Below are 60,948 nucleotides of genomic sequence, written 5' to 3'. Positions count from 1 at the left end.
TAAGGGTCCCTTGGAACCCAGTGTCTCGCCTACTCTTTCTAGTAATCGCAGGCTCAACAAAATTGAGAAAATAAATCTATAAAATATTCCTGTTGATACTATCTTTTGATTGTAAGAAGCTTCTGTCCAAGTCGGGTAAAAATCCAGGATAGTTTATGAATTTAATAAATGTTTAAAAACTATACAGACTGAATGTAATGTTAACCGGAAGAAATCAAAATTTCGTTCTAGATACTAGCTTTTGATCATAAACAAGCTTCTGTCCAAGTTTGCTACAAATCCAAAATAGTATAAGTTATTAAAATTTCAAAAAGTTTAACCACACACTGACAGTGAATGTGTTGTTTCCTGGCAGAAATTCTAACTCCATCTATAATTAAAATACGGAAAAAATGGAATTTTATTTTTACAAAATTTACTTCTGGATACTATCTTATGATCATAATCAAGCTTCTAAGCGTTCTGTCTAAGTTTGGTAGAAATCCAGGATAGTTTAAGAAAGTTATTAAAATTTCAAAAACTTTAACCACAGAGTGAATATTTGTGGCCGCCGCCGCCGACAACGACGACGACGACGGAATGTCGGATCGCTTAGTTTCGCTTTTTCGACTAAAGTCGAAGGCTCGACAAAAACAAGTTAACAAGTAACTTGGACATACACTAGTTGCATATCAAGAAATTAGGGAAAGTTAAACAATGGATTGTACAGGAGTAACAGTTGGAAAGCAGGTCACGGTTTGACCCCAAGTTTATCAGCAACAATAGAGTCACGTGACCGTGAAAATTCAGTAAAACTGTACGGATGAGACAAACCTCATTTTTACTCAATTAATACTATTGTCGTAATAAAAACTTATTGTTTCAAATAATCTTGAATATTCAGAGTTTAAACTCGTCAAAACTTACACATCAAATCAAAGTTCTTCATTCTTTATTTTATCTTCAAACTTGAAGTTTGTTTGAAAATTGTCAAGTCTCCAGATCGAAAAATCTAAATATTTTCGAGGAAACTAAAAATGATGGGCTGAATTTAAATTAGATAAAGCATCTCATAAAGACAACAATCGATATTAATATCTAGCCAATTGAATTTTGGATACGCAAACGTCAAGTTATGTTCGACACGAAGCGGTGTTTTTTGCCGATTTGTGCAAGAAGTTACCTCCCCTTGATATTACAAGTCAAAAATAAAAACCCAGCAAAATGAATAAAAAGGAGTTTACTTTACCAAAAAACGTGGGAAAATAAATGAAATTCGATTTACAACAGTGTTATTATAACATTAAGAAGAAATACTTCCCTGCTTTTCAGAGAAGAGTTAAATGTAAAAATTAAAAGACAAAATATGAGTAAAAATTAAGAAATTTAAACATATAATTTATAATTTTTGTTTAGCTTTTTTGCTTTAAATAAGCTTAAGCTGATGAAATTTACTTTGCAATTTTTATAAAGGGGAGCACTTCTTGTAGAATTTCTTTTAAAACACTTCTATTAATTTTAAAGCAATAAAACATCTTTTATACAATTTGATTAATCTTTCTGAAAATGAAAATAATAAATAATACTGATCATTAATATTTTATATTCTAAAGTAGGACCAAGAGTCAGACAATAAGTTTCTTCAAAGTAAAAAGCATTTAACTCAAGTCTTTGTTTCTTAGTTACAGAACTGCCTAGAAAATATCCAAATATTACAGAAAAAGGATAAGTTTACCAAAGATTTTGACAGAAATTTCTTTCAGAAATAATATTTTAATTGAAAGTGATATGATTTTTAATTTTAAAATCATTATCATTATAATAAAATTCAATAATTAGGAAAGCACAGCTAGTAGCACTTGCCTAATTTCTCAGTGTATTTTATTTATGTTGAAAGTAAACTTTTTTTTAGAGAAAAATGGGGCTTTGAACAGCTGCTTCACATATTTATAAACAAAGTATTGTATATTTTACCTGAATAGTTGGATATTAATCTCAGAAATGAAATGATAGTTGTTGGAACAAATCTTGTGTGCATTTTACTTAATGTAATAATGATCAATGATGTTGATTGGTCAAGAATTTGCCATTTGAATAAATTCAATTTTGTTGGAACACATCTCTATGAATTAGTTTTTTGTTTGACTTGATAACTAAGCTATATTTTGCTCTTGTTAAGGTAGCTTACTTAGTAAAGAGATAATTAAATAAGAAAGGTTTTTAACTTATAAAAAATAGAATATAATTAACTGACCTTCATTTCCTTTTCTCATATGCTTTTTCCTCCAGAAATTTTCTTAGCAATGTATTTTATATTGCTATTTTTATGCTTTTGTCCATCCATACTATCATTAATTTGTCTTATGAATTTCCAGTAGTTATAGTTTCATACGCAATTAAGAATAACTAAGTTTAAATAGCATTATATGACGTTATGTAGAAAAAGAAAACAATGTCACCGTCAATTTGTGTAGGAGGTCAAAAAGGGTTTTAATTACTTTGAAATGAAGCTATTGTAAGGAATTGTGAAAAACATTTTTAATCACAATTTCATTCATACCTATGATAAAATCAGTATTTAAGAGCACTTTGGAAACAGGTACAATGAAAAGAAGTTTTACTTTACTATTTGAAGTAGAAACGCAGCCAAAACCAGGTACAAATTGGCATGACTGGTGGTCACTAAAATTGATGGATAACAGTCAAAAATGATGGCTTCAAAATAGTGTAGAAATTTGAAATAGGTTACCCGTTTTCATTTAAGATTGTTACCGTTCTTTTCCGTGTTTGGATACGCAAACGTCAAGTTATGGAAAATCGATGTTTTTGGCGAATAAAAAAGATGACTGATTTTGTTTTGAACGGAAAGGATAAAGAAATAGCAATAACATTCTATGTTTAATAATGTTTGTATGTAGTATTGAAACTATATTGGTCGAAAAACCTACAAATTTTTAAATTCAATTATGAGGGGAGGTAAGAGGGGTCCTGATCCCGAAACCCCGGTCTTAAAAATACGAAATCCCGAGGTCCCCAATTTAAATAAACCTAAATCCCGACATCACGAAATTCGAAAAAAAAGAATTCCCGGATTCCGAAATGGTTAATCCCGAAATCCCAAACTTAAAAACACCCGATCCCGGAGTCCCGATAAAGGTCCTACCCCCCTCAATTATAATAAAAGCATGACAAGTTGAAAAAAATACTTCAAACGTCAATATTTCTACCCGATTGAGTTGGCGTACTTTTTGATGTTACGGGCGACTGTAGCGCCACCTAATTAATTCCCCTTGCGATTGTTGCTGATAGAGCTTGACGACAACGGACGTTTCAAAGGACTTGCTTTCCAACTGGTAAATTAATCAAGGAAATCTAGGTAAGTAGTGTTGTGACGTTAAGGGCATACGATACAGTTACAGGGGAAGTAATGACGTTGCTCACGTAAAATGTTATTTTCGCGACGTCAAACTATGACACATCGGGAAAAGATGCATTTTTTTCGACTAATTTTTATCATTCAAACTGATTTTATTTGAAAACGAGTGCATGGACCCCTATTTTTTGAAACGACATTTTGTTTCAGTTTGCAGGGAGATTATGTGGACCAAATTTGATATAACTGTAAATAGACGTATTTACACTTGTATGGAAAGGAGTAGGTTCAGTAAGACCCCTTTTTGGCCCCAAAATATAGCAGTTTTACAAAATTGTTAAAATGTAAACTTTTAGTTATTGATTGGACAGTAGAATGCTTCTGCTACATAAATATGGGCTGGTTTTGACAATACAATGCACATATATCAGGTACTAGCACCATTAAGTCATACTAAATTACTGAAATCCTCATAATTCTAGCATTTTAGTTAAATTTTAGACGGTTTTCGTGTAAAACGAAAGTGGCCGCATTCGTGTTCATCCTTAATATTGAAATGCAAGTTGTATTTTATGATAATACATAACATATATAAAGGTTGAGGATGAACACGGATGCGGCCACTTTCATTTTTACCAAAAACCATCTGAAAAGTGACATTTTTCGGCATATTATGTAGATTTTTCATAATTGAGCATGAATCGGATCGTTTTTAATGACTAAATCTGTTAAAATCTTTCACATAAACTAATGAATTCAAATAAAATAGACACTTAAGTGTTTAAAAAGTGGTCAAAATCTTTCGTCAGATGAACCTGAAATTTGAGGCCAAAATCGGTCCTTACGGAATACCGGACCTACTCCTTTGTCCGCCATTACATAACATCACATGCACAGGTTCCCGTAAACTTTGACTTCATAATTAATATTTGACGTCACAACTAAAAAGTGATTGTTGCTTGACGTCAAAGGGTTATTCGGAGGTGATATAACAGTTAGAAAGCAAGTTCTTGGAAACGTCCGTTGTCGTCAAGCTCTATCGACAACAATAGCAGGGGGAATTAATTAGGTGGCGCTACAGTCGTCCGTAACGTCAAAAAGTCCGCCAAATCAATCGGCTAAAAGATTGACGTTTAAAGTATGTTCTTTAACTTGTCATGCTTTTATTATAATTAAATTGTAAAATTTGTATGTTTTTTTACCAATATAATTTCTTTACGACATACACACATTATAAAAAAATAGCTTGTTATTGCTAATCCTTTATCCTGTCCGTTCTAAAAAAAATAGCTATCTTTTTTGTTCGCCAAAAAAAAATTCGATTTTTCCTAACTTTTTAACGTTTGCGTATCCAAATACAGAAAAGAACGGTTATAATTTTAAATGAAACCGGGAAACCTATTTCAAATTTCTACATATTGTTGAAGCCATCATTGTTTACTATTATACATCAATTTTAGTGACCACCAGCCATGCCCAATTTGTATCTGGTTTTAGCTGCGTTTCTACTTCAAAACAGTAAAGTTTAGCTTCTTTTCATTGTACCTGTTTCAAAAGTACTCTAAAATACTGATTTTATTAAAGATATGAATGAAATTTGGATTAAAAGTTGTGTTTTTTTCACAATTCCACACGACACCTGTATTTTAAAGTAACTAATAAAATTGAAATGGAAATTGGGAATGTTCCAAAGAGACAACAACCCGGCCATAGAAAAAATAAACAACAGCAGAAGGTCACCAACAGGTCTTTAATGTAGAGAGAAATTCCCGCACTCGGAGGCGTCCTTCAGCTGGCCCCTAAAGGTGTCAGACCACCAATTACTACCTCCAATTTAGAACGTATGTAAAAATAGTCCTACTTTGACACAAAATAGTGCTTTTGATGTCATTGTTTACTTAAACTAACAAACAAATTTGCAGAAATGAAACTTTTGGTGAAAGGGAAATATATTTAGACCATTTTGAGCCAAAATTCACTTGTCTATGAGTTTGCATTAAAAATTCAGGATTAATGCGCTACATAGTACACTAATTTAAGATTTCCAGAAAACCGGGAGTTATTTTGGTAGTACCTGTCTTTTCAAAATCAGAAATTTGTTACAAGACTTTAAACATTGGTTGAAAATTGGCATGTAGGAAGGTGATACATGTACAATTCAGGATATACCTGGTTTCCTTGAAGTTAAACTTAAGGTAAAATATTTAGAAAGCTGTGAAAATTGCAAAATTTGGTTGAACAGATAGGGATTTTTAATTGGTGGTCTGACACCTAAACAAATATATACTAGTTCAGTGATAATAAACGCCATACTAATTTCCAAATTGTACACAAGAAACTAAAATTAAAATAATACAAGACTAACAAAGGCCAGAGGCTCCTGACTTGGGACAGGCGCAAAAATGCGGCGGGGTTTAACATGTTTGTGAGATCTCAACCCTCCCCCTATACCTCTAGCCAATGTAGAAAAGTAAACGCATAACAATACGCACATTAAAATTCAGTTCAAGAGAAGTCCGAGTCTGATGTCAGAAGATGTAACCAAAGAAAATAAACAAAATGACAATAATACATAAATAACAACAGACTACTAGCAGTTAACTGACATGCCAGCTCCAGACCTCAATTAAATTGACTGAAAGATTATATGATTTCATCATATGAACATCAGGCACAATCATTCCTGTTAGGGGTTTAGTATCATACCATCATAACATATATGAGAAGAACATAACCCGTGTCATGCCAACAACTGGTTTTTGAATAAATGTGTTAAGTTCCGATGCAAAGACCCTATAAGTGAATCAATATTAACGCCAAAAATATGCAATCTTTAAGGACCTGACAACAGTATCGTAACTATATCCCTTCTTAATAAGTCTATTCAAAGGTTTTGTTAGTTTTTGAGGTGAATACTGACACCGTTGTGCTTTATAAAGAATATTTCCATAAAAAATTGGATGTGAAATACCTGAACGTATCAGAATATAGATATAGGAAGATGTGGTGTGAGTGCCAATGAGACAACTCTCCATACAAATAACAATTTAAAAAGTAAACAGAAGTCTGCATGTTGAGCTATATTTACGAATGATGTCCTTATACCGATGATAAAATTTAGTAAATGTTTTGACTAGTTTGTGATATCGAAAACCCTGGTGTAATAATTTTTCAGTAATACATATATTTCTCTCGTTAAAATCTAAAACATTGTTACATACACGAGCGAATCGTACAAGTTGATATTTAAAAACACCACAAGATGGTGATAAGGGAACGTCACCATCTAAAAATGGATAATCAACGATAGGAAACGAAAAATCATCTCTTTTATCATAAATTTTAGTATTCAGCTTTCCGTTAGTGATATAGATATCAAGATCGAGGAAAGGGCAGTGGTCATTGTTAGTATTAGCTTTATTTAAAGTAAGTTCAACAGGATAAATTTCTTTAATATTCATACTGAAGTCGTCATTATTGAAAGCCAAAATATCATCCAAATATCTAAAAGTATTATTAAATTTGTTTATCAGATGTTGTTTCGATGGGTCTTTGGAATTCTGATAATCTGACGATATACGGAATCCCCAAAGCGAACAAAAAAGTTATCTAGTAAAAATTCAAGGGCATATATAGTATCAAAGCATGTCCAGTTGACATAGTTTTACCCCTCTGGATCCCCTACGCAAATTGACGGTGACATTGTTTTCATTTTTCAACATACGTCATGTAACGTTAAAAACAAAATATGTGTCAGGGTCATGTACATAGTAACAATTTACACATTGGAAAAGTGAAATAACAAACAAAGATCTTCTTTATTGCGTTTGAAACTATACGTCTCGGGAAATTCTGACAAATCTGACAAATTATTGTTAGCCTATGGATTCATGGATGAACAAATTCTAAGGCGCAAAAAATAGCAATAGAAAATGCATTGCAAAGAAAATTTCTGGAGGAAAAAAAACATACTGAAAAAGGAAATAAAGGTCAGTTTATTATATTTATATTTTATAAGCTAAAATCTTGCTTATATTATTATCTCTTTACTAAGTAAGCTACAATAATAAGAGCAAAAACTATCTTATTAAGTCAAAAGATGTGTTCTTACAAATTTGAATTTATTTGGCAAATTCTTGTCAAATTTAATCATCATTGAACATTACTAAAGTAAAATGCACAAGATTTCCAATTATTCAGGTAAAATATATATACAATACAGCAGTTGATACAGCAACCTGAAGAGAAGAAGCCCCATTTTTTTTTAAAAGTTTTCTTTCATAATCTATATAATGAGAAATAAGACAAAGGGCTACTGTGCAAGCCAATCTGATAGTTTAATTCTACAATAATAATGATTTTGAAATTCAAAATTGTGTCACTTTCACTTAAAATTTTAAATTTTTACAGAATTTTCTGCCAATATTTTTGGTATAAAACCCTTTTCTGTAGGATATTTTCTAGGCAGTAATTTACTGTTCAACTAAGAAACAGTTACATAGGCTTCAGTTTGAAGGCTCTCTTTCTTTGAAGAAAGTTATTGTGACTCTTGGTCTCACTTTATAGAATATAAAATATAAATGATCAGTATTATTCTATCAATTTTCAGAAAGATTATTCAGATTGTATGAAATATGTTTTATTGCATTAAATATTATCAGAAATGTTTAATAAAAATCTACTATGTTTGATCCCATATACAATTATAAATATTACAAAGTATATTTCATCAGCCAGATCTAATTTATTTCAATATAGCTAGGTTTTTTGTTTTACATGTAGATCTAGGTTCCATTATCCACATTTCTGAATTGGTTTTTTTTTAACTTATATTTTGTCTTTTAATTATTACATTTAGTACTTCTCTGAAAAATAGGGAAGTATCTCTTCTTTATATTATTATAACATAGTTGTAAATCGAGTTTCGTTTTTTTTCTTTCCAATTTTTGTAAAGTAAACTCCTTTTTATGCATTTTGCTGGGTTTTTATATTTGACTGGTGATTTTAAGGGGAGATAACCACTTGCACAAATCGGCATAAAAACCACCGCTTCGTATCGAAAATAACTTGACGTTTGCGTATCCAGCATTCTATTGCCGATATATTTATATCGAGTGTTTTTCTTAATGAGATGCTTTATTAAATTTAAATTCAGCCCATCATTTTTTGTTTCCTCGTAAATATTTAGATTTTTCGATCAGGAGACTTGACAATTTTCGCCCAAACTCCAAGTTTCAAGATAAAATAAAGAATAAAGGACTTTGATTTGATGTGTAAGTTTTGACGAGTGAAAACTATGTATATTCAAGATTAGTTGGGTCAATAATTTTTTATTACGACAATAGTATTTACTGAGTAAAAAAGATGTTTGTCTCGTCCTTTTTTTTACTGAATTTTCACGGTCACGTGACTCTATTGTTGCTGATAAACTTGGGGTCAAACCGTGACCTGCTTTCCAACTGATAAGGTCATTCGGAGGCAAAGTACAGCTAAATAACAAAAGTGTTAATACGTTTATAGTGCAATTTTTTTAATTTTGATAAATAAACAGCAAACAAATATGTTTTTTTCTCAATTCATGACCATTTGATAAAAATGAGTTATTTCTGAATAAAAAATGCATAATTTTTTTTAGGATACTCATAAAATACAGAAATTACAAATTATTTAACAAAAAACAATTTGTGTTTATCTTTTAAAACAAAAATGTTATGGTTTTCGTTCGAAAGGGAAAATACGGCCACAAATCCGAATATTAAGCAAATATATAAAATTTCGACCTCATTTAACTCAAAAAGTAGCACATGAAGGTATATTTTATATTACATATTTAATTTAATCAGGCAAAAAATAGCCTTTATGGAAATTTTCATCAAAACTGTATCGTATGCCCTTAAGCACGTTATTGCGTCAATACCGTGTAATCAACCAGTCCAAACTAATAAACAGTTTTTCTATAAAATCATAACAGTTTAGTTATATAAAATTTATATCTGTTCCGGACCATATGAGTATACGCATATGGTCATGAAAAAAAGGTTAGTTATATTCATCTTATATGTTTATAAGCTTTGTTTGATAAGGAGAGGTATATAGCCACGCACCAGGCCCAATTTTATTTTTCCTTTCAAGTTTTCTATACATATGAATCTTGTTGTAGAGAAATAAACAAAAATCGCCGTGTTAAGCTTCCAAAATTTGAAAATTTGAAAAAAGATGATGTTTTATCCTATCGTAATACACAACTTTTTCACAACTTCCGAACCTCATCTAAACGAACAACCCCAGTCATCGGATTTTTTTTAATACTTTATGGTCTTGTTGATATCATCTGACTATCAAGAAAATTCTATCTGAGGAATTCACCATATATAAATAGCGTCCCGAATAGACAATGTTGAAAACGTATGAAAATTGTCCAGTGGACAAACTTGCAAGACATTTCATTTCTTTGAAAACGAAGTCATATTGACTACGCAAATTATCAAAAAGTATTTAGCTGTTATGTAGAGTTAAAGAACAATTACGGAAAAGCATTATTTAGCATGCAACAAATCTGAAATTTCAATAAATAACGTCGCAAATGACAGTTTATTTGTAAAAAGCGGCGAAGTCCGACATTGGACATCTAGCAAGGCATTTGCCAGAAACCGTTGCATTTTTATATGAGGTGTGAGTGCTGCAAAAATTCGATTTTGATTTGGTCTATCTATGTACTTTTATGAGCATAATTTACACAAACGAAATATCATATAATCTTATACATGTATTTTAAAACCTATAAATTTTGATCGCTAAACATTTTCCTAAATCTGACCATAATGAACACTTTTTGTTTTTGCCAAAATATAGCGTTGGTCGTTACAGGAACGCATTTTCAGTAATATTGTATATATATGTAAATGTTCCAGACCGTATGAGTATTTCGACCGTACGCGTACGGTCTAAAACCGTATACGTACTTTTTCAAAATACTCATACGGCCTGATGCGTGGCTATATACCTCTCCTTATCATACAAAGCTTATAAACATATAAGATGAATATAACTAAACTTTTTTTTCTGACAATCCTTTCATTTCTTAATTTAATCGTTCCGTTTTTAAAGAAAGAAAATTGAGTTTTATGACAAGACCCGTCTAACTTGTAAGTCCCGTCAAACTTTTTAAATTAAAGCAAAATATGTATCTTCTTTCTTTTCGGATCTAATTTGGAAACATTGCATTTTTTTTTTACGTTTTATGTCAATTGGTCTACAGTAGAGAGTTGTCTCATTGGTACTCATCATACCGTATATATCTTCTCATTTCATATAGATTTATACCAAACTCCCCGGCAGTTCCAGTTCCGATCCGCATACGGTCCCGAATACTACTCTACACTAATGGATGGAGTAAAGGAAAAAGGTTCCGGAACGGAAACGATCACTGTACGGAGTTTGGATTAATACATGCATTACGCAAGTACGATATATTTTGTTGTTTGTTGCTTACTTTAATACTTTCAGTGGGAAATGTTTCATGTATATTCAGTACAACTATACATTAAGAAGTATCCATATTGATGTGCAAAACAAAAATAGCAAGCGAAATAAAAACATATCCCCAATAATCATTAATCGACGTAAAACGTTAAAAAAAAATACGTTACCATTTGAGACGCAATATCGTGCGTAACGTCTATGTATACGGTAAACAAAATTATATGTTTAGTGAATACGTAACAATATTGATATCCATTACTGATCACTCTTGAGGGTATAACTTCTACACCATAACGTAAAATGTTTATTTTAGTGCACCCACCAAAGACTTTTATTCATATAGTAAGGAAATAAAATAAGTATTTAAATAAAATAATGTTGTTGTTTTAAAATAACCTAGCTATTAGTCTTTGAATTTAAAAATTAGATGAAGGATTAGACAACATGGGACCAAGAGACATTATTATTCATGTGAGTCTTAGTGATAGTCCCAGATGCAAACGAATTGTAATTAAATAAGTTAACTGTAAACTTGTTTTTGACTGATGAAATGTTATTCATGTAAGTCTGGTCCCAGGTGTAACAAATTGTCATTAAATAAATTAACTGTAAACTTGTTTTTTGACCGATAAAAAGTATTATAGATTTGCAAAAAATGTTAGTGAAAATAGATCAGCCATATATGACCAAGAAATAAGTTAATTAAGATAATCTAATTAGAAATCAACTCTTAAACATTAATTGTCCTTAAATAATGATTTTTTTTCCCATTTTGCGTTTTGGGTTTTATTTTAAGAAATATATGAGTGTGGACACAGATCCGTGTGGCTAATATGTTTGGATGTTTGACAGTGTTTTCTGACAAAAAAGAGTTCTTTGTTTTCCCCCCAATGAGTCCTATCTAAAACTGTTACACAATGACAGAAAACCTGCACTAAACATAATGTTGTTAAAGAATTTTTTCTGAAGTTCATTATTTACCCAAAACAAAACATGTGCGTAATTTTATGTAAATATAAATAATGTATATAAACATGTATGTAAATTGTCGCTTCTTTCGGACCCCCAAATTAATTTTGACGGCATGGTCAGTGAAATCAGGTATGTAAATATACTTTGAATATATTTCGTACATTTCAGGAAGAGCTCTCTCAATAAATTCTGCTGTTTTGTTTTTGTTTTTTTTCTATTGTCGGGTTGTTGTCTCTTTGGCACATTCCCCATTTCCATTCTCAATTTTAATGATTAAATAGGTCTCGGCAAAGGCCTCTACGGACCATTCAGTGAGGTGGTACATAAAGTTTCTTTGATATGCAGGTAGCATAAAACTCGCTATACGAGGTATAATGGGTTTAACGGTCTAATCCCGATTGGGCCCGACTGCTTATTTATAAATCCAACACAGCCAAACGGACCCCCCCCCATATACATGAAGCACAGGTTTCACAGCCGATACCATATTTCTATACCCGTCAACCTTTATGAATGTCTCTATCTGGCCATTATTTTAGATAAAAACAACACATTTGAAAATAAGGTCATAGATATAAGAAGATCAAGAGACAACTCTCCATCCAAGTCAAAATCTATAAAAGTTAACCATTATAGGTCAAAGTACGGTCTTCAATACGGAGCCTTGGCTCACGCCAAACAGCAAGCTATAAAGCCCCCCCCCCCCCCCCAAAAAAAAAAAATAAAAAAATAAAAAAATAAATAAATACTAGTATAATTACTCATTTATACATGAAAAATACTGTTTTATTGAAAAACTAATGATAACGTTTTTAAGGTAAGTACATACAGACATGACGCTTGCAATGTTTCATAATTCTGCAAGAGATAAGATTCGGTATGGGAACTTCCTGGGTCATTTAAAGATAATACATTAACATATTGTCGTACTCCCAGACAGCCATGTTGTATACGATTTTTCTTCTGATTATTCCAGTGTCTGGTAAGCGAAGTTTTATGGTTTAAATACTAGTAGTCAGTAGCTTAATAATTACGGTTATTTTATTTTTTTCATGCCTTTGTCGATATAAAAATACGCTTTTGATGTTCATGATTACGACCAGAGATAAACAATGCTTGAGATTGGCAACTCTATAAACGGAATCTGAAGTTCAGTGGTTGTCGTCTGGTTATGTAGTTCATAAGTGTTTCTCGTTTTTTATATAGATTAGACCTAGACTGTTGATTTTCCCGTTTGAAGGGTTTTACACTAGTAATTTGTTGGGCCCTTTACAGCCTGCTGTTCGGTGTGAGCCAAGGCTGCGTGTTGAAGGACGTACCTTGTCCTATAATGGTTTACTTTTATAAATATTACTTGGATGGAGAGTTGTCTCATTGGCACTAATACCACATCTTCATATATCTATATATTATATATTTGACTGCTTTTTGCAATCGGATTGTTTGAATTAAAAATTAATGAATAAAACTATAGTTTTGATATGTTCCGAAATACTAGAATGTCATTTCCTACACAGCCATCCCAAGTCATATAGTTTTCAAATGAAATCGCTCGCTGTGTCGTAGCCAAGATGTGTTAACGTGATGCTTAACTTGAATCAATCAATCAATCAATCAATCAATCAATCAATCAATCAATTCCTTGCATTCGATTTTAATCAATATGACATTTAATGTTTTTAAATACTGTAAATGGTTAAATTCTTTTCAGTTTTTGCTGGAGACTGTGTAGGTAAAGGTGATGGAGTGTTTGAGATAGGCTGCAGGTCATATCTGACATGTACAGGTGGTGTTGCCAAGGTAACTAATTGTCCAAACCCACCGGACCCTAATACAGTGTACAATAACCGAACAAAAACTTGTGATACGTAAGTACATTGTAACTAATTAGGTGAAACCTATCTAAATTAAATGCTTAATCTTTACATCAACCAGAGACACATATACACATGTGTATATATGTCTCTGCATCAACCGAACAAAAGCTTGGTATTCATGTGTACATTGTACCAATAATGCAAACCTATCAAATAATAAAACTATACAATTACCGAACAAAAAATTGCGTAAGTAACAATTATTCACAAAGTCCTAGCCTGTATCAGGTTTAAAGAGAAAACAGTTTCGAGCAGACCGCTTGAAATTTACATGATTTTTTGACAAGATTTTTTGGGGGACTAAATATAAAATGATTGCAAACTTTATTAAGTATCAAAATACAATATTTTGTTTACTTACTCAATTATCAATGAAATAATATTTATAGATCAGCAAATCTTGTAGGGGGTAACTTACTTAATGTCAGAATACACAGATTATGAAATTAACGTGAAATGCTTAATAATAATTATAGGCCAGCACATGTAGGACCACCATGTGGAAAGTTAGAGGACTGTACAAACAAACCAGATGCCAGATATCCCGACTTATTTAATACTTGTCATACCTACTACACATGTCAATTTGGAACCTACTTTGGTCACAATTCCTGTACTCCAGGTACGTCAGAATATTTTTTTCGTTGATTATAGTATACGAAACAGACAAAAATCATTATCTAATGAGCCAAACACGTGCATGCATGTCGGTGTTTCTTAGTGATATACATGATATAGAATAATTATTCTAGTTTATGAAGTATTTTAAGGAGCAATTGATGTGGTTCATGCATGAAGAATTTCCAGAATAATCAAGAAAAGATTGACTGAATTCGTGATAGTTACGACTACCATATTTTATTACTGAAGTTTTTCTACACTTGTAAGATACACAACCGTCAATTTTTTGTATAAGATGTATAAATTAAAGAGGTAGGGATATTTTCCTCTTTAATTGTTTCACTCACATCTTGAAAATCGGAAAGTTGTTAAAACAAACACGAACTCTTATATAAAGAGTCCATTTTACATACTTCCAAAAAGTCAAAATGTTCAATGAGATACAATTTGCAGTCAAAGGAAATCTTATAAGGCAAATAGAGGTCAGCCGTTGGTCTCCAAAGGAAGACAAGTGCCTACCATATATCGCCTTTGTTTAGAAAAATTATTAATAGACTCAACCATTATTATTTTCTTGTGTACTATTATTTGTTTGTTTTTTTCTCTTTTTTTTTTTGTGTCCATGACGTTGTCATTTTATTTTCGATTAGTATTCAATGTACTGTGGATTTATTTATTTTCGTGGGAACCCATTTTCATTTTATGAATATTTGTTTCGTGGTTTTGCCAAAGTCCGCATATACAATATAATACATTCTTATCGAACATTTGGGTTCCTTTGAACTTTTAAATTCGTGGTTCCTCTATACCTACGAAATCAACGAAAACTGGTATCCAACGAATAATAATGAATCTACAGAATTAATGAAAATCATCTTAATATTAAAAACATATTGTATTATTGTAGGATTGGTATTTGATTTTAAGCTTCAGACTTGCAATTGGCCTCAAAATGTACTTCCTCCATGTGGGCATTACATTCCAACGACTGTCTCAGGATGAAATTTCGGCAAACAAGAAATACAACGAAAGGAAGCAGTGAAAAAACCCATGACAATTCTTGAATAAATACATCAGTGACTGCTTTTTGATTTCAGTTTGTAATAAATCTTTTAGTGTTGTTTGTTTTGTCTCCATTAAACAGAGACGTATTAAAATCATTAAATCGCAATAACTTTACTTGTATAATATAATTATGAAGTTGAAATTGCCTAGTTTTTATGTATCACCTACAATAGTAGCATTATGTTTTCTAGTCTGCGCGTCCGTTGGTCTGTAGGTCCATCAGTTCGGCCGTCCGTTCGTCCGTCCGTCCGTCTGTCCTTATAAAACCTGTAAGATTTTATTTGGTTTGATTGCCAATGAGACAGCTTTATAATATAAAATATGTAAAGTGGGTAAAAAAGGATTGAGAGACCGAAAACGGAAATAATGTTGATTCTTGCAATTAAACCTTAGAAATGAAATCAACGATCAGTTACTAAAGTATAGGAAAACACAAGTTACAGATTTTGAAAAAAAACCACATCTTTCAATCACAAGTTTCCGGACTCCATTGTTTAGAAGATAACTGTATTGCATTTTAAGCTCCGACGGTATCAATTGGGGATTTGATGGTCGCAAATTAAGTTTACTGGCGACGCGTTAGCGGAGACAGTAAACGGGTATTTGCGACCATCAAATCCCCAATTGATGCCGTCGGAGCTTAAAATACAATATTGTTATCTCCATTCTAATGAAACTGACAGAAAACAACGTTAAAACATGTAATTCAAATCTGCAATATGTAGTCTGCGCTTGCGCGTACGTCCGATAGCATCAATTGACAAAAAACATTTGTTTAACGCCGGATGACCACGGATATGTTAATTTCCATAGCCATAATCCGATCCTGTTTTTCTCCGATTGTGCCATTACCAAATGCAACTTATCATCGAATATTTACATGCAATGATGAACACGAGTCCCAAAAGGAGGTAGAAAAGCTTTTGACTATTACAAGACAACTTGTTAAAGATAAGATTTTGGATAATACATGAGTATCAGTTACTGTTTCAAATAAAAGCAATGTAGTTATACCGTATAGCGGGTTATTTTCGCTGGTTTAAAATTTCGCGATTTTCATTGAAAAAGGTATACGAAATGTTTTGGCGGCTATTATTTTGACGGATTCAAATCTTTGCATGTACACTTTTTACACTCCGCGAAAATAACTCGCTATACGGTAGTCTGCCAAATCTACAATTGTAACAGACCTTCGAATTTATATAACTATTAAAATTATTTATGATAAAATAGGATGGGGGAACTTTTGTTGAATGAAGAAAATCACATCTTTTTCTACATATCATGAATAATAAACAAGCTCTTTTATTTGTCATATTTGCCACTGGACGTTAAGCAACCAACAATCAATCAATCTTTTATTTGTCTCTATGTATATTACTTTTACTATTTAGTCTGTTTTTGGTTATATCCATTTTACGTGATTCTTTTCTTATATGTTCCGTCATTGTATGTGTGCGTGGGGGGGGGGGGGGGGGGGGGGGGGGTAGGAGGAAATTACGAAGTCCCGAAGTCCCGATTTTAAATAAATTTAAATCCCGACATCTCGAAATTCAAAAAATGAATTCCCGGATCCCAAAAGGCTAAATCCCGAAATCCCGAGTCTAAAAACACCCGATCCCGGAGTTCCGATAAAGGTCCTATCCCCCCTCATTGTGTTATTATTCTATGATAATTTTTGTATTCTTGTTTTTCATTTTTTGCCAATGTGATTTGTTAATATGCTTTTTTGTGTTTCTTTGATACATACGAAGTGGCTCTGTACTAATACATCCCGTCATTGTGTTATATATTGTTCTATGATCATTTTTCAAATCTTATCTTAGTCTGCTTGGTCTATATTTCTTGTTATGATTCTTTGTTACATATTTGTTTGTTTTTATGGTGAATAAGATTATAACACAATGTTGGCTGCTGGTACTTCGTTTTGGTCACACATCGTTGTCAATATAATGGAATTTGATGCGACTGTCATATAAGTGAGAGGTTTAGACATTAGACATTAGAAAACGCCTGTACCAAGTCAGGAATATGACAGTTGCTATCGATTCGTTTGATGTGTTTGAGCTTTTGATTTTGTCAGTTTCCGTTTTGAATTTTCCTCGGTGTTCAGTATTTTTGTGATTTTACTTTTTTGCAATCTAATTCCCCTAACAATTTTAAGTACAACTGCAGACCTTACACAACAGAAATGATTTATACACCGATATTGCAGAATTTTACTGAACAAAAAAATCTTTTATGTACTTCCGACCATCCCATCAGGGAAAAAAATATGTAAAGTTTATCGTGTTTCTTTTCAATATAAATTGTTATGGTAAATCTAAACCAAACTATTCTCTCAATTGCCTCACATGGTTCACGAAAAAAAAAAACCAACAGAAAGATAAAATTAAACGATATAAATTAAAAAAATTATTATGGAACAAAGTTATCTGTTTATGCATTTGGTATTTCCGTATGAATGTAAAGTTGTTTCTGGAAGAAACCAACATCATCAAACGGTGTATTTTATAGCTGACTATGCGGTATGGGCTTTGCTCATTGTTGAAGGCCGTCCGGTGACCTGTAGTTGTTAGTTTCTGTATCATTTGGTCTCTTGTGGAGAGCTGTCTCATTGGCAATCATACCACATCTTCTTTTTTTCTATATTAAATAATCCTAAGGTATATATGTATTATGTTATGTACCGAAATTTGATCTTACTTTCTGATAGTTTCCTTTCTCAGCACAGTAAAGTGATAACAAAAACTATCTTTAGAAATTTAGAGCGATCGTACCGTTGTCAATGAAATTAACAACGCCGTCATAGGTAAAATTGCGATAAATATTGTTTATCTCAACTCGATTGCTTTACTCACTTTCGCAGTACCGACAGGTCCATGGATTTTTTTGTATGAAAATTTGGTTCCTACCGACCTGAAAGTATGTGGTTTCATATTAGTTTTGAACTCTGTGACATTCTTTTAATCGTTTGGGATTACTTTTGATTAAAACCCTATGACATGCCTTTACATTCAAGTTGCCATGACAGAATGAGGACTGAAATCGGTCATTGGTTTGAACTCTGTGTCATTCAATTATATTCAATTGTGGCCTTTTCGATATGAGAACGGGAAATCCCAGGACAGTAATCTGTCATTACTTTGATAATTCCAGACGAAGTTCGTGCACGTGAACTTGTTATCGTCTGCCCTTTTACTTATCTTAAATTTCAATTTAGAATAAGCAATGGAGTACAAACCAGCTGTTTTGTTCCTAATCTTCTTGTGTTATGGTAAGGATTGAGTTTATTATGTAATGTAATTTCTAAATATTACTTATATACACTATTTCATTATTTTTCTTTTGTTAGGATAAATTTCTACATTAAAGGAAGCCACTTCAATCATTCTACGTTAGGCCAGTTCTCAGTCACCGAGAATTATAGAACTGGCAATATCAAGTTTTGTCTCTAATATTTTGTATCTTTTGCAATGAATATAAGTCTCAGAAATGATTTGTTTTTAATGAATTGGTGAACTTACAACTGTACTTAAATGTAATTTGATGACCTGCATTTATCAAGCTTTACCACAAAAAAGATGAAATTTCTCACAGATCCTTCCTAAATGATAAACCATAATGTGTCCATATTACACGGATGCCCCTCTCGCTGTATCAATCTCTAAGTTAAAAAATACCTTGACCAAAAACTTTAACCTGAAGCAGGACAGACGGTCGGATTGTCAGTAGGAACCTGATATTCAGTGATTGTCGTTAACATTGTTTATGTGGATCATAAGTGTTTTTCGTTTTTCGTTTTTTATATAAATTAGACCATTAGTTTTTCTTTTTGAATGGTTTTGCATTAGAATGAAATTCAAAACAGTGTGGCTGTGGCCATTAATTGACACATTAAATTCATCAATTGACTGGGACAATTTAGGTGAACGTTTGTATGTAACTACCACTGCTCACTATGTACTTTTTAAAGACACTTAAACTATGGAGTCACCAAAGGTTCTCAACACCTTGATAAAGTAATTCGAAAAAATAATCAGAAATAACACGATGTTTTGATTTATATCAATTATATAAATCAAAACATAAAGGTCATTCCTGATTAATTTTTCGAATTATTTTATAATTAAAGGCGTTAAGAAACCTTTGGTGACCCCACAGTTTAAATGTCTATCGTAGGTACGTCGTGAACAGTGGTCGTTACAGACAAACGTTCACGTAAATTGTCCCAGTCAATGGATGAATTTAATGTGTCAATCAATGGCCACAGCCACACTGTTTTGAATTTCATTCTAGTTATTTTTGGGAATTGAAAGAAGCCACTACAATCATTGGATGTGAGGTCAGTACAGTTTTAACGGACTGTCACCGAGAATTATAGGACTGTGAATTTCAATTGTTTTACCCAATATTTTATGTCTTTTGTAATGAATATAAAAGATTTATTTTTAATGACCTGGTGAAATTAAAATAGTTCTTAAATGTAATCTTATTTACCATTCATCAAGCTTTACCACAAAATAAGATGCAATTGCTCAAAGATCCTTCCTGATAAACAAGAATGTGTCCATAGTACACTGATGCCCCACTCGAACTATCATTTTCTATGTTTAGTTGAGCGTCAAATTTAGGTCAAATCTCTAGTTTGGTATTCAAATTTGAAAAATCATATAATAGGGAACATATGCGCTAAGTTTCAAGTTGATTTAACTTCAACTTCTTCAAAAATTAAGGCAACAGTAGTATACCGCTGTTCAAAAGTCATACATCGATTGAGAGAACACAAATCCGGGTTACAAACTAAAACCGAACTTTCAAGGAAACACATAAACTGTAAGAGGAAAAACAAGGAAACAACAGAACACTGGACACTGAAAAGTACCTTGACCAAACACTTTGCCCTGAAGCGGGACAGACGAACTGATGGACATTAGGAACCTGATTTTCAGTGCTTGTCGCTTGTTGATGTGGATCATAAGTGTTTTTCGTTTTTTTTTATATAGATTAGACCGTTAGTTTTTCTATTTGAATGATTCAAATCAACATTTAAACTATGCATAAACATGATAAATATCGTTTAATGAGGCAAAACACAAAATAAAACGATTTTTAATATCGGCCTCTTGTTTGATTTCAATTATTTCAGTTCATTCAATTTCACAAATTATGTCTGTATTTTCTGGACATCGTTACGGTGCATAAATACTTTTTTTGCATGCAGTTTAGTATATATATTATACATAGAACGCCAAACAAATTTTAAGATAAATATATAATTGTTCTAAAACACAAGTAATATGACAGGGGAAACGTAATATTTGGTGTAATACATATGATAAACAAATGTAGCATCGTGTGATGCGTTATATAACGATAAATAATTACCTTTTCTATATCTAAACTTATATCTATTTATGGAATATTAACTTTCATGCCTCTAAATTCGTTTTTCTTGTCGCTAATAGTCTTTTTGTCACTTCTTGTCGCTAAAATTCTTCTTGCAGCTAATAAGTGAGACCGTTTTTAACTAGTCGTCTTGGGGCCGTTTATAGCTTGCTCTTTGGTGTGAGCCAAAGCTCTGTGTTGAAGACCGTAAATTGACTTACGATGGTTAACTTTTTTACAATTTGTGACTTGGATGGAGAGTTGTCTAATTGGCACTCATACCACAACTTCTTATATCTATACACATATACTACATCCTTGGATATCAAATATTCGGCTTTGAGCGTTTAAACTAAGTTAAACCCAGAAATACATGATCATTAGATATAAAGAGTACTGTTTTTTTTACCTACGCCATACCATACCACTGACTACATTGTTCATGATTAAGTCCTGATTATCAACACCAAAATTTATTTAAAAATGCATATAACTATTTAGTAATGTGACAGTAATTATTCATTTGTCTGTCCGTTAAATTGTTAAAAGTAAAATATCTAAAATACCGACCTCCGAGGAAAATTCAAAACGGAAAATAAAAAAACAAACGGAAAAATAAAAAGTTCAAACTCATCAAACGAATGGATAACAACTGATATATTCCTGACTTGGCGCAGTCATATTTAAATTTAGAAATTGTGAATTAAACCGGGTTTCATAACTAGCCAAGCCTGTCTGGTTAACATAAAATATAGTTTTTCATAAGCACAAGAATTTTCTCCAGTTGTTGATGAGGATCGCGAAGACTTTTTGTATAGTGCTGTGTAATGTTTTGTTTGAATTACATTTTGTCTTTTGGTCATGATGTTGTTTGATTTTCATCGACTTAAGGTTTTGATGGCCAATTGTTATCTTCATCCTTGTTGAAATATTTTACGGTTCTGTAGTTCTGTCGTGTTCTAAATGCGTGGCATTATTCCCTATTTTTTTTCAGAAGTTAAATTTATCTATTGATCTCGTTAATATGTTTTTCTAAACTCGTGATATTCTAGTGTGAAAGCAGTGTGTAATATCATGCTATTTACTTATTTGACATAAAGTGATAATTTTGTAGATGTGTCATTTTCTGCGGATTGTATTGGACTACAAGATGGTAATTACCAGTTAAATTGCCAGACGTATAAAGCATGTATCAACGGTACTGCAGCAGTCCACAACTGTCCTACACCTCCAGCTTTAGAAATTGTTTTCAACAATGTGACGCGGAAATGTGACATGTATGTACGCAACAATCGTGTTACTGACTAATTATATATAAACAAAACAGAAATCAACATTGTGTTTTTATTAAATTTATTTGCCACTTTTTCATGTGATCTTCACTTATAAAATTGAGAATGATAATGGGGAATGTGTCAAAAAGACAACAACCCGACCATAGAACAGACAACATCACTTATGTTTATATTTTAAGATACATATGTCAAATCTTTCGATAAATTTAACAATTTACTGTTCTATTTTTCATCATAACCATAGTAATGGAGAAGAGCTACATATACATAACATAAATGTATGAGAGAGCCGTGGTGTAGTGGTTAGTGCATCGGACTACTAACACAAAGGTTCCTGGTTCAATTCCCGTACGGGATGACAATTTCAGGAACTGAATTTTCGGCTCTCCCTTGAAACCATTTGCGAGTATGGTCTTGAGGAAACGATGATAGTCCGTCGGAAGGGGACGATAAATGGCTGATCCGTGATAAGAGAGAGCCATATCTCTTGCACGTTAAAGACACCCGTGTAGATTTTGAAAAAGAGCAGGCTAATGCCGCTACAAGACACCACTCGCACCGGCAAAGTGGAAAGCGGCAAAGTGGAAAGGGATTAATAAAAGTTGCAAAACTTGTTTCCCAATCTACTTTAAATACATATGTTTAAATAAATATGTTTAAACTAACATAAATATATAATAGTTTACTTCAATTTTATTTTGTTTTCAATTTAGACAGAGGCGACCAATGAATTCAACCGATCTTTTTTTTTATTTTTTCTACAAATAATCTTCATTTCACTAGAAGACAAGTGCAACATATATATTTTTGTAGACCAAGTAATGTCGCTTTACCATGTGGTGGATACCATTATGACTGTTCAAGTAAAGCAGATGGTGATTATGCTGATTTAGTAACCAATTGTACTTCGTTTGCTGTTTGTTATAGCGGGAAACTAGCAGGATATCAACATTGTGCAGCAAGTGAGTTGTTTCTGGCGGTTTATATACATTATACAAGGAACAAACACACTACTGCCCAATAAAGGCAACAGTAGTATACCGCTGTTCGAAATTCATAAATCGATTGAGAGAAAAAAAAAATCCGGGTTACAAACTGAAACGAAGAAACTATAAGATTAGGCATACTTTATATTACGTTGAACATACGTGTTTTGGAAATCACCCTGATCTTTTCAATGACTTTTTAAAGGATTGCAGGGTATAGCTGTATATAAATAAGCAACATAGTTATAACATACCAATGTGATATTTTCATCTTTCATCAATGATTGTTTTTACCAAAAGGGGCTCAATAGACAAAAAAAATCCGGACCACGCGCACGTTACATATACAAAAGAGACATCAGTGACGCTAGAATGAAAGTTAAATGGCTCCCAAAAAATATCTTTACAACATTCAAACAGATGACGACACAGTTGTCAATAACTGAGATAACTTTGACGACTACAACGTCAACGAAAGAAAACACACATTGTAGTTCCGCAAAATAAAAAGTTAGATACGTACTTTTAATTGTTTCTTTAATACATGTAATCCATTGATATTATATCTTTATGTTATTACAAAAGTTTGAAATCTATTTTACAGATTTGGTATTTGATGCAGCAATACAGACTTGTAATTGGGTCGGGAGAGTCCCACCACCTTGTGGTACCAAAATTTGACCATATGTTGTCATATAATCACTTGCAGTTCATCCATTTTAACTAATAAAACACTTCTAAATATTTTAGTATTTATGTTATCCAATTTTGATAGTTTCTACATATCATATGCAGTAATGAATGTTTAAAATAATAACTTATCCAAAAGCGTATTCATAAATTCATCCATAGTTAATTAATGATGTTTCCTTGTTTATAAGTTTCTCCTGACTTTTGTATGTCAACATCTTTAAACCCGTTCCAATCCGCTACATGAAATGTATGGAAACGATATTTCCTGTTTTTATATGACATACAAAAGATGTCTCATGGTATACCTGGCAGAATAAAGTGTTTCGAATCATTTCTAAAGGATAACAATAAGAAGAAAGGGCATGATTACCAATAAGAAAACTCTTTACAAGAGACCAACATGATGGTGAAATTCACAACTATTGGTGACTGTATTATATCGCCTATAATTTTGGTTACCGTTTGTACACATATCAGGTCATTAACTTTTTGATGTAATTGTTTAACATTATTTTTTATGATTTTAGGCCCTCTAGTTGGTATGGGGGATTGATTTTTGCATACTGTTGGAGTCCCTACGGGGATATACGGTTGCTTACTTCTCCGTCATTTGGTTATAGGTGTAAAGTTGCATCATTGGCAAGCATAACACATCTTTTTATTTTTATATAGTCGCCCGATTGGTTATTCGACTGAACGTTCCCAATTTTGTAATTTTGACTGAGTGTGGATTCGAATTGCATGTAATGCATGAATAGCGGATGACCTGTGGACACACCTTATTATGATACCTTTGGAGTTCCATAAGTTTTTGCTCGTCATCTTGATCGAGCTCTGAAATGTTTACGTCGAAAAACTGTTGCCTTATGTTAAAAAAATATTATCATTTAGTGTGTAAATGATAGGCAAATATAACATAGATGACGATATCTTGATCGAGTTCTGTATTATGTACGTCGATTAACTGTTACCTTTTTTTTTTATCAAATTATTATCATTAAGTGTATAAATGATAAGCAAATATAACAGATGACGTCGTCTTGATCGAGTTCTGAAATATGTATGTCGATAAACTGTTACCTTTTATTTTTTATCAAAATATTATCATCAAGTGTGTAAAAAATTAGCAAATATAACAGATAACGTTAATGATATGGTTATAGTAGAGGGTTGTTTACAAAAAAAAAATAATGTTGCAAACTCTAAAGTTCCATGCTATCAAGAGAGGCTTACTTACCTTGTCGATACATCCGGTTAAGTGATTGATACAATTTCGTTATTTGTTCTTACTTTAATTTCTGTTTCATTTCTCTTGTGAAGAGTTGTCACATTGGCAATCACACTAAATATTCTTTTTTATTATATATCTCAAAATGAAGTTGCAAGATTTGATCATCGGTACACTATTGTCACCTAGAATTGATTACATTTGATAATGAATAAGGGCAATGCACTTGCATTTGATTTTGATGGACTTCCCGTTTTGAGTTTTCCTCGGAGTTCAGTATATTTTTGTGATTTTACTTTTTGCATCAAAGAGCATTTTCGTAATAAATAACGAAAATTGGATAGGTCTTAAAATAGTTATCAAAGGTCGATCATTGAAAGGTTATGACATCATTTGATACATGTAACAATTTATCAATGTAAACTTCACTTCTCAACCGTCTCAAGTCCAAAACAAATAAATGAATTAAGATTAGATAGCATACGAGACCGACAATGGTCAGGGGCTTCTGACTCGGGACAGGCGCAAACATGCCGTGGGGATAAACATGTTTTGTGAGATCTCAACCCTCCCCTACCTCAATCCAATGTAGAAAAAAAAACACACAGCAAAACGCACAGTAAAACAACTCAGTTTAACATTTGTATGTATATATTTGTCCCGAGAGATTGTCTCAAGTGAAAACATATGGAGTTCGTACTACAAATGCATGCTATAGTCTGAGTTTAGTTGGGGAGAATGTACTATTACATTTTAAAGTCGGATGTCACTATGATATATACATAAAAAAACTATGTTTTATTCTGATGTTTTGACAGTGTATATAATAGTCTCTCATAGTTATTTAAAGAATGACACATGTATTCTAAATTTCAATATTGTGTCATATAGACTAGTGTTTAACTATTTATGTATGTGGTGAGACTATAATAAACTATTCAATTTGAACTTGAACTTACATACAGTAGTCTAATATATTTATTTTGTTATGTAACAACACATGTTGCCTTTATCACTTAATTAATTCAGGATATAATGTATATTATGATAAACTCAAATAAAATGTCGTGTTTATACAAGCGTTAACGATCTATTAACATGAAATCGAAATAAGTGAAAAAAAGTTACCAAAGGTACCAGGCTTATAATCTAATACGTCAGACGCGCGTTTCGTCTAAATAAGACACATCGGTGACGATCAGATCAAAATATTTAGAAGCCAAACAAGTTCAAAGTTGAAAAAGCTGAAATTCATGTCACAAAATTTAGAATACCTTAAATATCCTTTATAAACTTTGTTTGAATATTATTATCTAGATGTTTTGTAAGATCCGTCACGTAAAACTGATATCAGAGCGCAAAGCTTAACTTCGCTAAAATTGTCACACGGAAACAATTCTTCCAAAATTATCTCTTATGTTCCTATGAATAAACATGTGTTCAAAGACTTGGTGAAAACATTTAAGGAATGACTGTAATTTGTTTTCGGTCTATGAAGAAATAACATAAAAATATGGTGCACACTGAGTAACATGCGTGCACAACATTTTTTTAATGTTATTTCGAATAGACAGAAAACAAATAATTAGAGTCATTCATTATAATTTAATTCTAAATTGCATTTTAAACCGAAATAAATCATGAAAAATCGTTGATGACATCACGGCCACATGACAAAAATATGTCTATAAGCTGATAGACAAAACACTGTCCGCCAATCAGAGGACGCGTAACATCCAACATTAGATTTTTTAGTTATTGATAAATAATATTCATAATAATAACTATCTCGTTTTTAAGATATGTCCTTTTTCAAGTTGTATTTCTAATAAAATATTAACTGGTAAAACAGAAAGTTAGAGATGAGAAACTTAAAGAAAAAATCCTGATGTTCATAAAAACCTAGTTTGAATATCATATATATCACATAATATGTGTAAATTTTTGGCACAATAGCTTTTATATACGACAAAAAGTAAAACATAAAAAATACCGTACTTCATGGAATATTCTAGAGAGAAAGTCCCTAAGCCGTGGCAAAATCAAATGCTCAAACACACCAAAAGACTGAATAGCAACTGTCATATTCCAGATTTGCTACAAGCAATTTCTTATGTTTATGTGTAAGCATGGTCTGTGGTTATTTCTACCAATATATCTTTATCTAATCGAGACAGTTTTAAACGTTTGTATCTTAATTTACGTCATAAGAGTGGTTGAAGTGATCGATATCTATGGACATTAACGTTATATTGTCGTAGCCTCGTTATGATATGATGCACCACAAAAATCTAGCACAGACTTTTCGGTCCTTGATAAAGAAACCTTACAATAAGATATTACTGTAGATATATATTTCCAACTTCCGAAGCAAGGTTGTCGGCTCTCCGAACTTTCCCGAAGTCCTGCGTTTAACACCCTTGCCTTCATCCGTACTCACACCGTGCAAGATCTTGCAGAACTTAATCATCCGCAGCGCATGCATACATTTTTTCGTTAATTGCATAAACATATATTTAAAACATGTTTTTGTATTAACTTTAACGGTTCATTTTTAAACATACGACAATTTGTAGCCGTTTGACCATTCTGTGGAAAGTGCGTACATGCGAACTACTTTGTTTACGTTTTCCAAGTTGGCGACCGCCAGCGTACAAACCATGCAGGTATGATTTTTACTTATATTAAACGAAATAACTGTTTTAAATCATTGTATATGACAGAATTCAATTGCATAGATGTTAGGTCTGTTCGCCGGTGAACTATATACAAAATTGCCGTTTCTTGGGAGCAGAAATACCAGGAATTTTAAAAAGGTACTTAAAAAAAAAGTATCATACTTTATTCTAACTGCGGTACCATACTGTGGCATGCATAACTTCATTCTCACAAACAGAAAATAGTGTTTGCTGGATATTAAATATGGTACTCCATCACTCCCTCCGCTCAATATAAAAAAAAACTGCATAATGTGCCATTACTGTGTGGCATTATCATGATCAGGGACTTTCGAAGTCCCTGGCATGATCAAGGCTTTGTACTATACAAATCCTTGGCATGATTAAGAATCAAATGACATAGCAATCAAAGGTTACCTATGAAATTATGGTGTCATTATTTATTTGTACTTGTATGTTATGGAAAGAAAAAATCTACTTCACAGGTTTTGAAACCTAATTATATATTTTTGTCTGTGTCTATAATTTCTAAACAATTTACATTGATCTGGAGTATATACACTCAAAAATGTGACAACTCCTTAACATAGATAGATAAATATTCATAGTTATGTTCAAATGCCAGAATCAGAGTTATGTATTTATTTACAAAAATGTACAAGTAATGTATAATCACCCATTTTTTTTACAATGTACATGTACATTCCATTTATCTGTTGGATCATCCACTAATGGATATAGTTTACAGAAAACCAGGCATATATAATACTGTTTATAAATATATTCCACTTACCATATATCTTATATGATTATATATTTTTAATTTAAGTGTTTTTGTTGAATGTATGCTATTTTGGTGTCCCTGTCTGCAATTATTCCCCTTTAAGGAGGTAGACCTAGGTTAAGGGAAATAACTCTTAAAATCACCAGTACGTTTGTGTCAGCTATTTTCATAAATATGTTCTAAGCTTCTTGGATACATAGATTATTTCCCATCTGTTTCAGGTAAATGGTTAAGATTAATTGACGGAACTTGACTTTTACAAACGCATAACTGATTTAAAGAGTTATCTCCCTGAACCAAGGTCTACCCCCTTAATATGTTGCTGAAGGTAAAGACATAGAAAAGTCAGTGCAGAGGGGAAATCATGACCAATACCCCTCTTTTGTTGACTAGTCGTATATTTTAAAATATATACATGTATTATTATAGTGCTAATTCTGATGACAGATAACTATTTTTTAGGTTTTTTGTTACTGATTATCATGACACTGTCATAACATGAGGTGCCAGGACAAGCAGGAGATGTGAGAAGTTAGCAGTTTTAAAATTTTAAAGGAGGATATATGTTAATTTCAATAGTATTTTATCTTTTGGTAAGTTTTAAATAGTCTTATATATAAAATAATTAGAAATTTGTATGTGTACATGTAGAACATCAGTTTTGTTTTCAAAAATAGGACAAGTGAATTCATATTTAAATTAAGTTGCTAGTTCAAAAAAAATGACATGTGTAGTATTCTGACAGCCTAGTTAGGTTTTATGAAAAACTAAGGTCATATATAAATGCAAAAAACTGCAATCTTTTGAAACAGATAAAATAATGGGAAATGGCAATTTTAGACCATGAAATATAGTCCTCATAAAAACTGATTATTTCTGTACTATGCTAGATATAAAGGTTGGGTCAAACAGTCCTGCTTTTGTACTTGAATGTTGGTTTGATAGTAAACTAATGTGCAATTTTATATGACTGTAAATGAAAAATCAGCTAATTTGGATATTTTTGTCAAAATAGTCAATATTTAGAGAGTGTGTTCGGAGTTCAAAAGACCATATGGCCATTAAAAAGAATAGGTTTGTTTGCCCTATAAACCCTACTACCCAGAAAAGCTGCCTACTCAAAATCTTTTATTGTCCTGATTTGAAGAAGTTTTTTTTTAATCAGATAGGCATGAAGACTAATAAACATCCGATACTTCAATTTCTTTTTTTGGAAAAAAAAAGAAAATACCTACCTAGCCGTAGGCTACCTATCAACTATCTCAATCTTGGGGTAGGGTTTGGGCAAACCAAAGTATTCTTTTTTTTAAGTGTGGACTATTCTAAATATGAAAAATAAACTGGTTTTTTTCTGAGATTTGCTGATCTGTGACTCTTTCATTCATATTAAAACATTCAATTTTGGTAAAAATTGGCAAACTAAAGCAAATTTATTGTTTTTATAGCAAATCACAAAATTTTTTATCATATTATATATTAGTTCAATACACTGTTTCATAAGGTTTTCATCATCATGCATATTATGTAAATATTGAATTCTGTCACTGATCATGTGTATTCTTAACATATCAGATAATCTATTTATGATTTTCCTTTTCTTGATTTGAAGTTGAAGAGAATTGGAGATTTGAGCCACATTAAACATACATGTATAAAAAATATCTCTGCATATTTGATGCCCCAGACTAGTAAAATTTCTTTCGGACTAGTAAGTTTTTGCAAAACTTCATTTGAACCAATAAGAAAAATGTCAAAATATTGGTCTTTGGACTAGTAGTTGAGAAAAGTTTTTGGTGTAGTTATTTTCAAGCAGAAAAAATGAATGGATTGATTAAAAATTATTGAAGGCTATAGCTATATTAGTCAAAATTAAATTATTTATGGAAAATATGCTTTTCCGGTGGCCTCCTGTCATGCCTGTTTCTAGCTATAAATTGCACTTATCAAAGACTTAGACAGACGCATGTTTTATTTTACTATACATATATATATCAGAGTTTGAATTATTTCATCTAGAATGGTGTTTTTCTATGCATTCTACAAACTAGTTTTCTTTAAACGAAGCTCTAAAATACCTTGTGAAATATTCAAGCTTTTAAAATACATTCTGTAGAAGTTGCAAAGGGAGATAAGATCAACATGTAATAGCTTCAAAGATATGAAAAAAAATTATGTTATATTTTACTAGATTTTGGCACATGATCTCCTGTTAAGGATGTTTGCTCCTCTACTTTTTGAATTTTTGCAAGAATTTCGGAATCCTCTGGTTTTATCCATGTATTAACTTTTAAAAAATTTGCCCCACTAACCCTTAATTTTCTTTTCATATTTTTATTACATATAATTTAAAAAGCCATATTTAAAAATCTTATGAAATCCTTGTTATTTTTTAATAGTTTTTTAAACAAAAAAGGTGCCAATGGTAAGTGAAAGAAAAATCTAGAGAGAATTATTTCCCGCCAAATTTTCGATGGCTTTTATCTCGAAATCAAGCACACGGACCCTCAATTTTTTTCTGCTTTTTTAGTTTCTTTATTTATATACTTTCAATTTATAACAGTCTTTTAAAAAGCTTGTTATTTTTTAACAGAGTAGCGAACATCCTTAAGTTCTGAATTTGAGGTATTTTTATTTAATTGTTCATGTATCATTATGAAGTGGGTTTTTTCTTATTTTTGTATGAATTATTCTGATAACTCATAAAGTCAAATAGAAAATACAAAACTTTAATTTAAAATGATATGCAATGCATAGATATGGGAAGATGTGGTATGAGTGCCAATGAGAAGACTCTCCTTCCAAAATAACAATTTATAAAAGTAAACCATTATTGTTCAAGGTCAAAGAACATATATTATAAATTATTAATTAATGATTTTTTCTTCTAGAATGGACATATTATATGGAAGTACTGTAACAGAGAAGCTGACTTGGAAGAAATATACTTAGTATGTTGTGTGCTGATAGAGAATGACAGTCACAGACTTTTATAAATGTTGTAATTCAAACAATTATCATACACACAGGAAATTATAAACATATATAACTTTTACTTGTTGTATCTTAAAAGCAATCTATGGAGAAGGGTCATAGTAAAAAACTAGTAAATTTTGATGTAAGCCATTAAAGACATCCATATTGCCTTTAATAATGAGAAATAGTTCCACACCATATAGTCTGCTATTATTAAAAGGCTTAAGATGAAAAAGTATGAAATGATGCTATTGAGAGTTCAGTTCAAAGCCTAACATATGTTAATGCACCAGAATACATTTTGAGAATACATGGAAATCTCTACTGAGTTTTAGGTGTTTAGGTCAAACATGAACAGATTATGAAATTGTATGGTCAATCTTTTTTTGATGATGTACCATTAATTTATTATTACGATAATAAAGAGTGGAGCAAGTGTTTAGCTCACCTAGTGGCCCAAAGGACCAAGTGAGCTTTTCTCATCACTTGGCGTCCATCTGTCGTCCGTTAAATTTTACAAAAAATCTTCTCCTCTGAAACTACTGGACCAAATTTAACCAAACTTGGCCACAATCATCATTTGGGTATCTAGTTTAAAAGAATGTGTCAGGTGACCCGGCCAACCAACACTGATGGCCACAATGGCTCAAAATAGAACATAGGGGTAAAATGTAGATTTTGGCTTATAACTCTGAAACCAAAGCATCAAGAGCAAGTCTGACGCGGGATAATAATGTTAATCAGGTCAACATATTGTCAATATATATATGCCTTGAAATTTTCAGACAAATGGGACAACCCATTATTGGGTTGCTGCCCTTAAATTATTAATTTTAAGGAAATTTGCAGTTTTTGGTAATTACATTTGTATCTTGAATATTATTATAGATAGAGATAAACAGCAATATTGTTCAGCAAATTAGGATATAGAAATATGTCAACATGACCTTAACGGTCAGTTAACCCCTTAAGGAGTTTTTGCCCTTTATAGTCAAATGTTTGTAATATTTTACAAAAATCTTCTCCTCTGAAACTACTGATATAAAAAAAAAATAAAAAGTTGTGATATGATTGCCAATGAGACAACTCTCCACAAGTGACAAAAAATGAAACAGAAATTAACAACAAGAGGTACCCAGACGGCCTTCAACAATGAGACAAATTGAACCAAACTTGTTCACAATCATCAATAGAGTATCTATTTAAAAAAAAGTGTCCGATGACCCTGTCCGTAAACTAAAATGGCTCACATGGCTAAAAATAGTACTTAGGGTAGAATGCGGTTTTTGGCTCATATCTCTGAAACCATTTAGAGCAAATTTGATGAAGATGCAATTGTTCGTTAGACCCAGATATATCTGCCCTGAAGTTTTTAGACCAATTAGGCAACTTGTTGTTGGGTTGCTGCCCCTGAATTGATCATTTTTAGAAATGTTTGCAGCTTTCGGTTATTATCTTGAATATTATTATAGATAATACAAATACTACAAATAAGTCAACATGACCAAAATGGTCAATTGACCCCTTAAGGGGTTATTGCTCTTTATAGTAGATTTTTAACAATTTTCTCTTCTGAGACAAATAAAGGCAACAGTAGTATACTGTTGTTGGAAACTCACAAATCGATTGAGAAAAAAAAATCCTGGTTCCTAACTAAGACTGAGTGAGGAAAACGCATCAAATATAAGAGAACACATATTAACAGAAACACAACGTACACATTGTAACACACACAGAATGAACTATAATATAACAATGGCCATTTTCCTGACTTGGTACAGGATATTTTAAGACAAAAAATGGTGGGTCAAACCTGAGACTACTATGTGTTATTGTAGTCTCAGGTTAAACCTGGTTTTGTGGCATGCCAAACAACCTCTTAAATGGCAATGTTCATTATAGATAGAGATAATTGTAAGCAGCAAGAATGTTCAGTTAACGTAAGATCTACAAACACACCACCAACACCAAAAACACATTTTTTTTCATGAATCCATCTGTGTCCTTTGTTTAATATGCACATAGACCAAGGTGAGCGACACAGGCTCTTTAGAGTCTCTAGTTTAGATATTATAAGCAACTGGCTAACTATAGTTGGATAGTTTTACGTTTGACATTTCAGTGCTTTAATGGCTAATTAAGTGGTATGGGTTTTGTTGGTTGTTGAAGGCCGTACTGTGACAAACAGCTGTTACTTTCTGAGTCATTTAATCTCTTGTATAGTTGTCAAATTGGCAATCATACAACATCTTCCTATACTAAGCACTATTGCCGTAAGATATGGACAATCATCTTTGTCATTTGTACATGTATGCAGCTTGTCTATACATTCACCATATGTAGACACTTATTTCCTGATAATGGAACACCGTATCGGTGGTCACTTGGTAGCGTGTTTGTCTAGATGTCGTGTGTTCAAAAACTGATAGGTCAAACCAAAGACTGTAAAATAGGTGTTTGAGGCTTTTCAACTAAGCACGTAGCATTAAGGGTCACGAGCAAAGACTGTTCTACTTGGAGTCAGAATAATTGTGTACTAGCACGTTGATAATCAGCCTAAGTAAAAGTGTCTAGTACAAATGAAGGTAAATAATCATATCGCATAATTATGTTCTCGTCTTGAATAACTAAGCACATACATTTGCGGTGGACGTTGAGCAACCATAATTTTTTATATCATTAATTTATCTTAATAATAAACAAAACATATGGGACAAGAACTGTCAATTGAGACAGAAAATTTGAGATTTTTTGGTTGAACAAGTTTTGAATGATTGATAATAAGTGTTTAACGTCCAGCGATGCATATTACACACATATACAACATATAATATATATGTATAAACAACTCGTCTAAACATCAACGCAACAATGTTAGAGCTGTAAATTTGCCGAAAGCAAACTTTTTGTTCTTCCTTCGCCGGGATTCGAACCCATGCTTCTGATATCTATGTATAATATATATGTTCCGGACCATACGCGTATGGTCATGACCGTATGGGTATATACTCATATGGTCGGGATGATTAACAAGTTTATAGTTAATACTTAAATCTTTATAAGGTATAGCCATTCTAGTTGTCTTGTCTTGTCATTAAAAGATGGTATCGAAGGTCGTTGGATTATATAATAATGATAAAAAGATTAATTTAATAAAAATAAGCACGCAGTTTCAAGATATTCTTGTATGATAATATCAGATATTATTAAGATTGCATCTTTTAATATGTTGTTCGATAAGTACTATTTGTTTTGATTTGCTTATGTGGACGGTTGTACGAATAAGTAACTTTTAATTATTATTTCAATTTCAAAATTCCACATTTTTTGAAAATAACCCATGCATAGCTTTAAAATAAAAAATAAAGTGTTGAAATTGAATTTGCCTTTGAAAGGAATAGACAGTTGTCTGAATTTCTTTTCTGGAAAATACTGATAATAAATTTCCAATAGCTGTACCTGGGGGAAAGCAATTAAAGTTTGAATAAGTCTTATGGTAAAATAATAGTTTCAAGTCTTTTCGTTTCCACTTGCAGGTTCGACTTTATAAAGTAAATGTTGTTTTTTCTTTTCATTTTAAGAATATATTTAACTCTACATTTGATAAAATGCAAACTTGAAGAAAACAAATCGAAAAGTTAAAAAAGTTAATTGAAATTTGTATAAATCGAATCGTATATTTACAGCGTCAATTCATTTCTATTTTTTTGCTTTTTGGGTCTTTGGTGTAAACCCCAAAAAAGTAGTTCCGACCACAAAGAGTAGTGTCCCTTTGAACGCTTGTAGATTACCATGAAACTGACAGTTTCCATATCGTGACGTCACAATACAAAATAGCAAGTCCGCATACACGATCAGTGACGCAGAAAATACAAAATGCCGGTGACGGCAAGGATTGATTGCCGAGTTTATGAGCTTCGGTCCTTGCTTGGAAGTTGATATATTTCAACAGTGACGGTGTTACACGACTGAAAAAACTTGTATACTTGTATATGGGATTGACTGGCAGCAGGATAGCCTCTAATACGGGTTCAATCATTTTGTTGGACCCCCTGATCTATGACTTTAAGACTGTATTTTTCTGCTTCTCCACAAAGCAAGATGCATTAGCGAATAGGAGCAGGTATTGGTTTACTCGTAGAAAGACAAGTGTGTCATTATAGTGGTTACGCTCTCTTGTTACCTAGCATAAGGAAATGCGACTTTAAGTGTTGGGCATGTATAAAAAGGTATATGCATTTATCATTATCATTTCATCATCCTTAATATATATGTAATATTTGTCGCTGGATATAAAACATACATCAGCATCATCATAAGTACTATAGCTTCAGGCTAAATCTCCACCATAAGTACATGTATTATATATTATAGCTTGAGCCTTCTTCGTCGTAAGTATTATAACTTTAGGCTTAATTCTTATCTGAAAAATGCGGCGGGGTTAGACATGTTTGTGAGATCTCAACCCTCCCCCTATACCTCTAGCCAATGTAGAAAAGTAAACGCATAACAATACGCACATTAAAATTCAGATCTTTTAGTATAGAAAAATGTGTTGATTGGTACATTTCTGCAAGTATCTAGTACAGCATCATTACCCAATTACTGTAATAGGCGGTCTTTCGGAACACAAAACCGATATTCTAAAGATAGTACAAAGCTATGGAAACGTCAAATATGTTAAAAACCGAAAAGTGGTTCAAATTTAAGGAAACTTTCATGAAATGTAACTCGTCATTCAAACCTGTGTCATTTAAACGTCCAAATGTGAAAAAAATGTAAATAAAATCCTTAAGTTAACTAATTCATAGTTAATTAACCGTTAAAGATGCGACCATAACCTACCTCCTTTGTTGGAAGGGTATGCCTTAGACAATTGATTGCCGTTGAAATTCTTAATATTGCTGTTGTTTCCATGGAGATAATGCTAAACGTGCAATATTTATTCAGAATTGAAAAAAACGTCAAGTAAAAATAACACCTTGTAAATTTTAGGCATAATCTGTGATCGAGTGTATGTACACAAATTCAAGTCTGTACAGCTAACATTTTTTTTCAAATAAGCTAGGTAAAATGGATATCATTAAACGTGCTTTTATTCTATACATAAAAAAATCGGTCTTTTAAGAGTAAATCGTCATCAATGTACTTTAGATGAATCAAACTAAATCGAGTAACAATAAGTGAACATGCAAACGATAATAGTGTAATTAAATTGTTTAAGATCAAATACAAATCAAATGCATGTATAATGTGATCAACCATCTGTTACCTATTTAAAGAACAAAATGTATAGTAAGTAAAGATATTTGAATATAAAGTCTTTAACATTTTGCTAATTGTTTGTGAGTTATAATGGTGATAACATTTAAAACAAGTATCCATTGTTTTGCAATGCATAAAAAATCAAATTACCAAAACTTAGGGGTTTGTTGTCAGAATTTTCATTACATTATAAATAAAACATCAATCTCTATTTCTTCCAAAGGGTCAAAGTGAATATTTTGTAAAAAACTTACGAAAATTAAACGGGCCAAATTGTGTTAGTAAAAGTGTTAGCTACCATCTCAATGCAGAAAATATTTAAAGTTACATAGTTCCGAGATTTTGAAAATACTACGTAATTGTCACCAATAATTTCTTATGATTTCAATTAGACATCGTGCAATATTTTTTAAGTTATGACATTACACAAAAAACCTTCAAAATGTATAGCTAAATAATCTATGAAAGTTTTTTGGAAAAACTTTGTTCTTGATCTTATTACAGTGCGATCACTTAAAAGGTAGGTCAGTAGTGGTTTTTATTTTTGCGGTTTATGAATGGAATGTAAAAAACTATATCTCGAGTGAACGCGATTGATAGTTTAGATTATTTTTACCGATAACCGCTACGAATTTCAGCTGACGGCGACTATAATAATTAATACCTACTGAAATTAAATATTATAAAACATTGAAAAAAATGAAAAATAAGAAGGCACACCAATATGATAACGACAAACAAAAGCAATTCAAATATCAATTAATAAAATTCATAAAATTTTGCAAACTATATTCGGAAAAACAAAGTCATGGTCAAAACAATGAAAGACAACTAAAATGAATCGTATGATAGGTAAAGATTGTTTAGGAGTACTTAGTTAAAACTTTAGAAACGCATTTAACAAAATTATTTGGTTAGCAATAATCGGTCCCGTTACGTGCGTACGTCGAGTTAGGTACGTATGTCATTTTATTGGAAATCTCTAATAGTGGTTGAGGTTATCTATCCCTATGACACTAATGTTATTTTGTCGTAGCCTTATTATGATATGATGTCCTATAAAACCTGCACCACCAGTTACTAGAACAGATTTCCTTGATCTTTATGAAGAAACATGAGTATGAGTATAAAATCTGTCGCTTGGTACATCTCTAAATATATATGTACCAAATAATAACAAGAACAAAATTATTCCAACCACCACTTTTATAGATGTTGAACTCATTAGTTTGTAATTTGACTCATTCAGAATTTAACTATAAAGTTTGACTGCTTTACTTGTATGCAGATACTGATATTACTAAAGATCAACGTATAAGATCTTACTGATAATATTGCACATGCTTAGCAAAGAATTAACAACACGTAGCATATTAAAGTTATCGGAGTGTACTAGCCTTTAATGATTTAAGAAATACTTGGTCGATAGGATGATAATTAAGGTGAATATGACCAATTACACAGATTCATATGCTTCATTACTTCTTTTAATATATTTTTATTAATATCATAGTTTCATTTACATTGTGGATAAGTCTTTTTCTCTGCACAAAAACTACTAAGTCAATCGAAAGTCATTTATTCAAATTTATATATAAAAATATAAACATAGTTTTAGTTTCATCTTGAAATACATTTAACTTTTTGCGACTTTCAATTCATTTAACATTTATACAGGTTTTATATAATTTATGCAAGTTTTTTTTATAGAAATTATGTGAATTAGTTAAAGATAAAGTCTTCTCCGCTGAACAAACCGTTTTTATCGAAACATTTTGTAAAGTTTGTCTATTCGGAAATTTTGGTTTCAACTTCGACTGAGTTTGTGTTGTGATTCCTAAGCAAATACGTCATATGCACATTGACGTACTAAAAAAAGTAAAATTACAAAACAATACCGAGATCCCAGGAAAATTAAAAACGGAAAGTCCCTTAGCAAATGGCAAAATTAAAAGCTCAGACACATCAAAAGAAAGTATAACAACTGAAAATGGATTATTGAACATTTGGGCAGTGTGATACGTGAAATATTTGTTCATGGGGTGAAAAGGAAACAGGCCACGACTATAACATATATAATGAATCTTGACTCCAAGTAGACAACAAAACACCAAAGTTCAGAGTTCAAAACAAAGAAAAAATGAACCGCATAAACTATACAGTCAAACCTGCTTAAGAGACCACGTGTATTAAGCAAAAACCTGTGTTAAAAGACCACCAATGTCAGATCCATCTGTAAAACATTTAATACAAATTGAACCTGAATTAAAAGACCACCTGTTTTAAGAGACCACTTGTTTTCTTCCCTAGAGTGGTCTCTTAAAACAGGTTTGACTGTGTAAAATTTCATTTGATCAGACATTTCAATCTCCCCACCTGTTCTTCCACAGGTGCATTCCGTAAATAATTTTACTTCCATTTACAAAGCGATTGTAAACACATTTTGAGCGATCTGACCAATCACACGGGAAAAATGTAATAGAACCCATCACTGGGACCTCTGACTTCTTAAATTCCCTTGTTAAGAGGATTGGACCACTCACTTTTTTTCCTTTATAGTACGAAAAGTTTGTAGTGTCAATAGTAGGTAAATATTTCTCAGTTAAGTATACACTTTGTTCAAATACCCTTTTCATCAAGTTATTGTGTTGCGTGGAAGCTATAACGGCTGTGCCTATAACCTTGCAGGGACCAAATATCAATAAATTGTTAGTTCGTGGTCTTTCACAAACTACAAATCCTGAGTGAAACTGTTTTAATAAAGGTTGAACAGATCTAATTGCCATTACATCTGTATCTAAATACAAGCCACCGTATTCGTACGAAACTTTATAGCGTACTAAATTAGAGATCCATGAGCTAACTGGTATTTTCTGTAGAAGGTTTGCTAATATCGGAAACTCATTTTTTATATTTGTGGCTGTCCACACAATAACTTCAAAATCTCTGTTTTTGATTTTCCATTCATTAATTATACTTTTAACATCCTCCGTTATCTCATCGTTATCTTTCAGAAATGGTTCAACGGATATGAAATGAAATATCCGCGGAACAAACGATATATTTGTAAGAGGTTTCCAAAAGGTAGTAGAATTACGGTGGTATAGGTGTAGAAAATAAACAGAGAATGTAAGTGTCACTATAGACAAAATAATCCAATGCATATGTGTTCTCCGATACATGTTCCTATGTTCAATTAAGAAGGAGTACAAATAATGCAAATTAAACAGTAATCCACCAATAAAAAATATGTCGAAGATGGATTACCCATACGGTCGTCAACAATATCTGAAGGTGTTCTCTGATGTGATTATAGTAAGGAATGATTCAAGAAATATCGCAATACTATATAGTCGCAAACACTAACAATATCAAAATTATTCGTTACAGAATCAACTGCATTTTGGGTAATATTTTCAAAAGCATACACCAAACGTTGTGATTGGTTAAAAAAGTCGTAAACAATTGACATTTATCCAATGACATGATGTAATTTTTTATTTGAGGATACGACCAATGAAAGTACTCAAAGTCGCTACGAGTCTTCAATCAACAATTTGAATCAATTTTCATTGGATTTGATTTTGAACGTTGATTTTACAAAATACCGACATCTGTCTTTACACGTTGTTATAAGTACCAAAAAATACTTTTGATATGAAAATTACACTATAATGTATAAAGAAAGAAATCTATGGTGAACAAACCACATGTGTTGGTATGACTTCTGAAGTTTAAGTATTTTTCATACGCATGTAAATTCCTTATTTTTAAATGTTTGATTGTCTGTATTTTCATAGCTAGACCGGCCATAGGTCCAGAAATTAATGTAAGTTTACGAACACTTTTTTCTACACGAAGTTATGACGGAATTTCAAAAAAATGAGATGAAAGACATATGATTTGTATGTGATTTCTTGATAGATATATGTAAACAGTTTCAGAAAAGTGATTATAAACATATGCACATATATGACATATACAGTAAGCTTAACTTGCAAGAAAGCAAGGAAAAGGAGATGGTAAAATTTATACGAGTAAATTTTAATATTTTTTCCTAACTGTTTATTGCTACATTAGACTTCTCAACGGATTTGTACATATATGAGCAGCACGACACGTAGGATCTTTGTATCCTTACAAAGCACATGCTGAGATCATCACAAGTTTTTGGTGGGCCGGTCATTGTCGCTCAGTCTTTTAGTTTATATGTTGTGCTTCACTTTTAAATACACAAAATCAACTAACTAATCAATATGGCTACTTACCCAAACCGTAAACTGTCTCTATCTGATTGATTTAGAAACAACCAGAAAACAAAACGGTCTCTAGAATAGATGAACATTCTTCTTTACCATGATCGGTTACGAATTTTATGCCTACTACATTTTCAAAAACATCCCCTCATTTGTATTTTAACGCTCAAAAGTTCTATCAATTCACGACTAATATAACTAAAAAAGTAAACGTGATAACCTACAAAATTTGTCGAGCACAATAATAAAGAATGTGAACAAAAGAAAATAAAAAGCTTAAGGGTCAATAAAAATAACGATACAACACTAGATATGCAGACGTATAGAAACGACTATATTTTGAGGATTCAATTAAAATTCGCACCAGAATGAATAGTAATGCTCATCAAATTTAGGTAGGCGGACACCAAGACACACATATTTCAACCAAGTTTGGTAAATACACATTTTTCAAAAAATAAAATCGTTCAATCAATCAATTACATTTGAGAAGTCTTTCAAGAGGAGAAGTAGTTGTAGATACGTGACGGCTTACTTACATTTGAGAAGTCTTTCAAGAGGAGGAGTAGTTGTAGATACGTGACGGCTAACTTACATTTGAGCAGTCTTTCAAGAGGAGTAGTTGTAGATACGTGACGGCTAACTTACATTTCGATTACTATTCAACCCTCCTGTTTCCATAGGTAAAATCAAATCATCATATTGATTTTGCTCATGGTTAAAGGTCAGACCTTGACCGACCGTCATTGGCAAACATCTACGACATGCTTTTTTGGTGCTATGTGGAAAGTTGTTGTTTTGGCAATCATACCAAATCTTCTCTTTTCAAATAAATGATTAAAATGAATCGACAAATACATTATAAAATATTAGTACTTTCTTTAGAAACTCGCATCATGAAAAACTAAAAAAAAAATGGTTTTCTAAAATTAGAATGAATTTTTGTTCCATTTTATTACCCGTCCAGCTGCTCACGATGAAAGTCTTATGTTGTGATGTTATATTATTGATTCAGAAAAAGGGAGAAGGTTTGATACCAATAAAACGTTGAATCCCGCTGCAAATGTTTGCACCTGTTCTAAGTCAGGAATCTGATGTACATTGTAGTTGTCGCTTGTTTCTGTACTTTATTCGTGTTTCTTGTTTCTCGTTTTTTTATATAGGTAAGACCGTTGATTTTCCCGTTTGAATAGTTTTACACTAGTTATTTTGTGGCCATTTATAGCTTGTTGTTCGGTGTGAGCCAAGGCTTCTTGTTGAAGGCCGTACCTTGACCTATAATGGCTTACTTTTATAAATTGTTATTTGGATGGAGAGTTGTCTCATTGGCACTCATACCACAGCTTCCTATATATATTATCAATAGAAACTACGTAAGAAAATGACAACGGTTTCATACAGATATCTATTGCAATCAGAGATAACTGTCAACTTAATTCACTGCGTAAATCCATCAGATGACAGTCTTAAGGAGGGATACATCTTACATTGTAAAACGTAATCTGATTCAAAAAAAATGTTCTTTCTGAAACTGATATTATTAAGATGCTTGATTTCTTGATCGACAACATATTTGTTACATTTGGAGGACTTATTTTTCAACAAAAAAATGATATTACTGCCCCTCTACTTGGCGACTTGTCCCTTTATTCGTATGAGGTTGACTTCATACAGGAACTTCTTATGATGAAAGAAAAGAATTTAGCAGTATACTTTAACTTATCTTTCCTCTATATAAATGATGTTCTCTCACTAAATAATTCCAAAGTTGTTGACTATGGTGAACGCATATATCCAATTGAACTTAAGACAACGTTGTTTATGTATTATTGTTTATCTGCATGTCCTTTGTCTTTTTTGTCATGGAACGGTTAGTTTATTTCGAAATATAAGTTTGAATGTCCCTCGTGTATCTTTCGCCTATTATTTGACGGAGCAGCACACTAACCTTTACATTTTGATCTTTGAATAGGTAACAGTGTGTTGATCACAATATACAAGCATTTGATTTGTATTAATTTTGATCCTAAACACTATTATCGTTTGATTTCAGCTAATATGAACGCAAGCATTTTTTGAAATTTCAAACCGGGTTAGATAATCTTACTATGACGTTTTATCAATTATTAATCAATATTGCACTTTTAGCATTATCTCCATGGAAACAATAGCAATATTATTTTTTTTAACTGAAATCAATTGTGCAGTGCATACGCTTAATCAAAGCAGGCAGGTTATATGTCGCATCTTTAACTGTTAATTAACAATGAATTAGTTAAGGATTGTTTCTACATTTCATTTTCATATTTGGACGTTTTAAATGGCAATGTTGGCCAATTTGACACTTCTAAAGACGTATTTTACATTTTTGAATTACGAGTTACATTTCATGTAAGTTTCATCCAATTTGGACAATTTTTCTGTTTTTAACATTTTTGACGTTTCCATGGTAATTGTAGCCATCTTGAAAATTACAAACCCTATATGTACATATGCATACGTCATTGTCATTATGCTGCAGTTTTATCAATGTGTCTCAAGACATTTCCAAGAACTAAGATGGAAAAATAAGTTCAATGTAAAATCGTTACAATAACAATCTGTAGGTATGACATAATAAGAACTATATCTTTTTTTACATACAAGAAAACAGTTGCACCATGTATTTAAATTACAAGTAAATATTATTGTGGTAGTATGTAAAAAAGCTAACACAAGAAAATTTTATCACTGAACATATATCCTAAAAGGAAAATGCCTACTATTTGCGTATTTGAGTAATTGTTGACGAGTATTAGCGTTGAAAATGAAATCCTAAATCGCTTTCGGAAATAACGAGCAGCTTTGTACTATCTTTAGGAAATCGGTTTTGTGTTCCGAAAGAACGCCCATCATAATGATTGGGTAATGATGATGAACTAAATATTTGTAGACTTGTACAGCAACAAACTTTTCAAAACTATCTTTAAGTGTAACTTAAGGATTGTATCCCAGTACTCCTAGTGCTTTATTGACGTAAGCATATGTTTTAAATACGTCCCCTTTAGACATTTCTTTGAAATTTATGTCTGGTTTCTTACCTACTTCCTTTTCTATAGCACGAATATATGCCATCAAATGCTGTGGCTGGCCACGCCCCGAATTTAAAATTTTGCAATGAGCTCCATCAACTACTAATGTATCATCAATGTATGTAAAATCATGTGACATGTTGCTATTATTTAAAACTGTACTGGAATTGCCATCAGATATATTTTTGGTAAATGAGTGATAAGCCATATCCACTCTTCCTATAGGTCAATAAAGAAACGTAATCCTTGCTGAAGAAACCGTTTTTTTTTAAACATTTTGTACAACTTGACTATTCGAAAATTTTGTCTACAACTTCGATACTGAGTTCGTGTTTTGATTTCAAAGCCACTAATAAGTATTACATATGCAACTATTACAGTCATAATTACGTTCGATAACTCTGCATTTTACTGGTTAATTAGGATTATGTAACATTTACTGGTTACCCGATGAATGATTTAAAGAAAATTTATTTCACCTTGGTTATTTAATATCCATTCGAGGTCTATTTTTATACATATAAAATATAGTAATAAATTGCATCGAGAACCCTAATTGATCTACATTGGTATTATTATTATTTATTATTTAGGTATTGTCAAAACTTACATCGTGATTAGGTGCCATGTTTATTTTCGATCTTTGATCACGTTGATGTTATGACTTAATTAGTATCTCCTTTATCTAGCTATGCCCTTGGCTATCATTATAGTGATTATAACATGTCATATTTAATTGCAATGTAAACAGTGAAATTAAATTGAATTATATGTATATATATATATATCTTTATTCTCAATAAACCATCATTTTGACAAGGTATAGAGAAATACACAATATTATGTACAATATATACAATATATACAATATTCAATAAATACAATTAGTAAAAGACATGTTACAAAAATAATTAATAGGGTGGCGTCACACTAGATAAAGCCAGGAGTTCACACAGATTTATTTATAATTTTGATAAATTTGCAGAGTTTACTCAACTTAACCTTCTTTTTTAATGTCATTAATAATTTATATTTTAAAATATTTGGCTTTGTGTAGCTATACTTTTCAATGTAATTTTTCCTCTCCTGTTCAAAAAATTTGCATTCCAAAATAAAGTGAAATTCATCCCCGAATTCATTGTTTTTACACAGAGTACAGTTTCTATTTTGTCTGCTGGTGTTTAGCCATCTACCAGCTTCAATGGGTAATTTATGATTAGTCGTTCTAAATCTGCAAAATTCTACAAGATTTTTGTTATCTAAAATATCTAAATAAGCTTCAGAACTAAAACTATCTTTAAATACTTTGTAATTTATAGCTTTTGGTGATTCTTCTAACAGTAAGTGCCAATTCTGTTCAAATTGATCTTTAAGGTTTCTACTAACTGTAAGACGTAGCCAATTCAAATTAATAAAAGTTTGTGAATTCCAAATATATGTTAAGCCACATTCATTCAAAATATTTTTTATGTTATCTAACCATAAACATTTATCTCCATTTACAAATGACAATTGAAAACACAAGTTAAAGACAACTTTTGACAATTTTGACTCCTTTCCAGAAAGAATTTTACCCCAGAATGATATCATTCTATTTTTTATGTCAATTTCTAGAGGATATCTTCCAAGTTCGCCATATATCATATACGATGGTGTAGAAGATTTTAAATGTAAAAGCAATTTGCAAAATTTTAGGTGGACTTTTTCGATTATTTCATTATTGCTAAAACCCCATACTTCGCACCCATATAATAAAATAGGCTTTATCATCTTATCGAATAATTCTAGTTGCGTTTTGATTGAAAGCTCGTGGTTTCTGCCTAATTTTAGAACCTCATAGAAAGCCTTCGTAGCTTTATTAGCTATGGACTGTTTCGCTTTCTTAAAATTCCCACTTCTAGCTATGTCTATTCCTAGATAATTAATACTATTCACTATTTCTAATTCTGTTCCGTTCAAATTGAAATGTAGGTTTCTTGGAAGTGTTCCTTTAGAAAATATCATAATTTTACTTTTATCTGCATTTACTTTCAGTTTCCATAAAGTACAGTAATCTTGAAATGAGTCAAGTTGCTTTCGAAGATCTGCAGCTGATTCTGCCATTAGCACAGTATCATCATCATACAAAATTACAAATAATTTCAAATATGTATTAAGTTTGATTTCAATTTCGTTAGATATCGTTTGAAGACCATCTAAGTTACAGTTTGATAAATATGACTCGAGGTCGTTCATAAATAAGGCGAAAAGAAATGGTGATAAATTTTCCCCTTGACGTACCCCGTTACTACACGGGAAAAATTCTGACTTACAATCATTATAAGAAATACATGACTTTGTACCGTTATACATATTTACAATTATATTATACATGTTACCGTTCATATTATTCACTAGCAACTTGTACCATAGTCCATCCCGCCAAACTTTATCGAAAGCTTTTTCAAAATCAATAAAAGCGCAAAACATTTTTTTCCTTTTGTTTTTTAGAATTTCAAAAAAGTTAACAATTATAAACAAATTATCGATTGTTGAATAGCCCTTACGAAATCCACATTGATTTTCGTTCAAGATAAGAAATTCGTCTGAGAACTTAGTTAATCGTTCACTCAAAATTGCAGTAAAGAGTTTCCCGAGGCAGCTTAAAATTGTAATTGGTCTATAATTTTTTGGGTCCATTTTGTCACCTTTGTTTTTGAAAAACGGTTTAATATTTCCAATCAGCCAACCATCTGGGACAACACCTGTTACAAAAATGATATTAAATAGTTGTTCGTAAATATCTAAGAATATAGTTTCTGTTGACTTGATATATTCATTTACAATCAAATCTTCTCCCGCGGCTTTATTGTTCTTTAGTTTTTTAATACATTTTTTAATCTCGTCTTTTGAAATGTTTTTATTTATACTTTCGTTCAGACGATTAATATCGTAAGGGTCAATTTATGGTATGTTAATGTCTTGCTTGTCATTTGGTTCCTCGTTTAAAGATTTAAAAAATTCAAAAAGTTTTTCCATGGGAATGTCGGGTTGCTCCCGGTTTTTCCCACTTTTTAATAGTTTCCAGAATTCCTGTGAATTATTTGATTTTAAATTTTAAATTTTCTTTGACAAATTTCTTTTGTGATCAAGAATAGCTTGATCCATAACTTTTTTATATCTTTTTTCAGCTTGTTTCAAGTCTTGAAAATTTTGATCTGTTCTACATGTTTTGAATTTTCTTTTACGTTTTCTGAAATTTTGTCTCTCAAAGTGACAGTCGTCATTAAACCATTCTTTTTTCAATTTTCCAAGTTTCTTTTTACCTTTTTTCTTAGAATTCGAAAATTTACATGTCCCGAATGTGGATTTCGCAGATTTACAGAATATTGAACATAAATGGTCAAGTAAGGTATTGATTTTTGTTTTATCAACTGACGAGTACTTTTTACTAAAATCTAGATGTCCACTTTCTACTTCGTCTAATAGTATCTTTAATTCTTCAACTTTACCTTGTTCAATCTGATCTTTAAATTCATGACATTTTTCATTATCCCATTTCTTAATTTTTTCAGAAAATATTTGACCATTACGATTCTCCCCCATTTCCTCTACATTTTTCAGGGATAACCCCGACAATGAAATTGCTAATGCACAATGAACATCTGAATAAAAATGACTAAAATCAAGTATAGAAAAATTTCTAAAATATTTCAATAAACTTGTAGAACTTATACAATAATCTACAATGCCAGCATTTTTACATGTTAACTTTCCTGTCATTCTGTCTTCACCTATTCTACCATTTACAATAAATAAGTTATTTCCTTTGCAAAAATCTAAAATTTTGTTTCCGTACCTGTTTCTGATAGGGTCTAAACTATTTCTTTTTCGTGGTATATGCAATAAGTCAAGCGTTAAAACATCGTTTTCTACAAAATTCGCCGCATTGTTTCCATGCGTTTCTTTTGAATGTAAAAAATCATCGTCGTTGGCCGTTCGTCCGTTAAAGTCTCCAATTAAGGCTACGAATTTGTATTTTTTTGAGAAATTTGTATACTCGTCCTCAAGTTGACTAAATGCATCATGTGAAGAAAAAGCAGTATAGTCAGGGGGTATATATACTATACCTATAACAATATCTTGATCTAAATTTAAAAGGTCAGATGAGACTTTAAACCAAAGCACGTATTTACAATGTGTAGATAATGGTTTTATTTTACTTGCTATTTCTTTTTTGTAGCCAAGAATGATACCCCCAGATCGAGTTTTAGATATAGCTTTTCTATTTTTCATATGAAATTCATATCCTGTTAACTTAATTGTGTCAATATCATCAGTTTTGGTTTCTACTAAACAAATTGTGTCATTTTTTCTTATTAGTTTTTCAAATTCTTCGTATTTCAATCTCTTCTTAATTCCACAACAATTTAGACCTATAATATTTAAAACATTATTATCTTTAGTTTGATATGTATCATTATTATGGTTATTTATATTAATGTTATTAACAGATGGATCATTGTCTTTTTCTGATTCGTCTACACTGATAAATGTATATTCTCCTTGGCATTTCTAATGAGGTGTCTCAGGACTAGACCCTGCACGTTGTCGTTTGTATCGTCCATTCTGTGTATCATTGGATAAGGCATAAATATATTTCTTAATATATGAGGAATTACTATATATTCCCACACTTTTTGTATCATGAACTTGAAGTTCTTTATTGTATCGATTCTTGAAAGCCCCTGTGCATTTCTATACATTTGACTTGAGCTTAATACGGGTGATGTGTGACGTCGTCAAAGTCACGTGACGACTGCTATAGTTGGATATGTGCTCACTGATGTACTGGAAAAGAAAGTAAAAAAAACGAGATCCCAGGTTAATTTTAAACGGAAAGTCTCTAGGCAAATGGCAAAAGTAACAGTTCATACACATCAATGAATGGATAACAACTGTCATATTGCTGACATGGCACATGCAGTTTCTTATGTAAAAAAATGGTGGATTGTACCTGTTGTTATAGCTAGCTAAACCTTCATTTGTATGGCAATTGCATAAAATTACTATATATTGATAACAATATGTGAACAAAACAAATTTACATATTCGGTAAAAATGTCAAAACAACGAAGAAAAAAATAAATTGCATATACTGTGCTTAAACGGCTGTGGGTAACTTAAGTTACCCACAGCCCAATATGGCGGACTCTAAACTCGTTGATATTTAATTCATACAAAATGTACCTTTTGCGACGTTTTTCATGCAGAATGTAAATATTTATAGGATTATTGAATAAAGAAATGACTAACAATTACCATAAATTTGTTAATATAGAGTTCACTAAAGCGCAAGGTCAACTTTAAAAAATGCAAAAGATGTCCGTAACTTTTTGATCGAAACTAAGCAGACTGTCCGTAACTTTTTTTTTAGATGTGGGTAACTTTTGATTTAAAATTCGCGGCCGTTTATACTACTCATTCACCACCAAATGTGATTTTATTAACGCATCATACTTACACCACAGAAGTTTTATGTGGGGTTTGTGGTACTCCATCCTGGTTATTGTTTGAACTTTTATTTACTGATGTGCGTCTTATCGACGTTTTTCGCTTGTCAGACAAAGGCTTTTCCATACTCTTTAATGTTTTGAGTTTAATTATATGTTTGTGGTTTACCTTCACCTCTGTTTCTTTCCATGTGTATTTTGATGAATACTCTTTGACGCGGCTCGGTATTTATACATCCCACTAGTTAGTTATAGTGTTATAAATATGTTTCCTAGTATGTTTTTTTTCTCTCTTTATATGTTATCAGGGGTTGTTAGACTATTAAATTACCCTGTTGTCATACGTAGTTATTTATATTTTTATATACTATGTCGAATTGTTACATTATGTTGACTGCTCTTTTCCTTTTATTGTCACTGACTTTTACCTATTGTGTCTTTTAGTTTTATTCAGTTTAATGAGATTTAATGCAACTTGCATACAAATGAAATATGCAGCTAGCTGTACAACTAGGTTTATTCATTTATACAAAATGTCCTTTTTTTTTTTTTAAAGTTTTCCCGTTTACTGTAAATATCACCGTGCGCAACGTCCCAGTGTGTCCAGATTGACACCCCTTTTATTTTACTGTCAATGCTGATGGGATTTGTTTTTGTGGGGATGAGAGAAAAGTGTTTTTGGTTTTTTACAAAAAGACGGAAAAAGTTTGTGCACTTAAGTCTCGTATAGTCTATCCACTGCATGCCTGGGCAATTTGGGTTCCCCTCCAAATCCCGGATTCACGCTACCCTTGTCGTTGCTGGCAGAAAATCAGTAAGTATATACATGCTACATGTATGTGTAAAAAATACTTGTGTAGTCTACTTGTTCAAAAATAAAAACGAACAATGATGTTTCAACAGTTTATCTGCTATGATCGGAAACAACCCTCCGAACTAGGCGATTCGGGTACCCCGACGTTATACAAAATGAGACCCGAGTTTTGCGGATTTATCGTGATTTTTTTCATATTTTTCCCAATTTTGTCTTCCATCGATACAATGAATTATATCATACTAGACATCTACTTCGTTTTGTGAATATGTATTCGATGCAATCTCTATCATCAGTTTAAACATTACATCCGCGTTTGTCGATTCTTTGAAAGTTACGAACATCTCTATTGGTATGATGAAAAAAGTTACGGACAAGTTGTTTTGAAGTTACGGACAGCCTAAGTGTTTTTTAAAATCGTGCTGTGATCGTTTATTTTGTAGAATTTATTCACCTTTCCAGTTTAGGGGTTTCCCTAAACGATTAATACAACTTTTAAAATCAGTTGTTTAATTGATGCATTCGTGGTATTGTTATTCTATAGAAGAAAAGTATCTAACCGACGCAATGCGGCTCCATCTTGGGCTGTGGGTAACTTAAGTTGATCAGACATTTCGAATTCCCCATCTTTTCTTCCACAGGTGCATTCCGTAAATAATTTTACTTCCATTTACAAAGCGATTATAACAAATTTTGAACGATCTTTCCAATCACAGGGGGAAAATGTAATAGAACCCATTACTGGGACCTTTGACATCTTAAATTCCCTTGTTTACAGCATGGGACCACTTATTTGCTTACCTTTTTAGTACGAAAAGTTTGTAGTGTCAATAGTAGATAAATATTTCTCAGTTTTTCAAATACCCTTTTCATTAAGGTATTGTGTTGCGTGGCAGAAGCTATAAATTGTTAGTTCGTGGTCTTTCACAGACTACAAATCCTGAATGAAACTGTTTATAAAGGTTGAACAGATCTTATGGTCATTACATCTGTGTCTAAATATAAGCCGCTGTATTCGTACAAAACTTTATAGCGTACTGTATTAGAGATCCAAGCGCAAACCGGTATTTTCTGTAGAAGGACTGCTAATATCGGAAACTCATTTTCTATATTTGAGGCTGTCCACACACCCACTTCAAAATCTCTGTTTTTGATTTTCCATTCATTAATTATACTTTTAACATCCTCCGTTATGTCATCGTTATCTTTCAGAAATGGTTCAACGGATATGAAATGAAATATCCGCGGAACAAACGATATATTTGTAAGAGGTTTCCAAAAGGTAGTAGAATTACGGTGGTATAGGTGTAGAAAATAAACAGAGAATGTAAGTGTCACTATAGACAAAATAATCCAAATGCATATGTGTTCTCCGATACATGTTCCTATGTTCAATTAAGAAGGAGTACAAATAATGCAAATTAAACAGTTATCCACCAATAAAAAATATGTCGAAGATGGATTTACCATACGGTCGTCAACAATATCTGTAGGTGTTCTCTGATGTGATTATAGTAAGGAATGATTCAAGAAATATCGAAATACTATATAGTCGCAAACACTAACAATATCAAAATTATTCGTTACAGAATCAACTGCATTTTGGGTAATATTTTCAAAAGCATACACCAAACGTTGTGATTGGTTAAAAAAGTCGTAAACAATTGACATTTATCCAATGACATGATGTAATTTTTTATTTGAGGATACGACCAATGAAAGTACTCATAGTCGCTACGAGTCTTCAATCAGCAATTTGAATCAATTTTCATTGGATTTGATTTTGAACGTTGATTTTACAAAATACCGACATCTGTCTTTACACGTTGTTATAAGTACCAAAAAATACTTTTGATATGAAAATTACACTATAATGTATAAAGAAAGAAATCTATGGTGAACAAACAACATGTGTTGGTGTGACTTCTGAAGTTTAAGTATTTTTCATACGCATGTAAATTCCTTTTTTTTTTAATGTTTGATTGTCTGTATTTTCATAGCTAGACCGGCCATAGGTCCAAAAATAAATGTAACTTTACGAACACTTTTTTTCTACACGAAGTTATGACGGAATTTTCAAAAAATGAGATGAAAGACATATGATTTGTATGTGATTTCTTGATAGATATATGTAAACAGTTTCAGAAAAGTGATAACAAACATATGCACATATATGACATATACAGTAAGCTTAACTTGCAAGAAAGCAAGGAAAAGGAGATGGTAAAATTTATACGAGTAAATTTTAATATTTTTTCCTAACTGTTTATTGCTACATTAGACTTCTCAACGGATTTGTACCTATATGAGCAGCACGACACGTAGGATCTTTGTATCCTTACAAAGCACATGCTGAGATCATCACAAGTTTTTGGTCAGTGTCGCTCAGTCTTTTAGTTTATATGTTGTGCTTCACTTTTAAATACACAAAATCAACTAACTAATCAATATGGCTACTTACCCAAACCGTAGACTGTCTCTATCTGATTGATTTAGAAACAAACAGAAAAGAAAACGGTCTCTAGAATAGATGTACATTCTTCTTTACCATGATCGGTTACGAATTTTATTTTCAAAAACATCCCCTCATTTGTATTTTAACGCTCAAAAGTTCTATCAATTCACGGCTTAATATAACTAAAAAAGTAAACGTGATAACCTACAAAATTTGTCGAGCACAAATATAAAGAATGTGGACAAAAGAAAATAAAAAGCATAAGGGTCAATAAAAATAACGATACAACACTAGATATGCAGACGTTTAGAAATGACTATATTTTAAGGATTCAATTAAAATTCGCACCAGAATGAATAGTAATGCTCATCAAATTTAGGTAGGCGGACACCAAGCCACACATATTTCAACCAAGTTTGGTAAATACACATTTTTCAAAAAATAAAATCGTTCAATCAATCAATTACATTTGAGAAGTCTTTCAAGAGGAGGAGTAGTTGTAGATACGTGACGGCTAACTTACATTTGAGAAGTCTTTCAAGAGGAGGAGTAGTTGTAGATACGTGACGGCTAACTTACATTTGAGAAGTCTTTCAAGAGGAGGAGTAGTTGTAGATACGTGACGGCTAACTTACATTTGAGAAGTCTTTCAAGAGGAGGAGTAGTTGTAGATACGTGACGGCTAACTTACATTTGAGAAGTCTTTCAAGAGGAGGAGTAGTTGTAGATACGTGACGGCTTACTTACATTTGAGAAGTCTTTCAAGAGAAGGAGTAGTTGTAGATACGTGACGGCTTACTTACATTTGAGAAGTCTTTCTAGAGGAGGAGTAGTTGTAGATACGTGACGGCTTACTTACATTTGAGAAGTCTTTCAAGAGGAGGAGAAGTTGTAGATACGTGACGGCTAACTTACATTTCGATTACTATTCAACCCTCCTGTTTCCAAAGGAAAAATCAAATGAACATCATATTGATTTTGCTCATGGTTGAAGGTCAGACCTTGACCGACCGTCATTGGCAAACATCTACGACATGCTTTTTTTGGTGCTAAGTGGAAAGTTGTTTTTTTGGCAATCATACCAAATATTCTTTTTTCAAATAAGTGATTAATATATACGACAAATACATTATAAAATATTCGTACTTTCTTTAGAAACTCGCATCATGAAAAACTAAAAAAATTAAAGGTTCTCTAAAATGACAATGAATTTTTGTTCCATTTTATTACCCGTCCAGCTGCTCACGATGAAAGTCTTATGTTGTGATGTTATACTATTGATTCAGAAAAAGGGAGAAGGTTTGGTACCATTAAAACGTTGAATCCCGCTGCAAATGTTTGCACATGTTCTAAGTCAGGAATCTGATGTACAGTAGTTGTCGCTTTTTTCTGTACTTTATTCTCGTTTCTCGTTTTTTATATAGATAAGACCGTTGGTTTTCCCGTTTGAATGGTTTTACACTAGTTATTTTGTGAACATTTATAGCTTGTTGTTCGGTGTGAGCCAAGGCTCCTTGTTGAAGGCCGTACCTTGACCTTTAATGGCTTACTTTTATAAATTGTTATTTGGATGGAGAGTTGTTTCATTGGCACTCATACCACATCTTCCTATATCTATTATGATTAGAAACTACGTAAGAAAATGGGAACGGTTTCATACAGATATCTATTGCAATCAGAGATAACTGTCAACTTAATTCACTGCGTAAATCCATCAGATGACAGTCTTAAGGAGGGATACATCTTACATTGTAAAACGTAATCTGATTCAAAATTTTTTTTTCTTTCTGAACCTGATATTATTAAGATGCTTGATTGCTTGATCGACAACATATTTGTTACATTTGGAGGACGTATTTTTCAACAAAAAAAATGGAAATTACTGCCCCTCTACTTGGCGACTTGTCCCTTTATTTGTATGAGGTTGACTTCATTCAGGAAATTCTTATGATGAAAGAAAAGAAGTTAGCAGTATACTTTAACTTGCCTTTCCTCTATATAAATGATGTTCTCTCACTTAATAATTCCAAAGTTGTTGACTATGGTGAACGCATATATCAAATTGAGCTTGAGACAACGTTGTTTATATATTATTGTTTATCTGCATGTCCTTTGTCTTTTTTGTCATGGAACGGTCAGTTTATTTCGAAATATAAGTTTAAATGTCCCTTGTGTATCTTTCGCCTATTATTTGACGGAGCAGCACACTAACCTTTACATTTTGATCTTTGAATAGGTAACAGTTTGTTGATCACAATATACAAGCATTTGATTTGTATTTGATCTTAAACACTATTATCGTTTGATTTCAGCTAATATGAACGCAAGGCTTTTAAAAAAATTTTAAACCGGGTTAGATAATGTTACTTTGACGTTTTATCAATTATTAATCGATATTGCACTTTTAGCATTATCTCCATGGAAACAATAGCAATATTATTTTTTTTTAACTGAAATCAATTGTGCAGTGCATACGCTTAATCAAAGCAGGCAGGTTATATGTCGCATCTTTAACTGTTAATAAACAATGAATTAGTTAAGGATTGTTTTTACATTTCATTTTCATATTTGGACGTTTTAAATGGCAATGTTGGCCAATTTGAAAGTTCTAAAGATGTATTTTACATTTTTGAATTACGAGTTACATTTCATGTAAGTTTCATTCAATTTAGACAATTTTTCTGTTTTTGACATTTTTGACGTTTCCATGGTAATTGTAGCCATCTTGAAAATTACAAACCCTATATGTACATATGCATACGTCATTGTCATTATGCTGCAGTTTTATCAATGTGTCTCAAGACATTTCCAAGAACTAAGATGGAAAAAAAAGTTCAATGTAAAATCGTTACAATAACAATCTGTAGGTATGACATAATAAGAACTATATCTTTTTTTACATACAAGAAAACAGTTGCACAATGTATTTAAATTTCAAGTAAATATTATTGTGATAGTATGTAAAAAAGCTAACCCAAGGACATTTTATCACTGAACATATATCCTAAAAAGAAAATGCCAACTGACGAGTATTAGCGTTTAAAATGAAATCCTAAATCGCTTTCGGAAATAACGAGCAGCTTTGTACTATCTTTAGGAAATCGCCCATCACAATGATAGGGTAATGATGCTGTACTAAATATTTGCAGACTTGTACCAAGCAACAAATTTTTCAATACCATCTTTATGTGCAACTTAAAGATTGCATCCCAGTAGTCCTCGTGCTTTATTGACGTCAGCATATGTTTTAAATACTCCCCTTTAGACATTTTTTTGAAATTTATGTCTGCTTTCTTACCTACTTCATTTTCTATATTACGAATATATGCCATCAAATGCTGTGGCTGGCCAAGCCCCCAATTTAAAATTTTGCAATGAGCTCCATCAACTACTAATATATCATCAACGTAAGTAAAATCACGTGACAGGTTGCCATTATTTAAAACTGTTCTGGGATTGCCTTCAGATATATTTTTGGTAAATGAGTAATAAGCCATATCCGGTCTTCCTATAGGTCAATAAACAGTAAAGAAACGTAATCCTTGCTGAAGAAACCGTTTTTTTGAAACATTTTGTACAACTTGTCTATTCGAAAATTTTGTCTACAACTTCGATACTGAGTTCGCGTTTTGATTCCAAAGCCACTAATAAGTATTATGCTCATTGATGTACTGGAAAAGTAAAATTACAAAAAAAAAAACAGATCCCAGGAAAATTTCAAACGGAAAGTCTCTAAGCAAATGGCAAAAGTAAAAGCTCATACACATCAATGAATGGATAACAACTGTCATATTCCTGACATGGCACATGCAGTTTCTTATGTCAAAAATTGGTGGATTGTACCTGGTGTTATAGCTAGCTAAACCTTCCTTCGTATGGTAATTGCATAAAATTACTATATATTGATAACAATATGTGAACAAAACAAATATACATATTAGGTAAAAATGTCAAACAATGAAGAAAAAAATAATTGCATATACTGTATAAGATGTCATATGATCAGACATTTCGAATTCCTCATCTTTTCTTCCACAGGTTCATTCCGTAAATAATTTTACTTCCATTTACAAAGCGATTATAAACACATTTTGTGCGATCTTTCCTATCAAAGGGGGGAAATGTAAAAGAACCCATCACTGGGACCTCTGACATCTTAATATTTTTTTTAGTAAAAAAGTTCATTAACTATACTTGTTACATCCGTACCGGCTCAAGGGAGAAAATCAATCTCGTTGAGATGATCAACGATAATCTATAAGGAAATATTATATCTTTTCCAATAAGACAACTTTCTGCAGAATAACGAGGACGTAAACAACTCTAGGTCAAAGTACAATTTAAAAAAAAACAGATGGAAAAATGTTGGTTCTATGTGCTAATTAATATATTCATACAAATTTGAAATATCGTTAATGCAATAGTTTATTTTTTGATTAAATCCCTTCCAAATTGATTTGAAAATAAGCTATTTTCGGGAATTCTGTTTTTATTTTTCAAGATGGCGACGATGACCGGAAATGGCACTAGGTGAGTAAATACAAACACTGAAAGATATTCAGTTTCTTATTTACACCGAAACAAACGATTATATTTTAAATATAAATTAAATATGATTCTATAAATAACTGACATGAATTATTAATAAGTGTACAATTTCCGATTGTATTGCATAGTTACTTATCCTAATCAAAGGTTTATAGTGCAGGGATACAGGCGCACCTTATATCTTTTACATCTGGGCGTCACTGGTGAGTCTTGTGTGGACGAGGCGGGTTTTTGGCGTATTGAATTTTAAACCTGATGCTTTTTGTTATCCAGTAATCATGTGTTTCTTTGTCTAATACATTCTCCTATTTGTTTGTATTGTAGTCCTGTAATATTATGTTGTCATTTCAATGTTATATTTAACATTGCCATTAAAGTGCGAGGTTTGGCATGCCACAAAACCAGGTTCAACCCAACATTTTTCCTTTCAAAATGTCGTGTACCAAGTCAGGAATATGGCCATTGTTATATTATTGTTCGTTTCTGTGTGTGTTACATTTTAACGTTGCCTCGTTTGTTTTCTCTTATTTTTGAGTGTAATTTCACATTGCGATAAGACGTGTCACGTTACTTGTCTATCATAAATTCATGTATTTGGTTTTGATGTTATATTTGTTATTCTCGTGGGATTTTGTCTGATGCTTGGTCCGTTTCTGTGTGTGTTACATTTTAGTGTTGTGTCGTTGTTCTCCTCTTATATTTAATGCGTTTCCCTCGGTTTTAGTTTGTTACCCCGATTTTGTTTTTTGTCCATGGATTTATGAGTTTTGAACAGCGGTATACTACTGTTGCCTTTCTTTATAGTCCTTGTCCTCATCAAAGGCGATATAGATAATAAAAAAACTCGCACCCGTTTGCCAGTATTTTTTACTTTTTACAAATGAAAGCTTAAACAGAAGGCCTCCATGTGACTTTGGGATACAGTGTGTTCCTATCTGTGAATGTACTGATTTAGTGTAATGGATAGCTACCCCATATCTTTTGTGTAATGGATAGATACCCCAAATCCTTTGTTTTTCATTTCAAGTGAGGATGTTATTATGTATTGTTTGTGTGATGATGTGGTTATAATAAATAGAGGGGATGGTTGATTCATACTATATATACTGACATATTATCAGAGACCAGAGACACATTGTTTTATGTCTCTAATGTTACTAATAAAGTATAACATTATACTTCATTATTGCCTGTAATATACAAGCTAAAAACAACTAAAAAAACCCAATCTAAAACGGAATACGTAAAAAGACAAGAACTGAGCAATAAAACCCCTTACTGAGTAAGACTTCAGTTGGTGCTCATGACATGCTTCTTTTTTATATTCACTATTATTTTGTTTGGGAAAGGCTCTTGATAATCTATTTGAACAGTTTCTTGAGACGATTGAATCATTTCCTTATGATAAGAATGTCAGCGTATATTATTTGCGAGCTGACGGTGCAACATATGACGAGGTTTGCGTCTGTCAATTTATGAACACTTCCAGTTCCTACGCTGAAGAGACAACTAAATTGCGTTGCCCTGACAGCAAATATTGAAAATTTGATATCAAGTCTGAGTGATTCCCCACCCCCAAAAAAATTAACATTTATACAAAAACATCTTATTGTGTTAACATCCAGTTAAATAATATTTAATTTCAAATGGTCAAATATTTGTAAAAGGTAGTGCAGCTTTGAAATAAATAGTTATACATTGTCATGTCACATAAGTGAGCAAAAAAGTAACACCTGGACTAGTATTAAACAAAGTCTACACTAGAGCTTATAACTACGACTATATTCGATATAGCTGAAACCGTTTCATAACATTTGAAGTTCAAAATGCCGTTCTCAGTAGATTGCTAGAAGCGTTGTATCATCATCCGGGTAGATTTTAATGAATAGAAGAAGCCTGTAAAACTTGTCCATTCTATTCCATTAGCATAAGACGAGTGTTGTACTTTTAAATATAAACCATTCAAGTTTGACCTCAGAAAATAACCGTACCACCACGTTCCATTGAATCGTTTTGCACAGTTACTTGTTCCGACTCCATCATTCAAGTTGTCTCAGTCACAGTTATTTGTTCCGACTCCATCATTGTCTCGGTCACAGTTACTTGTTCCGGCTCCATCATTGTCTCGGTCACAGTTACTTGATCCGGCTCCATCATTGTCTCGGTCATAAGTAGTGAACATCATGCCATTATGATATGTTAAGCTATCTCCTGCAAAAAAATATATAAACAATCATGTTTTTCCTGTTGATCAGCCATCATTTATTTTTCATCTAAATATTTTTTATTGTTTTGATCAGTATTGTCGTGGATTTGTATGAACAAATTTTTCCCGATGATTAGACAGTGACGTCAAAAGCCAACATTATTGACGTTGCCTTCGAAAATAGCAAAATATATGTTTTACTTGATTTTTCAATTAATTGAATTTCCCCTCTCGTTTTCAAAATTATGGATAATCTATTATTTTGCAACATCCATACCTGCCTGATGATTTATGAAGCAAAGATGATATTGAGTATAAGTATAAGCCAAAGACACATAAAAACAACGATGAAAGTAACCAAAATACATTTATTATAAGTTATATGGTTTTGTACTGACCCCGCACGGATCCATAGAGGGTCAGTAAAATCCATAGGGGGTGAGACCGAAGGCCGAATCTCCTATGGATTTTACTTACCTTCTTTGGGTCCGTAGGGAGGTCAGAAGTGAACCGTATAACGAATTTATCGCAAACGGGACTTTTCCTGTTGAGTTATATAAGAAAAAGCAATGAAATGAAAAAAACAACATTAATCGATGACGTCACCATTAATAGTAAGCGTGACGTCCTGGACCCCATATGAGATTTACCAACCCAATATGGATACATAGGGGTCACTACGTGACGGCGTTAAACAAACCATAACGTCATAATTTATCCGAAGTGCGATAAAGGGTTAAACACAGTCTTAAACAATAGACATTTGCCTACATGATATGAAAAGGTCTGAAACCCTATCTACATGTAAGATACCAGGCTTATAGTGTGGTTTCGACTACACTTATTCATTAATGACGCTCGATTCAAAGCAGTTGGAAGGTCAAATGAATAATGAAGTTAAAAAGCTCCGAATAGTTGTTGTAATTTGACTAAGGATGTATATGCCTCGGGAAAGAAAACGTTCTGAATCGTATCAAAGTCGTGTATGAATTTAACAGAAATATCCAAAAGAGCAGTCATCACGAACCTGGCTCTCATTTAACAAAACAATCATTTTAGAAAAAAATACACATTGGTCACGAAAATTTCAGTATAACTTGCGATAAATTTTGTAGTTAGATTTTCTCGAAAAAACGAAAAGCATTAAAATTAAACGATAACTACTCAAGAGTTTCTATAATTTGAACAGGCATTTTGTTAGAGAGTTTTTTGTTAAAAAAAACCCAATTTTTCCTGCAACTTTTATTTTGAGATTGTTTAACTTAAACACATTATATTTTCCTACAGTTTGATGAAAGAAGGTGTGATATATATATTTGCTATTGCAAAAACATTACAAATATGCAAAAATAAACAAAGGCTCATTTCAGCAGCCGATTATTGAACTGTGTTTCTGATTTTATCGTTAATTAGAGAAAAATAGTACGCAAAGACAGACAACTCTAAG

General features: G+C 32.0%; 2 protein-coding genes across 2 annotated transcripts; both read left to right on the top strand.

Moving 5' to 3' along the window:
* Window positions 1–12,673: 12,673 nt before the first annotated feature.
* LOC139526577 (chondroitin proteoglycan 2-like) lies at window positions 12,674–15,424 on the top strand. The gene is made up of 4 exons (XM_071321735.1): window positions 12,674–12,788; window positions 13,518–13,674; window positions 14,160–14,305; window positions 15,212–15,424. The coding sequence occupies exons 1-4, from the start codon at window positions 12,749–12,751 to the stop codon at window positions 15,304–15,306; spliced, it is 438 nt and encodes a 145-aa protein (XP_071177836.1). The 5' UTR covers window positions 12,674–12,748; the 3' UTR covers window positions 15,307–15,424.
* Window positions 15,425–18,504: 3,080 nt separating this feature from the next.
* On the top strand, window positions 18,505–23,782 carry LOC139526562 (chitin-binding domain protein cbd-1-like). The gene is made up of 4 exons (XM_071321721.1): window positions 18,505–18,646; window positions 21,872–22,034; window positions 22,866–23,014; window positions 23,643–23,782. Exons 1-4 carry the CDS (start codon window positions 18,601–18,603, stop codon window positions 23,717–23,719), a joined length of 435 nt encoding a protein of 144 aa, XP_071177822.1. The 5' UTR covers window positions 18,505–18,600; the 3' UTR covers window positions 23,720–23,782.
* The last annotated feature ends 37,166 nt before the right edge of the window (window positions 23,783–60,948 follow it).

This window comes from Mytilus edulis, chromosome 6 (assembly GCF_963676685.1).
Source record: "Mytilus edulis chromosome 6, xbMytEdul2.2, whole genome shotgun sequence".
Taxonomy (NCBI): domain Eukaryota; kingdom Metazoa; phylum Mollusca; class Bivalvia; order Mytilida; family Mytilidae; genus Mytilus; species Mytilus edulis.
This window is presented reverse-complemented; position numbering and strand designations above follow the sequence as displayed.

What these genes read in the sequence shown, in the direction of transcription:
- LOC139526562 (XM_071321721.1), top strand. Translation starts at nt 18,601, where the DNA reads ATGGAGTACAAACCAGCTGTTTTGTTCCTAATCTTCTTGTGTTATG. An exon ending in GTGACGCGGAAATGTGACAT is followed by an intron (nt 22,035 to 22,865) that starts GTATGTACGCAA and finishes ATATTTTTGTAG; the next exon opens with ACCAAGTAATGTCGCTTTAC. An exon ending in ATATCAACATTGTGCAGCAA is followed by an intron (nt 23,015 to 23,642) that starts GTGAGTTGTTTC and finishes TCTATTTTACAG; the next exon opens with ATTTGGTATTTGATGCAGCA.
- LOC139526577 (XM_071321735.1), top strand. Translation starts at nt 12,749, where the DNA reads ATGTTGTATACGATTTTTCTTCTGATTATTCCAGTGTCTG. An exon ending in TCTGATTATTCCAGTGTCTG is followed by an intron (nt 12,789 to 13,517) that starts GTAAGCGAAGTT and finishes AATTCTTTTCAG; the next exon opens with TTTTTGCTGGAGACTGTGTA. An exon ending in TCACAATTCCTGTACTCCAG is followed by an intron (nt 14,306 to 15,211) that starts GTACGTCAGAAT and finishes GTATTATTGTAG; the next exon opens with GATTGGTATTTGATTTTAAG.